Source organism: Amblyomma maculatum, chromosome 8 (assembly GCF_055883805.1).
Source record: "Amblyomma maculatum isolate TAMU_Amacu chromosome 8, ASM5588380v1, whole genome shotgun sequence".
NCBI classification, from domain to species: Eukaryota; Metazoa; Arthropoda; class Arachnida; order Ixodida; family Ixodidae; genus Amblyomma; species Amblyomma maculatum.
In genome coordinates this window covers 23,895,975-23,967,174 of record NC_139351.1, presented here as the reverse complement: position 1 = coordinate 23,967,174, position 71,200 = coordinate 23,895,975, and the positions used below count along the sequence as shown (strand labels likewise).

The 71,200-nt window shown below is 44.8% G+C and overlaps 3 protein-coding genes across 10 annotated transcripts; all 3 read left to right on the top strand.

The window, feature by feature from the left end:
• The first annotated feature begins 30,330 nt into the window (after positions 1-30,330).
• Positions 30,331-48,907, top strand: LOC146180733 (uncharacterized). 5 transcript variants are annotated; one of them, XM_084576123.1, is made up of 9 exons: positions 30,786-30,925; positions 31,031-31,123; positions 32,664-32,868; positions 33,498-33,575; positions 34,477-34,539; positions 35,289-35,376; positions 42,154-42,258; positions 43,934-43,990; positions 45,267-45,325. In XM_084576123.1, the coding sequence occupies exons 2-7, from the start codon at positions 31,097-31,099 to the stop codon at positions 42,215-42,217; spliced, it is 525 nt and encodes a 174-aa protein (XP_084432249.1). In that variant the 5' UTR covers positions 30,786-30,925; positions 31,031-31,096; the 3' UTR covers positions 42,218-42,258; positions 43,934-43,990; positions 45,267-45,325. The 5 variants fall into 5 exon arrangements, with proteins under 5 accessions (XP_084432248.1, XP_084432247.1, XP_084432251.1 ...); XM_084576122.1 differs by lacking the exons at positions 32,664-32,868; positions 42,154-42,258 and adding an exon at positions 48,795-48,907 and having other exon boundaries at positions 30,331-30,925; XM_084576121.1 differs by lacking the exon at positions 32,664-32,868 and having other exon boundaries at positions 30,331-30,925.
• A 3,234-nt stretch (positions 48,908-52,141) lies between these two features.
• On the top strand, positions 52,142-54,628 carry LOC146180732 (uncharacterized). Its single transcript, XM_084576126.1, has 7 exons — positions 52,142-53,242; positions 53,351-53,401; positions 53,508-53,561; positions 53,664-53,711; positions 53,815-53,868; positions 54,197-54,262; positions 54,433-54,628. Exons 1-7 carry the CDS (start codon positions 53,129-53,131, stop codon positions 54,535-54,537), a joined length of 492 nt encoding a protein of 163 aa, XP_084432252.1. The 5' UTR covers positions 52,142-53,128; the 3' UTR covers positions 54,538-54,628.
• A 2,711-nt stretch (positions 54,629-57,339) lies between these two features.
• LOC146180731 (uncharacterized) lies at positions 57,340-69,862 on the top strand. Of its 4 annotated transcripts, none has more exons than XM_084576129.1 (4): positions 57,340-57,537; positions 64,080-64,142; positions 65,010-65,305; positions 69,605-69,861. In XM_084576129.1, exons 1-3 carry the CDS (start codon positions 57,374-57,376, stop codon positions 65,113-65,115), a joined length of 333 nt encoding a protein of 110 aa, XP_084432255.1. In that variant the 5' UTR covers positions 57,340-57,373; the 3' UTR covers positions 65,116-65,305; positions 69,605-69,861. The 4 variants fall into 4 exon arrangements, with proteins under 4 accessions (XP_084432255.1, XP_084432253.1, XP_084432256.1 ...); XM_084576127.1 differs by having other exon boundaries at positions 64,056-64,142; positions 69,605-69,853; XM_084576130.1 differs by having other exon boundaries at positions 64,056-64,142; positions 65,035-65,305; positions 69,605-69,848.
• The last annotated feature ends 1,338 nt before the right edge of the window (positions 69,863-71,200 follow it).

The window sequence follows — 71,200 nt, the reverse complement described above, 5'->3', positions numbered from 1 at the left end:
GGCCGCAGCTAAATTGTGAAGAGGAGTAGCTACGGTCTCCTCAGCCATTTGAATTCACGTTACTTCTATGCCACTGCAGGAGCTGCCGATTCGGGTCGCTCCTTTCATATGGGAGGGTGATATCAGAATTAGCCTACCAGAACCGTTTGAATTCTCGTTACCCCTAAGACACGCAAGCATGCCTAACGGCTTGGTTGAAGCTTGACTTATATGGGGGCTGGTAGCTTATGCTCCCACATCATACCCTTAAAGGATGCGCTTTAGTGCCCCAATAATGTAGCACCTTACACTGATAGGGGAATAATGTAGCAGGCAAAAGAAGCTTCCGCCCTTGCTATCGCAATTCAGCTAGGGTTAACCAGAGCTAAACCAAAACTAATTTTTTATTCAGTGGCATGCTGTCAAAAACAAGGCCAACACCAGCACTTCCAGAAATATGTGTGTGAAGGCTGACAAGGCCTGTTTCATTTGTATTGTAGCATCCATAACAATCATACCCAGCCTGCAAAACTGGACAACATGAAAGCACTCAAGAAAATTTAGAAAAAAAATTAGTATAAGTATGGTTAGCCCCGTTGAATTCTGAAAGCAACGGCGGAAGCTTGTTTTGCCTGCTACGTACATTATTCCCTTATCACGCCCTATCAGTGTAAGGGGCTATGGGGACACGTAAGCTGATCCTTTAAGGGTATGATGAGAGAGCGCAAGCTACCACTCCACATATAAAGTGACACTTCAACCAAGCTGTATGGACGTGCTTGCACATCGTAGGGGTAACGAGAATGCAGACGGTTCTGGCAGATTGATTCTGACATAGCCCTCTCATATGAAGGGAGCGACTCGAGTTGGCAGCTCCTGCGTCATGGCAGGTTGATATTTTTATGAGACCGTAGCTATGCTTCATGATGTAGCTGCTGCCACCCAAGGTCTTGACAACCTACCGCAGTGTAGTTTTTGCTACAAAATGCCCTCATGCCCAATCGGGAATGTCATGGCCTACAGCCACGCTCTTTTATTTCATGGCTCACTACTGGCTTTCTCCAATCTGATACCCTTACCAGTTCCAGTAGTTTATTCACTTTTATCAATAGCAGAAGGCAATCCTACACAGATGACATATGCTTCATTTCTCAATCATTAAGGGAAATTTTCAACCATTTGGTGAGTGCCACTAGTGCACCTAACTGCTAGCATGCTAGTGTATTTCCACAAGTAGATAACTTTCATTTCATTCTCTTCTGTCACTATTTGAGTTGAATTAGGTTTTGACACTGATTTTTGTATTTATTTTAGTATTTAGCTACGCTGTTGACATTCCCCAGTCGAAAAATACAACAGAAATTTTCTGTTGTACAACACAAATTTCTGTTGTACAACATAATTTTGTGTTGTGCGACAAATGTTCTGTTGTACAACAGAGCAGTGTTCTGTTGTACAACAGAAAAGTATGTCGTACTACATAGCAGTTTGTTGTACAACACAACACAGCTCTGTTGTACTACAGACTGATGTGTTGTACTACAGACTGGTCCGTTTTACAACAGAGCTGGGCTCTGTTGTACAACAGACAATTTGTAGTACAACAGAGCACAGCACACAACAGAGCACAGTACAACAGAGCACAGCTCTGTTGTACTACAAATTGAGTTGCACAACAGACTGGTCTGCTCTGCACTGCTTACAAATTGCACATCCATAAAGTACATTTCTGTGTCTAAATCGCATTGTCTATATGGGTGATGTGACATATAGATGCACCCTTTAATGGTGCAATGCTGCTTGCTGCTTGGACCCCTTAAAAGGGTCCATCAGTACTTTAATGCCCTCTTTCTGGAGAGGTACTTTTTAATCAAAGGGATATGAAATATAATTCAGAGTGCATTATTGAAATTGTGTTGCTTGCTTGAAATTATGTTGCTTGCACCCATTCAAATTTGGGAGCACTACCCTAATGCATCATTTCTGGAGGGTGTGATATAGATGCATCTATGTGACACCATCCAGAAAGAAAAAGGAATGTCATTTTTGATTCATTAATGACTGTAACTGTACAAAATATGTCTCTTGCACTACAACAGTTTCAAATATAATTGGGACCCTTAATTACACTATTTTACAGTTTTGTTTGAACAATTGATTATAATTATGCAGTCAACAACTATCAGAATTCAAATATTGAAAATGCAAGAGTATAGATATGCACTACTTAATTCATGCAGTTCACAAGTGTTGATGAATGTTGGATAAAACTATGCGGGTGGCTGTCTCCATGCTTACCTGATATGAATTGGTATCACTACGTGAAAATGTTTAGCTTTAAGTTGCTTGTTCTTTGAACCAATTCAAGTTGGAGTGCATGGTTGTTTGCTTTTACATGTTTTCTAGCTGTGCAGTTTATTTGATTTTAGATTTTACATGTCATTTCGATTATATACATATAGAATTGATGGGCTAAAGTTAATATGATCTCTAATTAAGACCAGCAAATAGTCTACCACTATCTGCTATCCAAAGGTGTGACATGATAATATAACAAAGTTCAAATTTGTTATTCTCATACATTCCAATTAACTATACTTAACTGATATACTTAATAATTTCAGTGTGATTAAAAGGATATTGCAAAAACAAATTATTTACAAATACACTAAAACAATAGCAAAGCAAGAACATAAACATACAAAATGACTTGAATGAACAAAGGCTCCAAATTAACTGATTGAGTTCACACTGCACATGTTAAACAAGTGAAATTAGACAGCAAAAGAAAACAATTCAATGGTGAATGACAATCAATACAGTAAGCCAAACACCCAGCATTATCAATTGAAAAGTTTGTACAAGCAGCAAATTACAAAACCTGCATGATTTGGCAGATGTATACTATACTCGGTGACACTTTTTCTTGGCAATGGAGCCAAAGCTACGGAGCCGGAACGAACCATCTTCCGGCGCAGCTGAATATAGTCCCGTTACGTGAGCAATTTCTGCAAAAACAAATTGAAATCATAGTGCTAGTTATTTATGGTATATTTTGTATCACGGGACCAATTTTCCGAAATGAAGCTGTTATGCCCAAAACACTTTTCTTGGTCCCACCGGGCTTTCTCGTCTGATGTCTGTTGCGGGTTTTCGAGGCTCCCCGACTTTACAAACAAGATGACGACAGCTGCATGTTCGGGTCATTCCGGTTGTTCTGGTCGTCTACTCTGCAAGGGTTTGAAGCGTTTTCACCAGACAAGAATCGAGTCAAGTTCAAGAGATGGCTGTTGAAGCAATTGATGAAGAAAATGATCTGCAACGTCCATGCAGACCGAAAGCCGCGCGGTCGAACTGCATGGCGGAGTAGCACATTTAAAGATGCCCCGCCTCCCTACCTTTGCACTCATTGCCATGAAAAAGTGTCCCCGAGTATAGCTGCCGTTAATTCATTCAATTAGAGCCTCACATGTGGCATTACATAATGGTGGCTGACCAAATGGAAACAAGGAAAGGCAAACTAGCCATCCAAGGAGGTAAACTTGAGATGCAAACACTGACAGAGGCAAAAATGTCGCAGAGTGAAAAAAATGGTGCATATATTGTGAGCACTGTGTGGCGCTTCATCTTCCACACTGCTGAACGTGCTGCTTCATCTTCATCCTGCTCCCTCTTGTAGATACCCATCGTCATCGCGGAGTGTGTTTGGCTGCAGTGTGCGACCAAGGCTTCAGGTCTGTAATAAAGCCTGATTCCCCAAGTCCGACCTTCGCGTTACCTTACACGTGGTGGAGGTGCGCCTTGATTTCCCCGCTGCTTCGTCACCTGCATCCACCTGGAGCTTCGTTCTGGCCGCCGTTTGACCCCGACCACCATCGTCATGACACAAGAAGGCCACTCCGCTATTCCGGCTGCTACCAACTCGACTCCAGCTCCCCTTGCCACTTGGACTGTCAGTAGCCGTCAGCGCGACCCGCAGATGTTCGCCGGTCTCCGCGGCGACGACGCTGCTGACTGGCTCGACAGCTACGACCGGGTCAGTGCTTTCAACCGATGGGACGATTCTCTTAAATTAATTAATGTGTCCTTTTATTTGACGGATGTGGCCAAAACGTGGTTTCTAAATCATGAGTCGACGATTCCGGACTGGGCTACCTTTAAACAAAAGTTACGCCAGATTTTCTGCGCTCCTACTGTTCGCACGGAGTCCGCCAAGAAGAAGCTAGAAGCCCGACTTCAGCGGCCTAATGAGACCTACACCTCTTATATAGAAGATGTACTTTCACTTTGTCGGCGCATCAATGACACAATGCCAGAGGCCGAGCGGGTTCGGCACGTCCTTAAAGGTATTGGGCCACTCGCCTACAACGCCCTGGCCGTGCAGAACCCTACCACAATCGATGCCATCATATCCACTTGTCAACGCCGTGACGAACTACATACAGTCAATACGCCTGCAGCCTGATCCCACTTCATTTGGTTTCACTGCCGAAGCTGACCTCCGTGTGCTTATTCGCGAATTAATTCGTGAAGAGCTCTCGGCTCAAGGTAATTTGTGCCGCCCTGCATCTGAGCCACATAATTCAAGTGCCGGCCTGCGTAGCATTGTTAAAGAAGAGCTGGCCTCAATGACCTATTCCCCGCCAACATCGGTCGCTCCTACCATTTGTCAGGTGCCAACGTACGCCCAGATCACGTCCTTGCCGCCCGCAGTTGGAGCGCCTACGCCACCGGCGCCTACCACTGCTCATGTCGCTGCATTGGCACCACCTGCCGCAGCGCCCACATACTACCCCAACTGGCGCCCAGCCCGCCCTGTGTGTTATTACTGCGGGTACCGAGGCCATATTTCCCGCTTCTGTCGTCGCAGGCTCCAGAATGAACGCCGCGGCTACGAATCATTTGAAGCAGACTACCCTCCTCGCTTTTCCGGCTCTAACCACCGTTCATTCCCCGATTATCCCCGACGTTCATCACCCCCGCCAGAAAGCCCCGCTCCGCCTGCTGGTTACAGGCCTTCAAGACGCCGTTCTCTTTCGCCTTTTCGCCGCTCAGCCTCGCCTCTCCGTCAAGCTTCTCTGACGACCCCCCGCCTGTCGGAAAACTGACCACTGCAGTTTTAGGAGGGAAAACTGCACTCTTCGGCCATCCCAAAAATCCTCCGGAACGTCCCTGGAATATTATTTTAGTGCGGGTTGAAGGGTTATCTGTTGAAGCTTTGGTTGACACGGGCGCCGCTGTTTCTGTGATACACACTGACTTGTGCTCCCGCTTGCGAAAAGTGAAAACGCCTTATGATGGACCTGAACTCCGTGGAGCTAATGGTGCAATAATTCGGCCTTCTGCTAAGTGTACTGTGCGAGTTTTTGTTGACGGTGTCCGCCACCATGTACAATTTGCCGTGATGTCACCGTGCGCTCACCCAATTATTTTAGGCTGGGATTTTCTGTCTGCCGCATCAGCCAGCATTTCGTGTCGCGACAGGATCATTTACATGAACGAGAGCGATCCGTCTTCTGAACATCCCGAGCCCCGTTATCGCCTGCTTGCCGCTACTAACTCAGTGTTGCCCCCTGGATGCGAACAACTTGTCGCGCTTACTTCTGCTGACATTGATAACGGAGATGTGCTAATCGTGCCTTCTGATCGCCATCTGACCCGCGGAATCGCGCTACCACCAAGTCTTGTTCGGTTTGAGCATGGCACAGCGCTTGTCGCTGCTTCGAACACTTCCCCAGAGCCCATTGTGCTGACTAAAGGGACATGTTTTCCTTGTGTCCTGGACATTCACCCGGTGTCCCTGTAGCCGAAGTTATTGAAGCCTCAACCACACATCACAAATTGACCTCCAGCTATCACCCGCAGACCAATGGGTTGACTGAGCGGTTCCACCGCACGCTTTCTGACATGTTGTCTATGTATGTCGACCAGGACCACCGAAACTGGGACGTAATACTTCCTTTTGTTACGTTCGCCTACAATACGGCTGTACAGCGGACCACAGGTTACACCCCGTTTTTCCTCGTTTACGGCCGTTCTCCCGCTACCTTTCTTGACGCCTCTTTTCTTTCTACACATGCCAGTTCCTCATCCTCTCTTCCTGACCAGTTCCTTTCCCGAGTGGCCAAATCACGCCGGCTTGCTCGCGTCAACACGGAAGCTAGCCAGGAAGACCGCAAGTACCGCTATGATGCAACCCATCGCCAAGTTTCGTTCCGTCCCGGCGACGAGGTGTTACTTTGGACCCCATTACGCACTCCTGGCCTTTGTGACAAGTTACAGCACCGTTACATTGGTCCTTACACAGTTCTTGCAAAAACCTCCCCGGTCAACTATCGCGTCTCCCCTGTTTACCCTCCTCCGGACTGTCGTTACCGTGGCACTGAAGTTGTCCACGTTTCACGTATGAAACCTTTTGTTCGGCGCATTCCTGCGGACTAATTGCGGCCAGGCTGGCCGCTTGAACTGCGCGGGCGAAATAGTGTGAGCACTGTGTGGCGCTTCATCTTCCACACTGCTGAACGTGCTGCTTCATCTTCATCCTGCTCCCTCTTGTAGATACCCATCGTCATCGCGGAGTGTGTTTGGCTGCAGTGTGCGACCAAGGCTTCAGGTCTGTAATAAAGCCTGATTCCCCAAGTCCGACCTTCGCGTTACCTTACAATATATCCATAAAGTTTGCTATTATGCTTCTCTGAATGCATAAAAATTAATCTAAGCACATAGTTCTCATAATGAAGTATGATTACCAGATTTGTTACCACATTACATAACAGCTGATACCAATGTCCATCTCGATAACAATGTTCCGAGTTCAATGCGTGGCTAGTACCAGAGCTCCAAGCTGCTAGTCTACACCCTGGCAACTTCAATTTGCTTTATAGAATTAAGATATACGTGTAAGTTAACCTTTAGCCAAAGGGTAAAAAATATTATATTTCAGATGGACCAGAGAAACCACTTATAACAGCTGCCAGCCATATGGCACACCAGATGGAATTTTTTGTTTTGCAATTAACTAATCAGTAATTAATGTAATTTTTCTTATTTGGTTAAGTGCTTTAGACAATAAATGTGACGTGCAAAGTTAGAGGGCATGCACCTTCTCGAACTCCCATTCCCTTTATTTCCGATAACAATTAAAAGCATTATGTGTCATTTTTTCCAATCTCTAAAGAAAGCCCGCAAAATACAAAAAATATCCCGAGACTGGCGCATTTGTGCGGCACGACTCTGCTGCTGTCAACCTAGGTTTCAGTAAACGACATCAGCTGTGGTCTTAGCTCCACGACTGCGTTGCAGCGCCAGGCCAATATGTCTGCTGTGGTTTCTTCGTCTGCTTCAGGCAGTCTGCCCAAGTGACTAATTGAGCTGCACCGCACTGGATGCAACCATCGCCAACATATCAGCCTACTGCTGGGACTCCATGGGCTGCTGAGTCAAGGCCGCAGCTAATTTCGTTCACTCAAATCACAACTGAGAGCATAACAATTGTGGCATATGAATGTGTTAGTCACGTGATATTTTTGTATTTCGCAGGCTTTCTTCAGAGCTTGGAAAAACTATAGACGTGAGACTTTCTTTAATGAAATGGGAGTTTCAGAAGGTGCTCTCCAACTGTGCAAATCACATTTGTTGTCTAAAGGCAACAATTAGTAAACAAGAAAAATTATCATTTTAATTACTAATCAGCTAATTGCAAAATAAAAAAATGTTGTGGTGTGGCTGGCAGCTGTATACAAATGGTTCCTCTGGCCTATCTCAAAAGTCTATGTTTTAACCCTTGGCTAAATTTAGCTTGGACATAAGAAAGGCACAAAAACTACAAAAATAATGTACAAGAAAGAACCAAAAATCCACATTCATTAAGTTGTAAAAACTGAACTACAAGAACTTGTATATAAACAAAGCAGCAATACATATGTGAAAAGATAGCACTCACAAAGATCAAATATTAAGCATTTAAGAAAGTAGGAATTCAAGTAATGTGCGTCAAACTTAAAAATACAATTGGAGAATAACAGTTATGCAGTACAGCAAAATAACTAGTTGAACAAGGTAACTCGATCAGTTCAAGAGAGTACAGCATGTGACACATCATCCAACATCATATAGGAGCCATGATCATCATCCAGCATCATATCAGAGCAATGAGAGAAAACAAAAACAGCTTCAAGGGAAATGTAAAGGATTATTATAATAAAGACTGGACATACTAACTTGGCCAGAATGATTGTGCACTTAAATGTGAAAATATATCATTTGCAGCAGCATGCTAGTGCACAGTGCTAGAAGACATATACCCAGTGGTTTTCTAAGGGATACAAGATTTCCCCCACCTATATTGCTCAGCTCTTGTGGTGTGAAAAGCTTTGCATAGGACCTGTGACACCTTGTCCCTATATCAGCTAGTTTAAACTTTGTTTAAAAAAATTTGCGGTTTGCGCGATCATCACAGTGAAAAAACAAATCCAACTAATAGTAATAAATCATTTTTGCACTTTTGTATAGCTTTACTGTTTTCAGAAAAAGCATCTCTTGTGATCACAACACAATATGGTGTTTCACTCCACAATTAGGCGTAGGGCACAAACAGGCAAATAAGCTAACAGACCACTGCACTGCTTCAGTAGGTGCTCGGATAACAATCCAGAAGTAACCTGCTGTTTCAATGGAGGTGATTTAATTGCTAGACACCCATGTATCATGTAACACTATGGTGCATCTCAAATTAAGGGCTTCAGGTGGTAAAAATAAAATTAAAGAGCACTGCAGAATCTGCATTGGAGTAATGCGAAAGCACAGATGCTGCTCTTGGTTGCTTCTAGTTGCTTAATTCACTTCTTGTTTACACATTTTAGTCTTTGGTACTTTCAAACTTCATGCCAATCCCTTCCTATGCCCTTTTTCGGCTCTACTTCTGGCTGCGTGACGTAAGCTTAATTGACTGATTTAATTAACTATTTAGTATTTGATAACCTCGACATCACCCTAATTGACTGACTTAACTATTTTAGTATTTGACACATTCAAATGTGACGCCAAGCCATTGGCTCATGGTAGACAAGCGGAATTAGGAAGAGCATTTCACAATCCGGGGTGTGGAACAGGGGTAATGCGGTCGGCTGGGGATCCAAGGAGGTTTGATTCCCGGTGGAGACTAATTTTTCTTTTAATTAGGAGGAGTCACACACCTCTTAAGTGTCGCTAGGCAATGCTGGTAGTACTTGGCAAGGGGGCTGCGTGGCTGGTCTTGACAGTGACGTCACTCACATGCGCAGAACTAGGCTATGTGGAGCCACGTGAAGCTGCGGTTGACATGGATAGTGAAGCTTTTGCTTCAAAAGAATATATCCACAGCTATCTACAACAGCTATGACATTTCTCAAAGCCCCCAAAGGTGTGGTGCAATGGTTAGGGTGCTCGACTACTGTGCCCAAGGATACAGGATAAAATCCCGGCCTCAGCAATCGCTTTCTATAGAAGCGAAAAGCAAGGCACCCATACTGTGCAATGTCAGTGCACATTAAAGAACCCCAGGTGGTCAAAATTTCTGCACCCCACCACTACGGCATCTCTGCCTGAGATGGTTTAGGAGATTAAACTCCACAAACCCAAGCCTACATACATGCACACACTATGCTGAAGCAAGTCAGTCAATCCTGTGGTCATTTGGGACATCAAACACATAGCTAATGCCTGCACAAGTCAGAAAAACGCACTGAGATAAGACATCATCAACCGAATAAAGGCATAGGTTTCTCCCTGGAGGAGACGATAACATTTTTGCATGTACTTAATGCATCTGAAATTACAATCTGATGTAACAAGTTTTTCACACACCAACAAAATTTTGCGGGTGTCAACAAGAACTGAACAGATGGTCTTTACCAGGCAGTACATACCATCATTCATCTTAAGACAAGAAGAAAACGTCTTCATAGACCGGGTGTAGGAGGTCGTATGGATAGTTAAACCATGAAGCTGAAGACGGGAATAGAGGGTTATGGCTGGGACAGTTCCATATTTACCAATGAAAAGTTGTTCAGCAAAACTGTCTATTCGCTCTGAAAGTAATGGAGCCCCAAGAACACGAATTTTTGGCTGGAAAGAATGTACATTCATAATTTTGTTTATGTTACTCTGACAACGAGAGGTCATGTCAACAAATTTAAGCGCAGCTCTCATCCATGATTTCATGCAGCAACGTTCTGAAATCTGCAGTGGCACACCTTGTGCAGCCTTAACGAGCTTAAGGAGCTGACCGTTCCCATTTTCAAAAGGGAATGTCGATGTTCCCCACAGTGGGCCAAGCATTTCAACACTCTTTGTGAGGTGAAGCAGCTGGTGTACATTATAGGTCGCAGCACTAGGGCCATACAATGTATACACCCTACTCACAAAACACGACAACAGGTTGTCTGCTTCCTGTAGGTCAACATCATTTACAGATGTTTTCAAAAGTACAAATATGCCCTGACAAAACATAGAAAAGTGATTTAATATACAAGTGGCAATGCCTCTTTTAAACATGGCAGTGAATAGTAAAGTAGCCAACAGAGCCACTCAGTGGCTTTCCAATGTGCCCTGTCACTGAGAGGTCGTGGGAGCCGGCAGAATGAAATGGGGGGCTTCATATTCACAATTATATTGTCCAGTCCATGAATGCACCGCCCAATGTAGTAGGGCTGACCAGTTGCTGTAAGCCATAAATCTAAGAGCTGCTTTGCAACACCTTCAAGAACACAGTGCATTAGATCAGGTGGCATACACCACACAAGGTTGAATCCTTGGAGCTTAACCAGCGGTGACGGCCCTTTCACGCCATGCACTGGCTCACCTCCTCGATGCGCTTCTTTCATATCTTCAAGCAAGCCTTTGTGTGTGCATAATGGGGCCGAATTCCTACTTGGAATGTAGCGGAGGGTCCCTGAAAAAAAAATCATTTCTGAATTTTCTAACAATAAGTTTCTATCATCGCTGTCACCTATAGTAGTGTGCAGTAATCTTAACAGTTTATAAAACAGCTGCAATCAATAATTGTGTATGCCAATGCATTTAAAGTTACACTGTAAACATGCACAATTGGCATAAACTGAAGTTCAGCAAAAGCGAATTATACATTTCCTACTTCTAATTAACAAAAAACAGGGGCAAATATGTAACTTACCTTCTATGACAGTTCCTTCTTCAAGACACCAGGTGCATCCATAATAGCCATTGAACTGCTTCATGTTTAATAAAGCTGCTCTGGCCGGAGAGTCAACACAGCAGCATACTGCGTACACTCTGGACATTATTTTCTGTCCAGCATGCTCCCATGTTATGCTGCCAACACTGTTGAAGGCATCCAGAAACGTTTTCATGAAGAGAACAGCTGGGGGATGCTGCCTCCCAAACCACAAGGCTCCAACAAGAACATCTTGAAAGCGGCTATCAAAAGGGAGTTCATTAATGAACAACTGGATCGGCCATACACTTGATTTGCTAGATTTGAACACAGGGGACCCATCACTGTTTAGTGTCACTGTCAAGTCAGACCATTTCAGACCTAACTGACGCCTGATACTTCTATACATGCGTCCATGAGTAATATCAGCATATACACCATATGTGTAAGACAAAGGCTTTGTCAGACTTTCGAATAGCTGCTGTGCATAGTGAACTATTTTGTCTCGAAGCTGCCTTTTCAAGTCAAACACAAGAAAAAAGCTGCCTCTTCTCGTCAGCTCTTGAGTAGTGTGACTGCTGACTTGACACGCTTCACATGAAAAAGCTTGTGATGTGCCGTTAACAACCTTTTTGCCAAGGTAGGCAAGGCTTGTAGGGCAGAAGAAGTGCATATTCACAGAGTTCGTTCGGTCTTGCCATAATTTGCGGAAAATGTACTTGCTCTTTGGCACAACATCAGTGCCACAAAGAGTGTTCACTAGCACGAGCAAGCCTTCCACCTGTTTCCATGAAAGTCCAGAATGGACTACATAAGCTAGAACGAGGAGCAACGCTTGTGCTTTAGTTAAAGCTTGGTTTGGCAAGCTCTCCCTAGAACATTCTTCTAAGTGACGTTTTACTTCTGCGTCGTCAGCTTCAGCACAATCACCTTCCATGTCTGATGAGCTGTCGTGCTCGTCGGCACAACCTTCTTCATCTCTGTTTGCTTCAGAGTATTCAGAAATGAAGGCATATTCAGCAGCTGCACTTCCAGGTGGAGTGTGGTCAGCAACAGTATGCATGATAGCATCATTTGGGACGGCTGAAAAAGTTTCGTTAACGTTCACTCCGTTGCTAACGTTTTCAGGAATGAAAGCATCTTCAGCTGCTGCACTCTCAGGCGATGTGTGGTCAACAACACTATGGATAGCAGCAGCTTGGGCAGCTGGACAGCTGTCGATAACATTCACAGCATCGCTAGAAGTCCCAGAGGAGGCTTGGTCAGCAGCACTAGTAGCAGGGAGAACATATTCAGTGCTTGACGCGCTCGTAGGCTCAGTTTCGTTTCTCGATATGCCCGCAGCAACATCCGCTTCACCACACTGCTGATCTATCTTCCGACGCTGGTTATAGGCTGTCTGTTTTGGGACCCGGCACGTTTCACCGGGCTCCAGATAGCGCCGGTACCGCTTTGAACGCGGCGTGTTCATGGCCGAAATTAGGGGGAAAAAAAAGCACGTGCAAGACGTTAGACGCACGCCTCTTCTTCACGCATTCAGTTCGAAACACATGTACGAGAGCAAAATGCCGTCACCCTCAAGATCAACACAATAACATCGAATTCACCTGAGGAACGTTCAATGACTCCAATGCAACGGACCAGCGGATGGCGGGAATTGGATCGCTTCAAAGTTCCAAGAGTTCCGCCGACAAGGAGGCAGATATGTGAAGGAATGCGACGCAGCGTCCCAAGCGAAGAAGGAGGCACCCGTGAAGGGGAGCGAAGGGACCGAGGCCGCCAAATCGCGGTAAAAAGCGATAGGAAGGTCACTCGCCGAGAGATCCGTAGGCACGGTCAGATCGAAAATACCGAAGGAGATGTTCCGCGTAGTGCTGCGACCGCACGGCGGCGCCGATCAGCTGACAAGGAAAGCGAGACCGAAGCTGCGCCAGGTCCTGGTTACGGCTGCAGGCCTCAACCTGAACGGGGAAGACAGATTCATCGCCAACCCGAAGAATCAGTCCCTACTAATTATGACCCCGGAGCTCGGCAGGGCAAAGCGGTACGAGCAAATTACGACCATAAAAATCGGGCCAGTTGAGATAGACGCAACTGCTCACGCGGCCATGCCGGAGGGCGGCAAGGGCGTCATATACGACGTTCCGCTGGACGTCACGGAGGAGGAAATTCGGCAGGGACTCAGAGATAACCCTGGCTACATTGGAGCGAGGAGGCTCGGGAAAAAGTCTAAAACCGTGCTCATCATTTTCGAAGACCAAGAAGTCCCGCGAGAGGTGTGGTTCAACGGATTGCTATACCGGTGCAACCTCTACAAAAAGAAATTCGATGTGTGCTACGCATGCGGCAACCTAGGACATCGGTCGGACGTCTGCCCGGACCCCACCAGCCCTCGATGCCGAGGGTGCAGAATGCTTAATCCACCGGAGGGGCACGAACAAAATTGCGAGCCGCAATGCCTACTGTGCGGCGGCTGCCACCCCCTGGGGCACAACCGCTGCAGAAGCATGTACCGGACCCCGCACATTCCCAAAGTCCGACAAGCAGAGAAAGAAGCCACCCAGGCTCAAAACAAGCAGCAAGAGCCAACGAAAACCCGGGGCAGATCGAGAGGAAGAGGCGACGCCGCGGGCACAACGGGCCGTGAGAGAGACTTCAGCGCATCCGTCACCAGAGATGAGCCCAGATCCAAGAGCAACAGGGGGCCGCCACAACCACCGCCATCCAAGGACGACAAGAACCACTGGCCGAAGCCCGGGGAGACGCCGGCCGGACAAGCAAAGACGAATGAAGAAGTTAACGCAGGCGGTAAGTCGGTCAGCTTCGCTAGCGGGGCCTCCAAAGAAAAAAACTTGGAGCTTTCGGAATTACAACAGACTCAAGCCGAGCATAGCAAAGAAATCAGAATCATTAAAGAAGACATCAAACAGATTAAAGAAACCCTCAAATCCCTAGTCGAGGTAATTAAAGAGTTAAAAGAGGCAAAAGCTACACCTGCACCGGCACCTCCGATGCTCAGGCCGCCCGTCATACGGGGCCCCGGTGGGGCAAGCGAGAGCAATTGTGGCAGGGACAGTGACGACTCAGATGAAATGAATATCGATCAGGCTAGACCCGCGAAACGTAAATCAGACGACACTAGTGTAATTGGACAAGCCAGAAAGCACGTGGCTTTTAGAAAATTAGTCAAGGATGAAATCATAGACTTCGAATTGAACCTGAATAAGAAACTTGAGGCGAGATTTGGAGTGCTAGAAAAGATGCTTCAAGCCCTTTGCAACGCATCGTGTATACAATATCAAAATCATAATGGATCCCAAAACGTCTAAAATTTGGCAATGGAATTGCCGGTCGTTGTCAATGAAGCGATGGCTCTTGCAACAGTACGTAGCTAGCCAGAACACACAGCCTTTGGCAATGGCTCTGCAGGAAACGCGAGGTGTATGGAAGCTTTCGGGGTACAAAAGCTACGATAGCGGGAAGGGAAGTAAAACACAGGTCGTGACGTACGTCAAAAACAACGTCGCCGTCGTCCAGCACGAAGTAGGTAACAGGGAGACCGAAACGGTCTTTGTGGAAATCCTGACCGGTAAAAAGAACAGAGGCAGCATATTTCTACTCAATGTGTACAGCTCCCCGAAGTGCACGAAGGCGAGGTTTGGCCCGATATTTAAGAGAGCGATTAGCCTGGCAGCTAAGAACCCACTAATAATAGCCGGCGATTTTAATGCCAGACATCGAGAATGGGGTTACACGACCAGCAGCCCGAAGGGTCAAACGCTGTTGGAAGATATCACTGAGTCAAACCTCTACATCGCTAACGACATTAGATGCCCGACGAGGGTGGGCAACAGTGTGTCAGCGGACACAAACCCGGACTTGACTCTCTGCCATAGAACTGGCATAGTCAAATGGACGAACAAGCATCAGGATCTAGGTAGCGACCCCTACGTGCTAGAGGTAGAACTAAGTAGGAAAGTGAGCGTTAAGCGCGCTGTGTGTCGGACGGAAACCCAAGTGGATTGGGATAAATTCAGACAGATCAGAGAACGGGAAGAAATTGGAGATATAGAGTGCATTCAAAATTGGGCCGCCCAATTAATTACCCATGTCAACGAGGCCACCGAAGAAATTAAAGGCGAAGCTCTGCCTGAGGCGATGGATAGCAGGCTATTCGGCATGTTCAAAAAGAAAGAAGAGCTAACGAAGAAGCTCAAAAAGCAAAAGTGGAACCGCAATCTCAGGAGAGAGATAGCTAGACACAACGCCGAAATAGAAAAATACGCCCGGAAACTCGAGTCGCAACGTTGGGATAACAAATGCGACGAGATGGAGGGCACCATGAATGGGGCCAAGACGTGGCAACTGCTCTGGTTCCTGATAGACCCGACTAAGTCCAAAACGGTCGCCAATATAGAACAGGTCAAGGCGAGGTATAACTTTAAGGGTACGGACAAACAGCTCATTGACAAGCTCAAGTCCATGTACGTAGCTCCCCCCGCCACAGCGCATTACAGAGATTACAACGGACCGGCGAACAGCGAGCTTGACGCGTCCATAACAGTGGCAGAAGTCAGAGCGGAGCTGCATGGCCTAAAAAGACGCTCGGCCCCCGGGCCGGACCTCGTTAATAACAAGATGCTCGCAAATCTGGACGACGAATCGATCAATGCCCTAACCAAATATTTAAATCAGGTGTGGGAGAGTGGTCAAGTACTCCAAGAGTGGAAGAGGGCTAAGATCACCCTAATCCACAAGCAGGGAAAACCACCGGGCTTGGAGAATCTCCGCCCAATATCACTAACATCCTGCGTAGGCAAACTACTTGAGAAAGTTATTCAGAGGAGGCTAACCAAATACACCGAAGAGAATGATGCGTGGCCGGGCTGAATTGGTCGGATTCAGGCCCGGCCTTTGTACGCAAGATACCATGCTCAGACTACATAACGATGTTGTCAGAGACTTCAGGAAAAAAAATACGAAAGCTATTCTAGGCTTAGACCTTAAGAAAGCTTTTGACAACGTCAGTCACGACGCCATTCTCGACGGGCTCGCTGAGCTTAGAGTAGGCGAAAGAACCTACAACTACATTAGATCATTCCTGCGAGACAGGACGGCGATCATCAGCTTCCAGGGCTTATGTTCGGATGAGTTCCCGCTGGGTAACAGAGGCACTCCGCAGGGGGCTGTGCTCTCACCTTTCCTTTTTAACATCGTAATGAGGAAGCTCCCCAGTAAGCTTGGCCATCTCGATGACTTAAAACTAAGCATCTACGCGGACGATGTGACCGTCTGGATGTGCGAAGGGAACGACTCGTACATCACATGCAGGCTCCAAGAGGCAGCAAATATAATCAGCTATCACGCAGAGGACGTAGGTCGATGCTGTTCGCCAGAAAAATCGGAGCTCCTGGTAATGACCAGCAGTAGTGGGAAGATAACTCCAGATATCAAAATTAAAGTCAACGGAAACGAAGTCCGGAAAGTAGATGAAATTAGAATATTAGGTATGATTATCAACCGCAGGGGTAGTAACAAAAGCCTGATTAAGAAATTAAAAGATCAGGCGGAGCTCGTAGTCAGAGTATTTAAGAAGACGTCCAACAGAAGGAGTGGTTTCACGGAGGCTAGTAGACTCAGACTCGTACAAGCTTTTGTCACGAGCAGAATGTGCTACGCGACTCCATTCCTAAATATCAACAAGACCGAAGAACACAAATTAAACACCATAATTAGGAGATGCACGAAGTGCGCTCTAGGACTCCCCATAACTACTTCTAACGACATTCTAGAGAAAATGGGGTTGCATAATGAGTGGAAAGAGCTGGCTGCGGCGGTCAGGCTGTCCCAGAGAGAGCGACTCGCAGGAACGGCGGCGGGTAGGCAAATCCTCGATTGGGTAAACCTACTAGCGCCCGGGGAAGGCGAAAGTGTCAGAGAAAGCATAGATCGAGCAATCAGAAAGCATCTATACGTCTCGCCCATACCGAAGAACATGCACCCCGTACACGACGAGGGGAGGAGGAAAAGCAGAGCTAAGCACCTCGCTAACAAATTGGACAAACTCCCGCCGGGATCGGTCGCCTACACCGATGCAGCGATCGGGAAAGAAGGCGACGTAACCTCGGTCGCCCTATTGGACACTGGGATCGCCATAGGAATAGAAAGAAATCGAGATATACCGCCGATAGAGGCGGAGGAGATTGCAATAGCCATTGCCATTGCACGACCAGGCGTGAAACACGTCATCAGCGATAGCAAAGCGGCGGTTAGAAATTTTAGCAAGGGTAGAGTCAGCAATCGTGCTGCAAAACTTCTGAACGAGTCGTCTCTCGCCGAAAGCGTGACCATAATCTGGACCCCAGCACACGCCGGTCTCGCCGGCAACGAGGCTGCCCACATGCTCGCCCGCTCCTCGCTACCTCGGGGTGCTGCGGACGCCTCCACAACATCTAAAACCAAAGAATGTATAGGTACCTTTAGGGATGTAACCGACAACTTGAAGAAAGACCGGAGGATATATCCGCCACCGGTTAGATCCCTGAGTAAAAAGGAATCGTACGACTGGAGAAGACTCCAAGCTCGAAATTTCTTTTCGCCCCTGTGAAGGAGTTGGACGGGTGCCAGAGGGCGGAAGAAGGACGGTGCAGAAACCGAAATTTGTAAATTTTGCGGCCACGTGGCAACATTAGATCATATAATAATGGAGATGCGTTCGTGCCCCAGGGCGCAATGCGATTAAAACTAGCGATGAATGGGAGACCACGCTAAGAAGCTCCGACGAAAAAACACAGCGATTCGCCGTCCGCCTGGCGGCCGAGGCTGAAGACCTCTTCTCCTAGACGAGGCCGGGTGTCCTCTGGCCGCGGTGTGACAGACTGCCTCCCCGGAAGCCTGCGTGCGGACTCGTAGGTGGCTGCTGCACCATATTCGGCGGAAATAAATGTTCTTCTATAGTGCCTAGTTCTTCCTCCTCCTCCTCTACAGTTGCATGTAGGTTAAACCTATAGCAACTGAGTGCGCATGCGTAGAGCGCTAAGAGGCGCATTACCGCATTACATAACGCTAATGTTGGACGTATATTGCGAAGGTAGTTACAAATAGTTAACAATGATTCGCTTGATTCAGAGCTATTTTCGGCACCAATTCTGAAAAAGTGCCACCGGTGCCGGTCAGGTGTCGGCGAGGGGCAGTTCCAGTTTTTGTGCTCCTGTCAGCAGCGCCACACATCACTGGTGCGACATATTTCAATCGAGCCTTGTCGTCTGCTCGCCAGTTCCCGTGCGCAGCGAGCTGTAAGTTCTCGTGATGCGTCTATTTTCGTGCCTTGTGAGGTCATGGACGACAACATCGTAAAAGTCACTTTTTAAGGGCGCCCGTACAACTGAAGCGCCGCGCCGCAAAAGAAGGGATGAAGGTGGGAGTGAAAGTGGAAAGAGAGAAATGGGAGCCGTAGTGGATGGCTGCGGGGTAATTTCGACCACCTGGGTGCCCAACTTTTCTGCACCTCCAGCCGCGGTTCTTTGCACCAAAGCAGCACCACGAATGCACCAAAAGGTCCGTTCGTTTCACCTACACTGCCTACACTAGTTTTCTTCGTGGAGCACTTCGCCATTCGTTTCACCAGTGTAGCTAGCGCCCTCTACATGACGCCGTTCTTTTCATACAAGTGTAGATGTCGTGTAGTCCTAGTTGAGAAAAATTCTACTCTCTCTCGACTGACGGTGCTGAATGCGTGCAGCCAGTGCTGCTGCAGACGACAGCTCTAGACGCGCGCGACTTCGCCCTTCAGTATGGCGGCAAACGACGGCAGCGTGTTTGGCGTTGTCAACGGCGTGGATACGCTATTAACACCGATCGTTGGACAAGACGGCCAACAACTGAGGTCAGAGCACGGCTACATGTTCACCACACCAGGTAAGGCTTCACTCGGTCAACAAAAAGAGAAACACGTGCATGTGTTTCTTCATGCGCCGACGCTGTGCTTGCATGGTACTTGTTTTGTTTTTTTCTTATTTTACTCGTCTAGTTTGCTTCTAGCTTTGTTTTCTATCGTTCCTCGTAAATGAGCTTGGTACTAACCAAGCTCGTAGTTGGCTTTATCCGGTCATGTGTACGTCGCCTCCCCTTCGACCTTTTGACAGGTTTTATTCAAAGCTATGACCCAGATAACTATATTTAACATTGGCACTCAAAACATCAATATTTATACTCTCGCACAGACGGCTCAATCGTATCGGCGGTGTTGAGCGACGCCAGTAGCCAGGCTCCGGCTGATCGCCGAACATCCACGCCGCCGCAGAGCAACGCGCCTCTAAGCAGCTCTCCTGAGCCTGAACGATGGCACAGGACTAAGACGCTCTTTCTTATCGAGCGCTATCCACAGATGAAAGCACTCGTGGGAAAAAAGGGTGGCTTCCGGTAAGTTTATTATTAACGTTTTTTCTTTTTTTTGAAGTGACAGTACCGTGGTAAAATAGCGTACTGTACTTGCATCCAAGGCATATTAATTTCAGAACTGTTTGATCTGGTAGCTGATACACTGCATATGCTTTTTTTTTACGTTTCGTTTCTTGCAGCACAAAAAAAAAATGTTGTGGCAAGCACTGTCGGACTCCATAAACGAGGAGTTTGGCTGCGACATGAGCCCTCTCCAGGTAGAAAATAAATGGAAAACCCTGGAGAGGGCATACAAAAGGACCAAGGAAAAGAATTCCTCGTCCGGCCACTCGCGCGTTACGTTCGAGTTTGAAGAGTAAGTGCAGATCACTGCTGTAATGGTTAATTACAAAAATATCAATTGTTATTTCGCCCATTTCAGAGAACTCGCTAGTGTTTTGGAGAAGGAGCACCACATTACGCCTACCATTTTATTAGCACCTGGTAGAGTGATGGAGCCGAGAAACTGCAGGTGAGGTCACAGTAGTTGTACAGCTCGCATCTTACAAAGTAAGGCTCAAAATGTTTCCATGTTCTAGCGCACCGTCGGAAACAAGCACTGACGAACAGCCCACAAGCCAGGGTGATTCGAACGGAGGGTCACCACTCCAGGATCCGCCCAGCCCACCGCATGTGTCGGAGGAAGGCCCATCACTGCAGCGAGGACAAAAACGCATAAAAAGAAAAACTACCGTTGAAACCCTCCTGCAACAACTTGCGGAAGCAAGGAAGGAGAGGGCCGAAAGGGCAGAAAAAAAATTGGCCCTTTTAGAGCGCCTCGTTGCCGCCGTGGAGGGGCAGGCTTCCAAAAGCAGTGAATAAACCATTTTTCTTATAAATGTTTATTGTTTGTGCTGTAGTCAGAAACTGCTAAAAACTGCACGCTAGTTCGCAAGAGGCAAACATTTAGCTCAGCACTGCGTTTGAGCGATATCATTTCGCATGCTTTCGCAGTTCTTCTTCTTCTTCTTCTTCCTTGATATTTGGCACATACCCACGAAGGGGGATTGGCCAGGGTTCAGTGTGGACTGCCAAATGTCCTACACAAACTGAATTAGTGTAATAAAGTAATTGACAACTAAACAAAAACAAAAGGTTTAAGATCACAAAAGTTATTGAATGAAAAAATATGATGCAAAAATTTGTAGTTTTGTAAATTTGGAATGCAATTAGCAGGGGAATCTGTCCGTAGCTGTTATGTAGTTATGTAAGTACTGACAAATTTGAGGCAACGCAAATCCTTTCGCACTCGCACCGAAGGAGAGTAGAAGCGGGACCGATAACGTAAATCCCAAGCGTGCAATTGGAGTTTCTAAATGCACTCTCCTCTGATGTGAAAACCTTCGGCAAGCGAGAAGGAAGTGATCGATATTTTCAATTTCACCGCAAGCCTCACAAAGGTTTGTGGGGATGATCCCGCATCTACATAAATAAAGATTTAAGCGAGGAATCCTGCATCTCAGAAGAGTCATCGTAACCTCACACTGCCGTGATTTACATGCTCGAACTTTCCATGAGTATGAGATGCTGGTATTCGGCTGTAGATAGCAAAGAATCATTGCATGTAGCGGCTAGGTATTGATATCGCTGGAAACGGGACATTCCAAAAATGGTGATATTAGGAATGGTACAACAAACAGATGCATCAAGAGCTGATTTAGCCAGGAAATCTGCCGTTTCGTTATGAAAAATACCGCTGTGTCCGGGGACCCAGATGAAGCGTATTTCTTTCACCCACCCAGGTATGAAATAGTTTAGTGAGCGGCTCAACTGAGCATCCCGTGCTGACTCCAGTGGCAACAAAACAGAAAGAGAGTCTGATACAAAAATTATTTTTGATTGACTGCAGGGAACTTTTAGTAGCGCTAGCCCAATTGCCATAAACTCTGCTATAAATATCGGTGTGTAATCCGGGACACGCACCGAAAAACTCCAGGAAAGAGACTCCGAAAAAATTCCAATCGCAGCTTTCTGCGCAATCACAGACGCATCAGTGGCAATTACAGCGTGATCAGGGAACCTTTCAAGGTGTTCACATAGGAGACTGGATATTAAATTTGAGGGCAAGTGCTTCACATTAGATGGAAATATAGAGTCATAATTTATATCCACAAAGGACGTTGAGCAACCAATAGGACATATAGAAGCAAGGTCCACACCAATGTTTGTTAAAATGCTCTGCGTATAAACAACCTGGGGCTTGCAGACCCTTGGCCACTGGTGAGTGAGAAAGAGGGCGGGGTTTGACACAAAAATAGGTATAGCCACACCGGGAGTAGTCTCAAATGATCGCAAGAATGATCTGACAGTTAGAAGGTGGAAACGGGAGTTAAGGTCCGGAATGCGGGCCTCCAAGTACAGAACAGTGGTAGAGACTGACTGTGGGAGCCCTAGGCAGAGGCGCAGCGCCCGTCTTTCTAGAAGCAGCAAAGGATGCAGCTTATATTTTGGACACCCAGAAAAAAGAATGCAGCCGAATTCCAGAATTGGTCTCACATAGGCTTTGTACAAAAGTAGAAGAGTATCTCGACGCATACCAAATTTCCTGTTACTTATCCGTGTCAGTCTACCAAGGGCACGTTCACCTTTCCGAACATTAGACTTGATGTGAAGCCTCCAATCCATAGTAGCATCATACGTAATGCCTAAATACCGCACAGATTCCACTTGAGGTATGACATCTGAGCGGTAGTTTAACGAAACATATAAGGGGGTTACGGTTTTAAAAACTAGCACACTACTTTTGGACACATTTAAAACCAATTTAATTTTGTCAAACCAGACCTCAAGTGCATTTAGGTAAGCCTGTAGTGAACGATATAGGTCATGAATATCTTTTGCCGAGGCGAAGAATGCTATGTCATCTGCATATACATATACAGTGACATCAGGATGAACCGGAATATCGCACATTAATATATTAAATAGGAGTGGGGAGAGCACAGAACCCTGAGGCACCCCTCTTGTCTGTGCATAGGTGTCTGAGGTTAATGTGCCATCAGTGCAAAAAAATTCTCTTCCTTTCAAAAATTCCCTGATCCACGCATAAATGTAGAACTGAGGACGTAATAATGACAACTTGTTTAGTAGAATGGAATGTTCAATGCTGTCATAGGCCTTAGCAATATCGAGCGTCACTAACGCTGATACCTCCTTGTTGTACATTGCAAGGCGAATCCTACTTTCTAAATCTACATGTGCAGACCATATTGAGCATCCATTGCGGAAGCCAATCTGGGAAGAACTCAAAGCATTAACCTCTGAGATATGCTTTGAGAGGCGGCCATGCACAATTCTTTCTATTAATTTTACTAGATTCGAAGTCAAAGCTATCGGCCGAATGTTTTCAACATGAAATCCTTTACCAGAGTCTTTCAAGAGCAATATAATTTTCGCCACTTTCCAGACGTGAGGCAGCCATGCAGATTCTAATGATTCATTAACTAGATCCAGGAGATCCTGAGTGAAATCATTTGCTAAAATTTTGACCATACCTACCGTAACCCCGTCCCAACCTGGAGCCGAGTTTCTCATGGAAGAAATCACGGATAGTAGGTCTGACCTATCAACCTCAACATACTCTGAGCAGGAAATGGGAGCGTGCAAGGGAACTCTGCACTGCTCCTGGAAACGTAATGCTAGTCCTTGCGCAATTTGTTCTAACTCATCCTTTGCCTCCTGTGGGGACAACACTACTGAACTTAATGACTGTGAAAGGTGCGAGTTTCTATTTCGTTCCATGAAACGATACAAAGCCTTCCTGTGCTTAGGGTTTGACAAATAAGTATTTAAATTTTCGTTGTACTCGTCCTTTGCCTGCGCTATGGCTCTTTTGAATGACGCCGAACAAAATTTGTAGTTTATCCAGTTTACTGGGCTCTGGTTATAAGAGAGGCTTTTCCATGCTGCTTTTCTACGGCGGAAGGCTTTCTCACACGGGTCAATCCACCATGGGGATTGCGACTTATTGTTCACTGTAGACCGCACTGTGAACTGGGAACCTACAGTAGCATTCGCAATTGAGGAAAATACCTTTTGTGCTTTGTCGGTCCTACATGAACAAAGGTTTGATTTGAGGGAGGAGCGTAGCGAAGCTGCATATTTGGCGTTGTTTACTAGTTTACGGTCCAAAGTTCTATCTCGTGTTGTGCTCATCATGATGGTAAATGTTATTGGAAAGTGGTCGCTAGACGTACCACTATCTACTGTGGACCATCCTCCTATACCTATCCCACCTGCTGCCAGGGATAAATCGACGACAGATTGTGAATTTCCGCGCATGAAGGTTATAGCCCGAGAATTGCAGCAGCGCACAGCATTTGACGACATCCACGTCCATAACAGCTGTCCACATGCGTCGGAGTAGTTATCCCAAAGAGTATGGTGCGAGTTAAAATCACCTGCAATAACTACCCTATTAGAATTTGTAAGTAATCTGTCAAAATAGTCTGTGCTACGTACACCTGTGGGGCAGTAGACGTTAGCGACTGTGACAGGGCCACAATGCGGCAATGTGATATCTACAGCCAAAATCTCACACTCAGGATTCATTACTGTTTTGCTTATTTTTGCCCGGTGACATAATTTTGACGATATCAAAGTTAATAAATCACCGCCCCTACCGTTTACACGATCGGCGCGGAAAACATGATATTTCTTTAAGGTAAATGACTTTGCGGGGGAGAGCCAAGTTTCTAGCAGAAGCATTATGCCTGGCTTATGTGTTGAAAGGAGAAGATATTAACCTGAAAGTGAAGATACAATAGAGCGACAATTCCACTGCAGAACTTGTACACCTGCCATGATTACTTATCTAAAATTGAGGCCGCAATAGCCTCTTTTAACACATCGGTTTGCTGTGAAACTTTGGAAGGTCCTTTTTTAGTTTTGGTCTGAGAAATGGAGGACTTAGAGGGTGAGCTAGAAGCACGGCGCTTTTGAGTAGGGCATGCCATTTCAACATCATTAGAGCAAACACTTTTGCGAGAAATGCCTACAGGGACACTGTCGATTGGGTGCACTTGAGCCAGCACTAGAGGAGAATCTGCATTTGAACTTTCAGTACAGGTTTGAGATGAAATAGATGCTGGAGTCAGCACAGGTTGAGGTGGGCAAAGTGACTGGCTACCAACAATACTAGACAAAGCTTCAGTAAAGCTGGTAAGCATACGGTCAACCACGACAGAAAGGGCTTTTTCAACAGTTTTCACAATTGCGGTAGACAACGTGGTCTCAAAGTCTGGAGTAGAAGGGCGCACACAGTTGGCATAAGTGTGCCTTTTCCGATCAAGAAGGGCATAAGCATCTGCTCGAGAGCAACGATTCTCTTGTATTAATTCTAGTAACGCTTGCTCCTGAGATCGTTTCTCACAACTGGGGTCATCAGCCGAGTGCTCGTTACTGCACAGACAACAGCTAGGTCTTGCAGCGGTACAGCTATTAGAAGAGTGTCCTTCCCCACACACCCTGCATCTTGTCGCAGACTTACACGCTCGTCCACTGTGTCCAAATCGCCAACAGTTGGTACATTGAAGGGGGCGAGGACGTAGCGGGTCAATGCGATAAATAATTGGCCAAATTTTTAACTCAGATGGACACATGAGACCGGCAAAGGTTGTTATAACTGACTCTGTAGCAACACGCACCCCGGCCACTATGCGAGAGCAGCGATACACTGAAAGAACACCAGCTCCTGCGTCCTGAAATTCCTCCAAAATTTCTTGAGCAGTAGATGCAGGATCCACTCCACGCACAATACCCTTAGTGCAAGCCAGCTGTTCAGGAATAAAAGCTTTTACAGGAATCGATGTAAAAGAACTGCAGCGTAGCAGATCTGACACACAATTAATGTTTGCAGATTTGCAAACTATACCTCTTCTCCCGAAAGGTCGCACCTCAGAGATATCAAGGTAGTGATCCGTCAGACTTTTGAGTTGCTGCTGAATAGCTTTCGGATTTTTCATTTTCAGCATTCCATCGCCTATCGGTATGAGTGCGACAGGAATCACATCGACTCCATTTTTTGCAAATGATTCCAGAGGCAAGTTTTCATTCGGCAGGCTGGCGAACCAATCTGCCGAGCCCCCTCCCGGGGAGGTGAAAGACATGCCTGTGCGCAAGGTAATGACACCTTTACATTACCAAATCCTATAAAGCTAGCCTGAACCCTGATCAAAACCCCCTTGAACGTGGAAAGGCCTCACCACGAAGAAGCTCAGGCACCGAACACCTTGAGGACTCCCAGGACAGGCAGATCAGAAATCGACGCAGCTACAGCGGCGAAGAGCGCTAGGCTTCGGAGCGATGTTGCCGGGGCTAGATGCTCTAGGTCTTCGAAGAAGTCGCTCTCTTCGTTGCACATGTTGTGCAGCACACATGCCGCCATTACGATCAGGCAGCATTGCTTAATGCTTGCGGCATCCACAAGGTACAACCTTCTAAAGCGTTGCTTAAGCAGTCCAAATGAATTTTCGATCGCGACCCTCTGTTGCGAGTGCACCTTATTGAACTTCTTCTTCCACGAAGGAAAGCTTCGCCCATTGTCCCGGTACGGTGTCAAAAGCCAAGGTAGTAGCGGATATGCCGAGTCGCCAAGCAAGTATCCATTGCTGCATTTCTGAGAACAATCTTCAAAAAGAGGACTTTCCCGAAGTACTCTTAAGTCATGAGCCGACCCAGGAAACCCAATAAACACATCAATAAACCTATTGCGATCGTCGCACACGCCCTGCAGTAATATCGGTTGTAGTACGACTGCGGCGACTGGGCCTGTTGATCTCAACATGGCAGCCGTCCACGCAGCCGATTGTGTTGCGTGGTCCCTTTTTTCGCTAAGAAGGCAGCCTTGATGCGCTCCTGCCGACGCTGGTCGGGCCAGGCGATTACAGATGCACTAATGCTGTTCAAAAAGTTCAGCACTCTATCAACGCAAGCACTCACCGACGAGACTGACACGTCGAATCGGTCAGCCAACGAATACATACTATTCTGGTGCCCGAGGTAGCTCAGAGCGATAAGACAAGTCTTTTCAGCAGTCACTTGAGTACGACCTCCAGTAGGGCATGGAAAAAACTGCGACGCTTCGAAAGAACTTGCAAGAGTTTCAAGGGTGCTACGTGACAGGCGAAACAAACGTTTGAATTCGAAGTCATAATATCGCCCTACGACTTCTTCGCAGTAACGAGGCATGCGGTTTCGCTTCAGTCTCTCCAGCTCCGTCACTGCCACTGCAATAAGTTCCTCAAGTTCCTCTTCGCCACTGCTGTCCGAGTCTACAAGCTCCATAGCTGTTTGTAGAACCGTTGGCAGCAGGTCGCGGTCCATTTTCTTTTCCTTCGCAGCGCAGAGAACACACAGAGAACAATGACAGACCTGACAAACACGCGCGCGCGTCGCAAACGAACCAGAAGGCTTGCACTTTTGCACTTTCGCATTCGTTTCTATTTGGCGCTAATGTCGCGCTACGCCTGCACGTCTCAACAGGCGCTGCATGAGTGTAGCACTTGCACGGCACTTGCTGTGCACTGCATGATCAAAATCAATCGCGGACGGTGCATGGTGCAGGGAACGCTGTGAATTAAGAGCTTTGGTGCAGCGCACCCTGAACTGGTTCCGGTGGTGAGAACCACGGCTGAATCGAATGCAGCTGCAGTTATCTGAATGCCACTAATGAAGAGCACTCGAATGTGAAGCCGCTCGACATGCTGCTGTTGCAACTGTAAAAAAGGAAAGAAATTCACGGACATGCATGCCGACTGGCTGACCGTTCTTAATAAAATAGTTGGTTCGCAGGAAGGAAAAGGCGCAGTAACTGTCACACTTGCTCTGTGGACACCCGAACCACGCCGTAAGGGAAAGGAGGAAGGTGGGAATGAAAGAGGAAAGAAAGATGAGCCATAGTGGAGGGCTGTGAAGTAATTTAGACCACCTGGGGATCAACGTGCACTCACATCGCACAGCACACGGACGCCACTTCGTTTCGCCTCCATCGAAACGCAGCCGCCGCGGTCGGGTTCGAACCCGGGAACTCCGGCAGAGTAGTCGGGCGTTTTACCACTGCACCACCTCTTTTTTTTTTCTTTACTGCCTAATTTATTATCAGATTTTACACATATAGAACATCACACAGACACTCACACACATACACACAGAGTGAATATTACGCGACAAATACACAACATGAGTTAAAACCGCGCGATTTGGGCTGCGTGATCCATTACAAATCAGTCATTTGCAGCAACACTTCATTCTCGGAAGCCACTCAAGCACTTCGTCTTGTCTTGAGAACTTCAATAACACGTACTCGCAACGGCTTCGAGAAAATACTGCCGTATTTTTCTCGCACCACCCCGGCGGGGCCTGACCATTCCTCTAAGCAATTTTTAAGTAATGCTTTACTATTCTTTGTCATATAGGTTCCGCATATTTTTTTTTTAAACGACGTTGTTTATTGCCTTAGGGCATAAAGAAATAATTAAAAAGAAGAGTATTCACGTCTAGTTCCGCTTTTTTTTAATAACAGCTAGTGTTTATTGACTCTCTAGGGCATGAAGGATTATGTAAAAAAAAATTAAAAAAGGTATTCTTCCACGTTTCAGCTGCGCAGTCTCCATTTTCCGCTTCGCAGAGTGTCGATTCGGAATTCTTTTCCTATATACTATAATGCACACCCGATGCGATGTCATTTCCAAGAAAAACACAGAGGCTTCGGGAAAGAAGTTTCAGGAAAGCGGGTTCTGCCCATTTCATTAGGACGTACGGCACGTGCCAGCAGACGACACACACACTAGGACCTAGTCTGCTTGAGTCGACATTTTGCGCTATCCTCGCCAGTGCCGGGCTAATCGATCGGTAAATGTATTTCGACGACGCACGATAGTGAGGACGCCGATGTACAGGGTTTTCCGCATTTTTCGGTCTGGTTGTAAAATATCCTACTGCGGGAACTACTGGACTATTTGGTCAAACGCTGACCACAGGTAACCTTATTACTAGTCTAGCTAGGTTTCTCGATAAGTTACTAAACGTGTGAATTACGTGCATTTTTCGGCATCAACGGACGTGCTCCCTTCAAAAAACGAACAAACGAAGCAGCCAAGTTTACAGGCTGCGCCATCTGGCGATCTTCGATACAATGAATATTGCCAAAAACAACGGCGTTAAAACAAACGAGGGCCGATATCGCAGTTCGCCAGATGGGGCAGACTGTCGAATCGGCTGCTTCGATCGCTTGTTTTGTCGAAAATTTCTGCCGCGCAGCTGACTGAATACTTTCACCACTTCCGCAAAATTCAGGCAAGTTGAAGTAATAAATTGGTCATCAAAAAGGTAGCCCATCAATAAACTGCCTTGCATCATGGCCGGCATTTAAGTGCGATTAGTCGGGTCGTAATTTGCGCAGGAGCATGTTTTCCAATACCGAACACTGTGCTTCGGTTGTGCCGACGATGTTTGTTCTACTGACCACATGCAAATGGGCGTTTTCTGCTTCAAACTGTCGCATATATCCGAATGGGCTTTATTGTGCCATATAGGCGTTGTACAGTGCAGTAGAACTGCTCTTCAATCCGAGTTCTTTTAACCACCGAGATATATGCTCCAAATGACACGAAACGTTTGCGCGCTACTCTGAACGCAAGCGTGTCTGTTATACTGCGCAGTCTAGCTGACCTGAAAATTATCACAATTAAAATCGATAATCCATCGTATACGGCATGATCACGTATTGGTAATCTCAGCGATGCTTATTACCTTCGGAACATGCAGTTTTCCAAGCGGAAGAAATGTTTTTCGAAACTTTAAATAAAATTTAGAAATGCGCAATTTTTGTCGTTTCTTGAAATATTATATAGGTACGTACGACAACTTATATTATTTCTCTCAGGATTTTGGAATATCCACTTTGCTTCCGTCGACGTTTGTTATCTAAAACTAATGTACAGCTTATGAAAACGCGTATATCGATTTAAGAAAATGTTAAACACGTTAATTTTGAGCCATATAAGGAGCAGTTAATTTCACCCTGTATTTAAACAAGTTAATATACACAAAATAACGGTTCAGCAGAACTGTTTATTGTCTTTCATTCCTGAATTTTTCATTGACGCAACTTTTTTCCAAAGGGAAAAAATAAATCTTGAAGTTGGGGTCACAATTCCCGCATGTTGCGTCGTCTTAACGCCTCTTCACCGCAGAGCACGGCACGCGACGCGGCACAAGAGGCACTTATGAGTAGACAAATAGTAACGAGCACAAGTACGTACTTCATCCGATAACATCGCGGGGAGCGCGCGCCTCGGAGCTGCGGCGAGAAACCCGATACGCGCCGGCGGCGAGCAACCGGATACGCGCCGGCGGGGAGCTCGGCCCGTTCGCCCACGGTGGTGCCTCGCTAGCCTGAGGCGGCTTTTCTCACGAGTACGTGTTGTTTGCGGTCGTGTTAAGAACCCCTCTATTAGCGGAAAATGGCATTGGGGGGTTTAGTCCTGCTCTGCGGTGAAGGAACGACATAACTTGCAGCGCGAGCTCAACTTCGAAATAATTTTCTCGTTCTAAACAAAAGTTACCTGCACGAAAATTTCAGAAATGAAACGTAATAAACTGTTCCATTCAACCCGATATTGTTTGCATTTTTACTTGTACATGCTCAAGGTGAAATTAACGGATGTTTAACTGAAAACGCACTTTCTTTCTTTTTTTTTTTTTGTACTTTAATGTAAACAGGTTCGACATATCCATCTACGGTGAATAATTTATAACAAGTTTTTCTGCATGCTCCGACTTATGTCAGAAGCAGAAACCTGCGAAATTGTCAAACGAATATCTTGAATGGTTTCTGAAATTTTGTTTTTATTTGACAAGCAGTTCCTGATTTGTCGCTTTTCGTTCAGACTGCGGTAATCTCAATATTAATTTTAGGCAAAATATTTTACTCTTTATTATGGCCATTTGGATAAATTTCAAGGATTTTAAATGTTCTTGTCAAATCGGAGATTGTCGAGCGTTTGGCCATTTGGCTATATACTTTGGCGTGGAATATGGGCTTGTATCAAGTCATTTCATATCTAGCCGGTTCCGTAGCCATTCGGCCAATCTGCCATTCATTTGGGAGCTCCCTTTGTTGTGACTAGCGGCGTGCTGCGAATCTGCAAAATATGTTTGTGCTCATTCAGTATGAAAACGAAGCGGAGCGGCATGTGGTAGAGCACGACGCTATATCAAATTTCCACCCAAGAGACATCGAGGACTTCGACAGAAATCACCTATATGAAGCATTTTGGTCAGGCGATGACACAACGCTTGGCGGCTACTACAATGCCAGAATTCTGCACATGACAGGTGAGGAGACACCACATTATACTACTTTTCATTGTATTTAATTGCATCAATAGAGCATCGCGCGATTGTTCTTTCTTTTTTTGTTGTTCGGTGCGAAAATTGCAGAAACGGAGGAGGAAATGTCGGCATGGCGTGCCAGCCGAGGAAAAGCAAGGGCACCGCGCAGACGTGATGAGGACCAACCGCCCAAAAAAAAAGGTTCGTAACAGAATTTCATTAGGACGCTAGTTTGCTTAACCTCTGTAGGCGGTGCTGACTTGTGTTAAAAACGATTTTTGACTTTCTTAATGCAACTCTCAGCGAAAATGTCAAATCGGCCGGAAAACAGACATGTGAACTTCCACAGTTTGCTTGCAAAAATGAGTAGCTGCAGGTTTGCTAGCAGCGATGTACTAGTTTACTGCGGGAGGGTTAACATAATAACCGCAATTTTTTTTTATTTTTCTTCTTGTTATTATTATTATTTTTTTTTTTTTTTTGCGGGTACTACGCGTGGGGTTTTACCACCAGTGTCACAAATGCTGCAGCGGGGATGACCACAAGAATTCTGCCTGAAAACCATGCACTGCTAGCTAGGTTTAACATTTGCATCTTTTTTCAAAGTGCAGTCAAGCGCTCTAGGCAAGCCTGCTCACTTACTTTGCATTAAAATTATCTCAAGGCAACTGTAGCACTGCTCTTTGATGTTACCAGTTGGGAAGCTCTGCTCCAGAAACTGGCTAGTTTTTAATGCACTTTTTAGTTCTTTATGGGTTGCAGGGCCATCTAGCAGTGGTCGATAAAGCTATATGCCATTGTCATTAATGCCTTCGGAGAAGCACTTTTTTTTTTTTAATTTTGCCTCTTATCTCTATGGATTTTGCCTCTTAGAATATTTGCCACAGAACCTTTCACCCAATTTTCTTGTGGGGTGGTTATGCATTTATCAGTAATATCTAAGTTTCAACTTTGCCTTTACTACAGTGGCTGAGCACTTTAACAAACTTTGTTGGCCGTTCTCTGATACATGGCCCTTATGGGAGGTTTTGCATCTCGTAGCATTTAAGAGCTCTGCATTGTAATGACCGTAGTGAGCTAATTTATTGTGACTTCATTGTTTGATCGTTTTTTTTAAGTACCTCCGAGCTGCCACAAATAAAAAAAATGAAATATTACAGCACACTTGAGTGCAAACATAACTAAATATGTTGACCTATATGTTCAAACTTTGGTGCAACACTAACTTCAGGTAGTTGTCTCCATGTCATGACTTTCAGTGCAAGCCCATTGTGCAGCGAAAGATTAAGTTTTTGAAGTGAAGACAGTCATCACTGTTTTTCACTGTGCAGGAAATTAATAAGGTACTGGAATCAGAAGGTGGTTTTGTGAACTCATACTTTGCCTACTGGTTATGCTGCATGTCTAAATGCACTTTTATGTGTAAAAGTATTGTGTAAAGATATGAATACATAAATGAATAACAACTTTATCCCATAAGGGAAAGGGGCAGTGGGAAAGGGAGGGGGTTCTATGCTGGGTACAGGCCTCAGCTACCTTCCGAGTTCAATGCAGGATCTGATCCTGAAGATCAGGCACTGGGCTGCGCAAGGTAGGCTCCCGTTACTCCTTTGAGTGTATTTTGGTGGGTGGTGGCAAACACATGCCCCAAATGATGTGGTTAAGAGAAGTAAGCTCTGAATCTTGCTGTGTTGTATGTGTGTATAAGATTTAGGCGGTGATCAATGTGCTTATGTCTTAGGCACGGACTGACAAGGCTGCAAAGGCTGCGGCTCAGCATGAAGCAGAAGAGGATCTTCTACCAATTGAGGATGTGGGGCGCCTTAAAGACTCACTAATTAGGCGACTTCAGGAAAAAATTCTATGGTTAAAAGCAGAAAACGGCACGTTGCGAAAGCTAGATCGCAACTTGCAGGAAGCCCTGCTTTCAAAAATATTTGCTTCTGGTATGTGCAAAGTTGTTTTTTTCTAACGATTCCCTTAACACCACTTTCACAATTTTTCTTTTTGTCATCATTCTGTTTATATCTTTGAGCTGTGGATTCTCGTGTAGCAAGCAGCCAGATGAATATTTCAATTCGTCCTTGGTGTGCTATTGAAGGTGGCATGACGCTTAACCAAGAGGTAATAAATCAAAGCTATTTATGTTCCTAACACAAGGCACAAATATGATGCAGTGGCAGGTATAAAAATGCAAATTTGTACAAAAAGATTTGGAGTGTTTCTTGAATTTGCTTTTGAATTGAGGCAATTGGTGCAGTTAAAGCAAAGAAAAATCCCAGAGAATGTGGTTTTCATTCCAGGTTTACCAGATTGGAATGCATATGGATTGAAGCATTTAATAAATATATTAAGCATTATTTTGTACCTGCTCCTATGCATAATCACTGCTCAGCTGCATCATGTTGCTTTGATTTCATCATTGCCACAGAATATTTTACTCCATATTTGGCAGATAGCACAAAATAAAAAATAAATGGAACTTTTGCTCACAATACCTACTTATTCTTTGTAAACTGTGTATCGCCACTCTGCTTGATTTTTGCCATTTGAAATGTTTCTGTCCTACTGCTAGAACAAATAGCTGCCTCCGGTCCTCGGCGAGGGCATGAGCAATCAAGTGGACAAAAAGAAGCAGATGCAGCCTTGTATGGTAGGTTGAGATTTGAGGTGTTTGGATAAAGCTGCCCTCCTTTTATACCTGCTGAGCACCCATTGAATTCATTGTGAGCAAAGCATGGTAAAATGTATGAAAATATTCTTGTGTCATATGCTGTCTGACATTGCAAGTGGCATTTCTTTTTATGGTTAAACTTGGATGTAACGGACCTGCATATGTAGTGAAATCCTTAATATACCAAAATTTCTTCTCAATTTTCTCTGCATCGAAATGAAGGTGTTGTGGCTCTTTACATTGATAACACGGATCTGCCACGTCAACTCTGTTAGCTAATGACAAGTTACTGGAAATTTGGCCGAATATGCAAAAGTTTCATGACAGTAAAAGACAAACTGACATGAGAGGCATGTCTCAGATGACAATGGGAGACTGCAGGTGGCAATATGCATCATAGTCCAGTACCATAAGTGTATATTTATGGCAAATGCAGCAGCCTCCGGCACTTTGCTTTAGAGCGTCACGCCATTTGGCACTAAGCAGTTTAGTTCATGATCGAAATGAGTGAAGTTTAACATAATACAGAAAAGATCACATGCATTCCCATTGCCGCTATGATATTGCTCGCGAGATTCTGATGCTGGTAGCTCTCACATGTCAGGAAGGGGGACAACAGATAGTGCCCGCATGGGTCTGTGCATGCATCTTGCATGCATCACTTGTATGCATTATTCTGACTTATGAAAGTCTTGTTCTTAGTAACGATATGTATTGGCCATCATAGGGGCTAACCTTTCAGTCTAGCCTGACTTATAATTCCTGTCTAACTTTCCTTGAAATTGCTTCAACTTTGAAAATGCTACTAATTTTGGATGAACTGTTGTCTGTGTCGCTATGCCAATCCATTGCTTTTCACATACTTCTGCCCTGTCACTAGAGCCGACAGCAGCCTCTGAATGCTGCACAAGCCGTGCATCAGGAGGAGCAGCAGACTCAAATGGTTGGTTTATTTTGCTGTTGTATCGGTGTATCTTAATTCCCAAGATTAACTATTTTGCTGACATATGCCAGGTGCAGTCACTGCGAGCAGAGTACGACAAAAGGTGCAAGAATGTTGCATGTCCAATGGAAGCTAATCATTGCCAATGGCAATACCCTTGTCACTTACAATTAAGTTGAATTGGAATGATTTATTCAGACAAGCTGGACTTAGACATTTTACTGACGGTAACATTCATAGCCATCTGTTTGCAAATCATTTTAGTCTTGCTGACTTGTCTCACTTGAAGATGTTTCAGCTGACCGAAGTGTCTAGCAACATAAGAGCTGCCATTAGCTAGGTGCTGCAATCTCACCACAGCATTTGTTAGCCAGAAGTCCAATGTTGCAGTGAAAATAGTCCATATTCTACAGTACCTGCTCATATTCTACTGTACCTGCTCAAAGCAAGTATTTGACAAGCCTCGTGGTAGTGCAGTATAGGTTTCTTAATTTTTTTTCCTGTCACCTGCTTGCTACTGGGGGCAGAGTAGTTTTGGGATGTGGGGGAAGCTGGATTTTAGATGATTTTTCAGGAACAGATTTTGGGTGCAGAACTGAAACATTAACAAAATTGGGCTTTACCACAAAATAAAAACCCTTTTTCAATGATCTGCATTTTGTCAATGTTGCCCATTTTAGGCAGTGTTATCCTTGCACTACCACTTCATGAATTGAATCCTTTTGTATATGCTTGTGCTTTGTGACCAGAGCTGATGGCCACCTGCAGTCCTCGGCCAAGTCTTGCGGCACCGGGTCCACTTGGACGAAATGAAGAAGCTGCAGTCTTGCTTGGATGGTAAGTTGATTTTATTGTATTTGGTATACAGTCGAACCTTGAAATAACGAACCTCAATGTAGCGAAATTCACAATGTAACACATTTTTTTTTATTTCCCATTGTTCGCCCTATTGAAAACAAGTTAATTTTCTCATGATTTAACGAAGTAATTTTATGTCGCACTTTTGACTTAAAGCCGTCCTTGTGCATCACATGCATGCATCGGCAGCCACCTTGATATAAGCATGAGAACTTAAACTTTAGCCAAGGTACACCGCATTTTGCATTTGCCTTGCATCTACGTCGGTTTGAGAGGGTTCAATATGGGGGAAGAAGGGTGATTTTTTTTTTTTACGACAGTTGTCTATCTTTTTACCCATCAATCATCAAAGAAAGTATGCAATCAGCTGCGATCATGACGCGGGCTTTTAGCATCGTTCGCTTCAGAAGGCATTTGCTGCTACACACGTTCCCTCCCCCTTCACCCTACCACTGGAGCTAATGCACACCGTGAAGTTCTAGCTCGCAGAATCTTGGCGTCCTGCCAAGAAATACACTGTACTGCGACAGCGCACAACGGAGGGACGTGCTGACGAGTAGAGTTTTTATTTTTATTTTTTTGGAGTTGTCGGCAGCAAAAATATGAGCAAGCCCATTACACATGTAAGTAGGTGCGCATACGTGAGGCCTGAGGTAGCCACGTCGGCGTGGGCGATGCGCTCACTTTATGCTCACATGAAGTAAATGATGCGGTCTTACCCGTTTGCTATCGCCCATTATCCTCCTGATGTACAAAACAACATCCAGTGCCCTTGTTAGTGTTATATTGCAAGAATTGCTTGCTTATTTTATGAATTTGTAATTTAAAAGTTCCCATCTGTTAGCTGTCCCACGAACCTGTTACTTCATTTGGGCAGCTGAAACATGGGAACATGGACGTAACCAAATTCACTACGTAACGAAACTTTCGGCTGCAAGTAGGACTTCATTATATCGAGGTTCATCTGTATATCCTTTGGTATCAGATTACTTTTTTAATTTAGAGAAAAGGTCGGTCGGTAATTTTTGGTGCACATTCGGGAGCGAATCAGGTTCAGTAAAAAGTTCTGTAATGTAGGATTTTTTTCTTAATGACATTTCAAGCAAATAACAGTATACAGTCAATTACCAAGACATTGTGAAAATGTGAAAAATCAGGCAGTCCAAAATAACAAATCTGCCCCCCCAAAGGTCATTTTATTCTTTACTACTTAGAGGCCGGAAGAAGTGATACTCTTCTGAACCATGGTTCTGTTACGAGCTAGCAAGTCTGCCTGAGTTTTGGCTAGAGTCGCTGTAAGCTAACAAAAAATTTGCGACCACTTGCATCAGCTCAGCTTGCGTCGGCTGTGCTGCGGCAGGCGAGTAGTCATCATTGCTCTCAAAACACTCTGTAAGTGCTTCGCAAATTAATTTTTCATCTTTTAGCCCAGTTCAAAGTTCCAACTCGCTATCCACGTCCGTGGAGTCCAAGAATGAGATGGCTGATGGAATTTTGATGCTTGCAGTGCAAAGGTCGTCTAGCTACTCACTGTCAGACAGCTGCTCGACAACGCTATCCTCGCCCACTCATGCATAGCAGCCCCCATTGCGAGTTTTTCATATTCATCTAATGCAGTCACAAATGTTTAGACATATTAAACCAGCCAGTAAAATTCCACTCTGGCTAGTACTCAGCATGCTGCAGGATAAAGCAAGGCACTTGAGTTTGTGTTCTGGTCAGGTAACAATGAGGTAGTCAGACAAGCAGTTCCCATTTAAGCATAGTAAAAATATAATGCTATTTGCTGACACAGAGCTTTGCCTTACCGTGTGATGTGGTGGCACAGCATCTCCCTACCCTCCCCCCCATCCTTCGATGGGAGGATATTTTTGCAGATCCTGGGCACGCAATCACATAACGTAAAAGTGACGTAGGGTCTACATCACACCTGCTTGTTCTGTGTATATTCTTTTTTCTTTTACTTTCATTGTAATGGAGGGAGTGAGAGGGTGAGTGAAAAATGTCTTTGAAGTCAAATGCACGGGAAGGATGAAGGGAGGCACTTGGACGTCGGAGCGTGGCTTCGAGCTGGAGGAGAGGAAGCATCTAGCCATATTGCGCTCACAACACACAACAGCTCCCATGCTTCCTTTTTTTTTTCTTAGCAGTGAGGGGGAGGGCAGGCTAGCGAACATGGACAGCGCTTCAAACTAGTGGTGGCTTGGAGCTGCCCACTGCAAAGTAAAGTACAGAGCAGTATGAACACTTGCTTGGTTCCTTTTTTTTTCTCGTATTGAGGCATGGGCTGCTTTACCCTGAGCGACAGCGGACAGAGCGCTAGAGATCTGACTGCTCCTGTGCACAGCGTGTGTTACAGCACAGGGCTCAGTAGGCCCCTTTTGAAGCTAGGCAGTTATGTCTTTTCCACCACTACAAAACTGCTTGCCTGTGGGCGCACGTGCGTGCAAATACCGTATTTACTCGAATCTAGGCCGGCCTCGATTCTAGGCCGACCCCCTAAATTCAGACGGTCAGAAAAAAAAAAAAGTTCACTCGAATGTAAGCCGAATGAAAAAAGGCATTGACTGGAACTAGAACATGCATTTTATTGTGCTTGCGACACTCATTGTAGCACGCCGTCGCTGTCCTCTTTGTCGCTGGTTTCCTCCCACAGCGCACTGTCTTCGCTTCCGTCCAGTGCGTTGGAAATACTGCACTTTCGGAAGGCCCGCACAATCAGTTCGGCTGGAATCTCCTCCCACGCCACGGCGACCCAGTTCACCACTTGGCTAAGCGAAGCACGCTTGATGCGCCCGGTCAGTGTGAGCTGGTGATCTTGCATTGTCAGCCAGTCGTTGTAGTGCTTCCGCAGCCTATCCTTAAATGGCTTTAAAAGAAGAGACATCTGGGTGAGTTGGTATGGTGACATGATAGAAAAACAGCGCAAAAGACGACACATTAACGACTCGCGCGTTGCAAACAGCAACGGCAATTAGTGAGGCAAGCGTAGCTTGGCTGGAAAGTCGTTAATGTGCGGTTTGGTGCTGCTTGGCTGGGCTATATATCTGTGTTTTTTTCAATAAACTTCAGTTGTGAGTTCAGCGCTCGTCCTGTCCGTTCTTCTCCTCCGTGCACGTCTTTTGCGCTGTTTTTCTATCATGTTAAATGGCTTGTTGATGGCTACGTCAAGCGGCTGTAGCTGGCTCGTCATACCTCCGGGGATTATCGCAATGTCCGTACCGCCATCCGAAAGCATGGACTTTACGGCATCTGTCAAGTGGCCGCGGTAGGAGTCGAGAACCAGGAGCGACTTCTTGAACAACAGGGCCCCGGGACGGCGTTGCCAAACGGTCTTCACCCAGTCTTCGACAAGGGCACCACTCATCCATTCATTCTCATGGACGCGCACAAAGACGTTTTTAGGGAAAACTTCTCCAGCTGGAAGCGTCTTCCGCTTAAATATGATGTAGGGCGGCAGTTTTCGCCCATCGGCCATGCAACATAACATCACGGTAAAACGTTGCTTCTCGTACCCAGCAGTTCTGACTTTTACCTGTTTTGCGCCCTTTTCATTCACTGAACGCTACAGGCATGTCAAAACAGACTGTGGTCTGGTCGGCGTTACCGATTTGGCCCAGTCTGTAGTCCTCCTCCAACCGCTTCTTGATACCAAAGTGCTGGAATGCGACCAGCTTCTCCTCAAAGTCAGGGGGTAGGTTTTGGCACACAGAAGTCCTCCGTCGCAAGCTGAACCCGAAACGCCTCATGAAGCGAGTGACCCAGCCCCTGCTGGCCTTAAATTGGGTCCGTCCAACGCCTCTAACGTTTGCGATCTCCCTCGCCTTCGCCTGTATAATCTCTGTCGTCACGGACATTGCACTTTCCCTTTGCTTCCTGATAAAATCAGCGACATCTTTCTCCACCTCGTGGTGTCGCCCTCTCTTGGGTCCAGTGAAGGCCATTCGCTTTGCAGTGCAGTCGAAAAGCTCATTTCGCTGCTTGCGCCATCGACGCACGTTTTTTTCATCCACGCTGAAGTCGTGCTGAGCTTGTAGGTTTGACGTCTTCTCCGCCTCTAAAACTACTTCCCGCTTAAAAGCCGCAGTGTAATGGCATCGCTTGGTGGGAGCCATCGCGCCGCGAACACGACTGCTTTTTCGAGGGCATGCAGAGACGCACACAAGGAAACGCGAAACGACGAGACCTTGGTGCAACATTCACAAAAGCCAAATGGAGCCTGCAAACCTGCAAGCTTCAAGCAGTAGCCGCGAGATGGCGCTACATGTCTAGTGGTTGCGGGCAAACCGCATCCTCGAATCTAAGTCGACCCCCGACTTTCGTAACCAATTAAAAAAAAAAAAAAAGTACCGGCCTAGGTTCGAGTAAATACGGTAACTCATGGGCAGGTACTCAATATATCTACCACTCCATGTATGGTGACCTTCACTCTTGCCCGTTTTCATTACAATGAGGGAAGGAAATGCACAATCCCTGCAGCGCGTTGCGAAGAAGCAGACTCGCGACTCCAGTTTCTACGTCGATTCCAATACAAGCCACCCCGCCAAACCTCCGGAAGAAAAAGAATGAAAGCAAAAAATTGTGACTGCACAGAATTGACGCTCAATCTACATTACCACGCATCGTGCCTTTTGACTTAGCAGCATGCCTTTCTCAAGTAAAAAAAAACTTCCACGAGCAACATCTACATGATGTATAGGCGACGTCACCCATGTGTCACGTGATTGTGCACCGAGGACCTGTAAAAATATTCTCCCCCCTTTCAATCACCACACCATTTGTTTAGTCTTCATGGCCTTTGTACTCCAGAACCTTGCAAGTGGAGGCATTTTTTTCTTACTTAAGACCTCATTACGAATGTACCCTAGATAATTCAGAACATTATTACATATTGTTGCTGAATCAACAAGCTGGGAAGGAAGGGTGTGTTTTATATCTTTTTAAAAAGCAGCATCCATCACGGCTGCTTTTGCCCCTGAACCAGACTTTTTCAAGAGTTGCATGACAATCGCAAGTAGTGAAGGACTCCAGTAGTGGCTTTAATTCAATTCCAAGCACAGTTTGAGCTCAGATTTTGTGCACACTGTTCTTTTGTTGCCACACATGGCCCTAACCCTTGAACATTTATGTATTGCTCCTAGAGCCAGCAGTCAGCTCACTCCCCTTGGAAACTTGTCTCAGACCAGCTTCAAACATGCAAATGCAGGCAGCTGCAGCCCCATGGGGTAGGTCGATTTCATTGTTCAGTAGATATTTTTCAGGCATACGAGGCCTGCATTATGGTAGATCATCACAGGTGCTCCGGGAATGTTGTGTATTACCTGTGCAGCTTGTCATAGATACATTTTTTGCAAAAATGTAGCTTTGTATTGCTGTAGCCACCGGCCTAATGCAATCGAACCTCAGTATAACGAACCTCAGTGTAACGAAATTTGCGATATAACACAATTTTCTTATTTTCAAATCTCTGCCCCATCGAAAACCGTGTATTTTTTTGCAATTTAAAGCAGTAATTTTATGCCAAGCTTTCGGTTTAACAAAGTCCTCGTGCATCGCATGCATGCACCAGTAGCCATCTTGACAATCGGATGAGCACTAAAACTTCAGCTCTGACACACCACATTTTACATCTGCTCTTTGATGCACCAATTTTGCCGTCAGTCTGGGATCTGTGATCAAAACAAAATATGACAGGTGTACCGCCGCGCAATCCATCATGTGCATACAAAACCCACGGTGCGGAAGTTTTAGGACGTCACAGCCCAATTGGAGCGACAGAGCGTTAACTGTATTTACTCGTGTAATGAACCCACTTTTTTTTTTTTTACGAGTCATCCATCCCAGTCATCAATCATCAAAGAAAGTACGCAGTCAGCCGCAACCATGATGCCGCCTTTTAGCATCGTTTTGGTGGAAAAGCCGCCTGCTGCTATTACACATTCCAGTGATCTAATTTTGTGGCAGCGGACGGCGCCCAACTCAATTGTGGAGAAATATTATGCATTCACATCTGTTCGCTATCACTCATTATGTGCTCCTGATATACAAAATAACATCTGGTGCCCTTGTTAGTGCTATTATTGCTAGAATTTCTAGCTTATTTTCTGCATTCACAAGTTCCCAGCAGTGTTCCATGAAACTGTTACTTCAGTTGGGCAGCTAAAACACAGAAACCTTGACTTAAAGGAATTTTTGGTTTTACGAAATTAACTGCAAGTAGGACTTCATTATGTCGAGGTTCAACTGTGCACTGTAATCTTACTTCTGTCCTGCCACCAGAGCCAATGGTCAGCACTGAGCCTAGTGGCGTTGCTAAAGTCACCCTCAACTGGTGCGGATGTGTGACTTGGCTGAGGGGTGAGAAAGGCACAGGAGATAAATGAACAAGACAAAAGACTGCCGGAGAGATACTGCCAGCGGTCCTCGCTTGGGAAAGGAGAGTGAACTGCACATTCACATAATGAGGTCGTGAGGCAGCGCGGCCACCGACCAGTGTCTAACACGCTCCTGCACAGGGGCTTCCGGTGGGTATTGGGTTAATGCTAGTGTTTCCAAGGCAGCCGCATGTACGCAGGCCTGGTGCAACGTTGAAATGGCATGGAGTCTCTGGCATAAACTAAGGCATGTGTTTTCAAGCAGTCCTCACAACAAAATAATTCGTTCTACAAGAAGATCACACTTGCCAGTCAGTGTCTCAGCGTCACCAATGTGCGCCACAATAATTCACTTTGCCCCTCGCCCCCTCTTACTACCCAGCTTCACCCCCCCTGAGCGCTGCATCTGGTGCGGACCGCACCCCCCTCACAATGCCACTGACTGAGCGTGATCAGAGCTGGGATAATGCGCCTGCCGCTCCACGCAGTAAGATTTTTCAGTGTTATTCTATGGGTATATCTTTTGCCTCTAATGCACGTTTCTCAAATGTAAATAAACCATAAAGGGAAACAGGATTTGTCAGTAGTAGTTGGAGTTAAATCTGATTATAACGAAATTTAAAATGTCTGCAATGTTTCGTTGCATGCAGTTTTTTTTTTTTTTGCAGTTTTCACGTGAAGACTCAGTAGGACTATATAGAACGAAAACCAGGTTAAAAATACATTGTAAGGGAAACCACTTTGCAAGTGTTTGCAGTAAATCAGAGTTATTATAAGTTATAGGAGCGGGGAAATGTTTCACAATGGGGCTAATAGCATGGTGCGAATATGGCAGCAACCTCTGCCGTGGCTTGTGCAATGCGATATGTCTACAGGAAAATGGGGAAAGGGGAGTGGAGGAATCAGTGGAGGAGAGCATCGGCATTCGCACTGCCAGCGAGCGAGGAGCTGCCTGGGTCTTCAGGCATATTCCTGCTCCTCCAGCACAATTGTCCCTGAAAACCAACTCTGCCTATTGTCGCCAGCCTGCTCCGCTGTTCCTGCTAGTGACATGCAGGAGTCTGCGAGTAACTGTGTGGAAGCAATGGATTCACACTGTTCACCCAAGTCTTTTTACTTTGTTTCATCATTTTTTGCTGCTTTTAAGCATGAACTATTGTAATGCCATGTTCTGAAAACAAAAGCAGCGGAGAGTGCTGCATCTACCACTTAGATACGGCGTCTGCGTGGGAACAGGGTGCATTGTATCAACTGCGGTCGCTTGTTGCTATAGTAGAAGCTCATCTCACTTCAGTTCATGTTTTATGATCTAGAAACTTGCAGGATCCTGCCAAATTTCCAGTAGTTCAGCAATAGGTAAGAGACAGTTGCCCCGCCAAAGGGAAAAAGCAAGGTGTCCATGTACTAGCTGTGTGATGTCAGTGCAGGATAATGAACTATTCGGGGCTCAAGTTACTGGAATGCTTCATTTCGGCATCCCTTATAACCTAAACATATGCACAGATTGTCGTGTAAGAAATGAATACAGTAACCAACAGATTTTTATACTCCAATAATTCGGGCTTCCACGATACTTCGCACTTTGTTCAGGAACTGTCACACACTCCATAAAAATATGTACATTTTCACAGCCGATATTTCTCACCCTTAGTGTCCAAAAGCTTGATTTTTCAGACCAAATTTGGCGCCAGCAGTACTGTGATCGTTTTTCGCCCAAGGTTTTTTTTTTTTTCTAGGCATGAAAAAGACGCGAGCAGACATCGTCGCAAATAACTCCGTTTTGCGTGCCCGGGAAAGCTTATAGGCGAAGGGAGTCATTCTGACGGACTAGCTTTATTGGCTCTCTGTGTACTGTTGGTGTTGGAGCAGAGAAGAAAAGTGAAAGGAGGAGGGGGGGGGGGGGGGGGCAATGCATTCAAGTAGGGTCTCATTCCACTCATTTTCTTTTTTTCCCTGTGAGCAGCAGCAAAGTTCATGATTTCTTTAAAGCAGATAAGATTCTGTAGAAAAGTGAATTTTCTTTCAAGTTCAGGGATTTTTCGGACTGTTCGATTATTCAGACTATATCCCCGGTGCCACCGAGTCCAAAAAATGATCGGCGAGTGTATAATGTGAGCGGCATGTACACATGAGAATATTTTTATGGCTTCTTTACTTTTCAGTTGGGCATACTCCAGGGACTCAGAATGCAGGGAACTCTGGTTCCAGCACTTCTAAAGGTAGGTTTGTGATTCTTGCTTAAGAATGCACCAAAGGAAATGCTCGAGATATTTGAAATGAAATTAGATGTCATATTTAGAAAGTCTCCATATGTTCCCCAGCCCCACGAGTTGTCACAAATTAGTGGAAGCACGCAGGTTGATGTGCAGGTGAATCCAATAATTTTATTTATTGAGCATATTTAAAGGAACCATCACAAAGCCATCCGACTGATTAAATGACACATGCACATTAAGTAGGAAGCACTGGGATCCTGTCATGGAAAAGCTGAAAGCAGCTGATGGGGTCACTTGAGAACGACAACTTTGAGTTTTTTTATCTTAAATAGCCATAGAGCATACTTTTTAATGAGAAGAATTTTAAATGGAGTATGGTTCAAAAGGTCATTTCATGTGGAGTTTCTCATTTGTTACGGTTCAAAAGGTGGGATTTTGTTGTGCAGTCATTAATGGTTGTCAGACTAGTCGGCTATTGAAAGAAATGAAACAAATTGTGTTGTAAATATTTTATTGCACCAAATGAGCTCTAATTTGAAGGATTATAATTTGTAATGTGGGATCAAATGCAATAGTTATTCTTCAAATATTTGCTGTCACGTTCCATTTGAGATTTGCAGTCTCCGGCGCTGCATGGTTATACACAAAAACAATACACACACAAGAGAATTAAGCCAAGACCTTAACACAGAGGATGCGCTCGCTACCAACTGCTTGTTTTTGTGATATGAAGAAGAAAGCAAAAGAAACGTGGGGTTACAATATGAAAAAGAAGTAAACAAAAGATTCAGAAAAAATGCGACGAAATTGAGGATGGAAAAATTAAATGAAAATAAAATGCAAATAACATGAAAATAATGACAAATTAGTTCTAGCGTCTTTTCACATTGTCCAAACTGAAAAGTATCACCTCCTTGCTGTTGAGCGCCACTGACGGAACACTCACACATTCCCCTTCTTCTCCCGAAATCCGTCGCATTTTTTCTGAATCTTTTGTTTACTTCATCTTCATATTGTAACCCAACGTTTTTTGTGCTTTCTTACCACAAAAATAGGCAGTTGGTAGCGAGTGCATCATCTGTGTTAACGTCTTGGTTTAATTCTCTTGTGTGTGTATTGTTTTCATGTACAACCATGCAGCGCCAGAGGTCACCGGAGTCATATAGCCAACTAGCCCGCTCGCAAGTACTACTGAGATTTGCAGAACATGCGACTTTTCACATCTTGCAACCGAAAATTTAGCTTTCGAAGATAATGATCAAACATACATTGTTTCCAGCTGTTGCAATGCCATTGGAGCTACCTCCATCTTTTGGAATTGCCGATAATAATGGTCAGGTAAGCGGCACATTTATTGACTGAATTTTCTTCTACAAGATGACAATGATTCAAAAGTACATTTTCAGGTTACCATATTATATTCAATTCAATTCAGTTTTATTTCTGTCAAAGCGGCAGGGGCTCAAACAAAAGTGAAAAACACTTGACGAGGTTCAAGCCTCTGTGTACAAGGCATACAGCGGTCGCAAATGTTTACATGAGCAGTGCATAATCTGCAGGGACAACCTTTCATAGAAAAAATAAATCTGCAAGAACATTGCATGAACTGAAGCAAACATAATAAAATAAGAAAGCTACATTTGCATGTTAAAAAATTGCTCAATCAGTGTAATGAACACAATACATATATATACAGTATGGACAAAAAAAAAGAAAAAAGAAATCCTCATCATAGAATTCTTAACGAAGGTACCATCTCTTATGATGCAAAAAAAGCATTCAACATTGACATACTAACATTTTCTACATTTATATTGTGAGTGTGGAGATAATTAAGCAACGATGGAAGTGAAAATTCCAACATTTCACAGCTAAAGGTTGTGCGTAAAAAAGGAACTTTCCAAATTTCTGGTGACCGGGATGTAGACCTACCCTTCCTTAAACTTAAATTTGCATTGGATGTTGTAAGGGCCTCGTTGTTATGTAGACTGCTTGTACCTTCTGGCCAAGGTGAAAGTATATCTATTTATTAGGTGCAGTAAAGTAATTCAGGATGAATTTATTCTGGGTTTAATAATATTTTGAAAGTAGCATACGCACCCCGTGCAAAGTGACGGCCCTGCCACTGGTGGCAAAGTTGACAGTAAATCCTGGAGCGGAGCCGGCCGCGTTGTCTGCTAGCCGTGTGTTTCTATGCAGTCCTCGCATCATGAAATCATTTCCCGCCATGCTTGCATTGCTGCCTGAACAGCATCCGCTCTCAATGCACTGTAACATAAACTATGGGGCATCTTCAGCGATAGTTTTTGTTTGGGCAAATATTTGAAAGTTAGAAAAAATGGTCTGGAGATTGTATCTACTCGTCCGATTTCGGCAAGCAATACCATCTACAGCGTCCTGTTTGAGTTCACTTCGCTTTAACAAATCGCTTGTCATTCCTGCCTCATATTTCAATATGAAATAATTTCAAATAATATCGGCGCATCATTGTGAATTTTCTGAAAATCGCTATTTTTTACATTAGGTAGAGGAAAAATAATATATGTTGGTTACTGGGTAAAGCAATAAGTTAATTTACTTAGTGCAGTGCTGCATATTTTTATGGTGCTTAATTTTTGAAGTCAATAAGTTCTGAATGCAAAGTAAAGACTGATATAATAAGCATCAGGTACGAGATTTAATGAATTAAACGCTCGAAGAGCATGGTACCAGTGTCATTAATAGGGTCATCTGTACCCAGTGCGAGGCGTGGCGTGGCTGCTCCCCCCCTCCTCCCTATCCCCGCTTATTAAGCACCGAATCGCAACTTCCTTTCTACCTCCTCTGTGCTCATGGTTTGCTTTAAGTCAGGTTCGCTCTGCACCCAACCACGTAGTACGAGTGATGTGGCATTTTTTTTTTACACTTAGACGCAGCGATCGTGCCCACGAGTGATAAATCAGCAAAACATCCCATCGAAAGCACATATATTCGAAAAAAAGCAGAAACACTAGCACGTGTAAGTTGCGAGGAAATTCACTGAGCAAGTAGCTTAAGACATGTGATTGCCCAGTATGAGACCGTAAGGATAAAGGGGCCTTATGGACTAGTTACGCAATGAAGGCACCTCTGAGATACTGCAACCAGAAGCCTTCATTATGCTGCAGCTAAATGTCTTGGGATACGTGTTCGGTTGCATTATTAGTACCAAGAGGGCAATGATAGCAAGCGAGATCGCATAATGGGAGTTCACAGAGAAACACTCTTTCAGCACACACTAACTGAATGCTCTGTGTAGGACAGATGGGTAGGAGTCATCTGTCCTACCCATCAGTGGTCATATCGTGACGTGGCCTTTTAGCATTGTTTGCTACAAAAGGTGTCTTAGTTTCCATGTAGTACCGCTATTTCATTTTATACCTGCACCTTGCGGATAATGTCGTCGTGAGCAGTGACACTTGGACAGTGTTGATGAGCCAGCCAGGGAATTCTTCGTTTTGCAAGCATCTTGCCGTTGCCTTGTGGGGGAACAACGTACTTGCACAGCGTAGCCTGACCGGCAAACAGTGCAATAAGGATATTGCGAAGGGGAAAACAGCGGTGTACCCTCCGTTGTCACCTGCTAAGGTGGCAGGCATGTCATGTGAGTATCATGCAGTATCATGAGTGAGCTTCCTGCAGCTCTTGGTGCATGCCAAGTCTGCATGTCCCTCCAGGAAGTGTGATAACTATATGATACTGTTAGGGGCTGTCAGAGTGTATATAGGAAGTGAAAAATACCATGTTTCAATTACTGGTCTGTTTCAAAGCAGTGTCAGGGTGTCTAGCGACCGGGAAAACCGGCAATTGTCAGGGAAATTTCATGCATGGAAATTTCGCCAGGTCAAGGAAAATGGCACGGTATATTCTGCATGGCATTTTCATCTTAAGCTGGCGCACAGCAGATTTGGGAAGGGGGGGCAGAGCATGCGGCCCCCACTGCGGCTGCGCCGCAAGGCGAGGCGCGATATATTAGTTTACGTCAGCGCACGGCTGAGCTGCCACAATAGAAGAACCAATACGCACGTGAGTTGGGTACTCAATAAAATATGCAGAAGCGCTGCATGGGAGTAGTACGTCGTAATTTATTTGAATGTTGTGAATTTAGAAAAAAAAATAGTTGTACCTACAGGAATCGAATACATGTCTTACAATCAGGTACGTGGTGTTTATCCATTACGCCACAAGCGACTGGTAGTGCGGTCTTTAAATGCGCTCTTACTCATTTTGATTCAATGCACTAAAGATGGCACGACGGATGCAACTGGCATGATCAGAGGATTACTTCAAGCAATTTTAATCCAGCAAACTATTTTATTGCGTATGCATTTTAGTTTATGCACTGCAATGTATACTCAAAAAACATAGCTTTATGACTTCTTTTTTGTTGTGTTTTATTTTTTAGTGATGCCACCCGGCACTTCCGGTGCTGCGGTTTTCAGGGAATGGCAATAAACGCCTTGAGGTGGTGGTGCTCTCTTGTAGAAAACTTGCTCTCTTTCATTTCTACTCTTTCGGAATAAGTCTCGTTTTGATGAACTGAAAACTAAAATTCTACGCAACTGATTTTTTTAGTGTTCCAGCTTCTCTTTTTAGCACATTCACTTCAGCTTTTTAAATTTGTAAGCAAGGCAGCAAATATTGCTTGCTGTGAAGCTGCAGTGACCATTTCAAGAGTGCAAAGAATAGATAGGTATGCACCTATCTATTCTTTGTTGTTGTAATTTAGCGTGCCTAATATTTTGAGTTTTTTAACCTCACATATGCTTAATTTATGGTTTCTTTTCAGCTGCTTTCCTGCACTACCTGAAGGCTAGTGGTTGCCCGGAGGATGACATACCGAAGCGTCACAAGATGCTGAGTCGCTACCTTGCACAAAAGTGTGCAGATCTACGTCGCTGATCAGGTAAGCTTTGAAGGAGATCAACAATATATATTGTGTGTTCAGATAATTACAGTCATCGAGGTCGCGTGACTATTTTTGTTTGCAATGAAATCTATTTGGTGGGAAAATGTCTTGACACAAAGGAACGAACCTTAGTTTTGCAAGACATGGCGTAGCTTTCTCGGAAAAAAGCTGTATACCACTGGAGGTGAAAAACGCCATTTTTGCCATTTCAAAAAGTTTCAAGTTTGGAGACTTGCTGCTTCCGCACCAAAGTGTTGTCAACTATTTCCTTTTACCCAATAGATTCAGCAATTTCTCGTATTGTAAAAATATTAAAATCCCTTTTGGTTGTTTGCAGTTAATTTAGTAAAAAATCGTAAACTTTCCTTCAGGAGCAACGTGCGGATATTAAAATCCCTTTTGGTTGTTTGCAGTTAATTTAGTAAAAAATCGTAAACTTTCCTTCAGGAGCAACGTGCGGTGCAAAAAAGTTCACTTTCAACCTTACATACCAGCATGATGACTTACAGGTGTTTGCACTAAATCCTTTTCCCTTTATTATGAGAGTTATATTCTTAATTTCACACAAAATTCGGAGCTCTAGATTGTTAGGTGTGTTCACCACAAGGCACCAAAATCGCCCGAAATTCAAAAACAGCCACCGTGATGGTGCAGTGGTAAGATGACCGACTACTGTGCCGGAGTACCTGGGTTCGATCACGACTGCGGTGGCTGCGTTTCGATGGAGGCGAAACGAGGCGTCCGTGTGCTGTGCGATGTCAGCGCATGTTAAAGATCTCCAGGTGGTTAAAATTACTCTGAAGCTCTCCACTACGGCTCCTCTTTCCACTTTCACTCCTACCCTCCTCCTTTCCCTTACTGCACAGTTCAGGCGTCCACAGAATCGAGTGTGACCGATATTGTGCTTTTCCCTTCCTGTGAAACAATTAAAGGGGGGGAGGGGCAAATTGGATTTCAGTTAAAAAAAACGTCATATGTGATTTTTATTGAAATCACTCTCATGAATTCTCAGTACCTCAGAAATCTGAGGGACTAGCGAAGTGTTGCACTTAATAAGGTGGTGTTGAAGAATTCAAAAACTTCGTAATATCGAGAAATTCGCTACATGGAGGTTCTTTACATAGAGGTTTAACAGTGTCGTCATCATCATCACATTTTTAGTGCATGATTAAAACACTAATTGGAAGGTTGCATTTCTAGGACATTTTTTCTTTATTATTTCATGGCATGCTGGTCAAAAATTTTGTTTTCCTAGAGCTGTCAATTTCTCAGACCTGGGAAATGAAGCATGAGCTGAAAAATGGCTGCTTTTAAGTTCATTTTGTCTAGAAATTTCATTTCTGTATGTCTATGTATGCATTCGGTATAATGAGGCAGGTTGTTTAGCTATATTCAGTCGCAGGAGCTGTTTGCAGCATTGTATAAGGCAGGGGAGACCTGGCCTAATCAGTATTCCTGTGCACTGTAATGAGTAATTGTGCTTTTACACACCTCTCATCACTCCTGTACATTACAAAAGATGGGACAATTTTCGCAAGGATGCAGAGGATCATGTGGCAACAAGGCGACATAGAACCGACGCCATGGCAACTTATATCTATCCTGGTCTGCTTTGCCTTCAGCACGCTTTTGTTGCAATTTTTTTTTCCACCTCTGGGGACAGGCACTCCAGCACTGTGGTTCGTCTGTGTGCGCTTTTGGTTCTTCACTTTTTTTCCTCTTTTTCTAGCCGCTGGAGATGGAGTGTATGATCAGCCTCTAGAGGTGGTAAATTTAGGCAGCCGGTGACACGGGAGCATTGCACTGTCCCCTCTTCCCGTTTAAAAATACTTTGCTGGGCACCGCATCATTTCTGAAACTCAGTTGACAACCTTGTAAAGGAAAAGGGAAAAATTTGCAAAAAGCAAGTAAGCATGTAGGCGTATGGTACCCTCGAGCTGCACTCGCTGCTCGATTTCTGCTACTGCTTTCGTGCATAGTATTCTCTACAGCCCTTTTCACACTTGGCAGGAAACAAGCAATCAAATTCAAAGCAAACAAAGTGGGTGAGCAGCTAAAGTATTTCATGTTTACGTTTCATTCCGCATATTCGAGTAAAAATCTGGAGAGGAGGGATAGACCATACGGTGGCTGTCATGCATGAAGAGAATGTCAAAACAAAAGTAACTAAGACCAACTCAGCAAAGATCAAGCAAGTTCCACGGGAGTCTCTGAAGAAATAAACTTTAATGAGACAATAAATTCATGACAGCTTTCAAGAAAATGAAGTGTAATGCTACTGTATTCATCGCTCCTGTAGTTTTTTCATCTCTTTGCCATTAATCTTCCCATTAAGAGCAAGCAGAATGAGCTTGCCTAGTAATTAAAGGCACCTGCCTCCTGCTCGTCCACATATTTTTGCCATTTTGATTTGGGTAGTATAAACCAGTTTGAGTTCTTCAATGTGTGTGCGATAAATCGAATACATAAATAAAGGTGAACTGGAGCAAGATAGCACAGCTCATTTCGCTCATACAAATCATTGAAATAGGGATGTGTTATCAACAATGGGGAGTGAGCTTTTCAGAGCACACGTGCACCTCCAAAACATCTTCCTCGGTAACCCCCACCTGCACACACATCCATACACAAACATGCACAGAAAAGGAATAGATTTGAGCAATGAGTTTGCAGCTGTTGCGTATGCTTCTTTCAGTCTGCTGAGCGGCCACTCCCCTATTCACTCCACTGGGTTGTCAAAGAGTCGTAAAAACATGCAATTAAGAGAGGGCAAGAATGTGCCCATTCCCAGTCATTGGGAGGTGGGGAAAAAATTATAAAAAAGTGGTGAAAGTGCAAGAACCAGGATGGCAATACATAGCTGGGACGTAGATTCTACCACAGCCTTGTTACATGATCATCCGCATCTGACGTGCAAAAATTGAGTCCCACAATATAGTGCCGCCGCTGTTGCCCCATCCAATTTGGGAAGTGAGAGACACATAGGAGCACAATTACCCATGACAGCATATGTGATCATCATTGGGCCCAGTCTAGCCTTTCACATTGCTGCAAACAGCTTGTCAAATGGAGTATCTATAATGCTTACAATTTAAGGGCTTACATTTTACCTTGTAGTTTAGTTAGATATATGCTTTGGCTGGTGATTGATAGTGTTTACTAGCTTTGTGAATAACAGCTGGCTATACTTTTTAAGAATGTTTTGTACTGCTTGCTTTCTGCAGGTTCAAAGGTGGTCCTGTGGTCGTGGTGGGCCCAGCTGGGGTCAATAAAGTGGATAAGTAGCCATGCATATATGTTCAAATTCTCACTTATGCTCAGTACATAAAGGCATGCTTTCATTTATCAACACTGTGCAATACTTATGAACCTCTCATTGATATTGCAGTCAGATGTACTAGTGTCTGTCTTTAAGAGAAAATTAAGATACTTTTTCCTCCTGTATAATTTTCAGCTAATTGTGTATTACATCCATTGTGTTCATCTCATTTTTCTATTATATGCTTATTGTGGAAAGTGTTTGTTCATTGCCAAATGGTTGCTTAGTTCATTTGTTCATATTTTTTGTAACTTTTGTGTATAGTTAGAACAGACTATTATGTTATTACCTGTATCTTTTTGTAAGCACGTTTGCTGTGAATTTGCTTTTGTATGTTGTTCACCCATTGCCACTATGTGTAATCTGGGGTGTAGGCCTCGTCAGGAGGTTGCTTTGCCTTCCTCCTTTAGGGGCATATTTGTTAAATATGGCTGTAATAAAATACTACTACTGCTAATTAAGCATGACGTATTGCAGAAACGTGTGCTACTGTAGCAGCATATCTGAATAAAAGCAAAATTTTACAATTTTTTCATTTAATTTATGAAAAACGCCACACTATTATGCCATACGATGCCGCACACTGCAATGCCGCTGCACTGCAATGACGATACGACACAACGGTGCGACAGACAACAGTACGACATACAACAGTACGGTACTACTACTGAAAATGGTACGACAAAAAAGTATGACATACATCAGTACTACAAACAACAGGGGCCCATTTTACGACACATAACAGTACTACAGATGACAAACAACAGTACTACAGACGACAGAACACTACTACAGACAACAGGGTCGCATCCCATTTTACGACAGGCTAGATTTGTGTTGTATTTTTCGACTGGGTCGATCCTCCTTGAAAAAAAGTACTATTTACAAACATTTGATGTTTAATATGTTTGTTCTTTATTTCATCCACATTTTAACTACTGTCTTGCAGGAACCCAGTTTCACCCATGGCAATACTGGGTCAACTGCAGAAATCGGCAGTCATACTTCGGTAAGCTCTGCTGCCTAGCCATCCTTCAATAGTGCAAAGCTAGGCTGGCTAAGGTGAATTCATCAACCGAGTGTTTTTTAATCTACAATACTTCCCACTCTCTTGCAGTTCCAGAGCACAAGCTTTGGTGGCCTGAGATCGACAGGCTGTGAAGCTCAAGTAAGCTTTCTTAACCAAACATTTTTCAACAGTGGAATGTTAGACAGCCTTAAGTGAATGCAATAACCAGTTTTCACCTTTGAATATTTTTGTCTTGAAATTGCAGTCTTCTAACACCGCCACCCCTGGCACAAGCATCCCAGCAGAAAGAAACGTTCCGGTAAGCTTTGTTGCCATCCCTTCACGGTGCAAAGCTATGTTGTCTAAGGTGGATACATAAACTTAGTGGTTTTAATCTACAATATTTCCCACTCTCTTGCAGCTGCAAAGAACAAGCCTCAGTGGGAGCTTCACAGCCTCTCAAGCTCAAGTGAGGTTTTCTGCCTTGCATTTTTGAGCAGTGGAATGTTCGGCTACCTTAAGTGAATGAAATAACTGGTTTTTATTTACTTTTCAATATTTTTCTCTTGCAGGAACGAAGGGCGAGCAACATCAGCCCTGCGAAGCCAAGTGCACCAGCAAGCCCTGCAAGTTCTGCTATGAACTTTCTTAATAGCTCAGCATTATGCTATTGCGGAATCTCCAACCTTTATTGCCATATTCAACGTAATAGTCTGGAATCTACTCATTATTTATGCCCTTTGCTGTTTGCATCTAGGGTCCCAGCTCAACTTGCAGAACTATTTTGGGAGCTTTGTCAATATAAGTGATGCTATATCTTGGGAAACAAAATTGTAGACTGACATTTGTTAAACTGATCAAGCAATTCGCTCAGGCACCTGTGCTGCATATTAAAGCTATCATGATTGTGCATCCACTTACGTAACATTGATGCATAACTATACTACACTGCAGGTTCTAGCCCAGCTGGGAGGGGCACCGGCCAGCAACTCCCCTGCACCTGCTTGCTTTGGAAGTGTGGTAAGTTTTAGCTTGCGTTTTTTTTCCTTGCTGACAGTGACTGCTTTACTGATAATAAATGTAGATACTGTGCATTCTGGAATATGACTGCTTTCCAGGAACGATAGTTTGACTTCCTTAAGTGAACCAAATAACTATTTTATTTACTTTTCAATATTTTTCTCTTGCAGGTACAAGGGGCAAGCAACATCAGCCCTGCTGTACCAAGTATGCCAGCAGTTCATGCGCAGGCAAGTTCTCCTTTTAACTTTCTTCATAGCTCAGTGTTAATGTAATTGTAGAAGCTCCAACCTCTATTGCAATATTCAACATAATAGCCTGGAATCTACTCAATATCTATGCACTTTGCTGTTTGTATCTACGGTCCCAGCCCAACTTGCAGAACTATGAGGGTGCGAGATTTGTAAAAAGCCTGCAGCATGAACAACTTTTGACACATTCACATGTTGGTACATATAGAGCACTTGGTCACTTAGCAATGATGATGCCATTTTGGTGGCTTCGCATGCATTTTCTACTTGAGGATGCAATACTTTTCAGATGTTTGATCAGTGTCACTAAGGGTTTTCAATGTGCAAATCACTCATGCAAAAGGAACATTTCACAACCGCACGTGACATGACTCGTGACATGACGTGACATGAAGCTCGACAGGCAGAACCTCTATCGATATAAATGGTCAGGTAAGTGATCCGTATGTTCGCGTATGTCATGGCGTTTCATTTCAATTATATCTTTATCAATAGCAGTTGGAAAACGTTATGACAAAGCTCCAGCCAAACTGAAAATTTATCTCGCAGCTCTTCTTGTGACGAACTGCTTGAGATAAGTAGCATGACCAGAGCAAAAAAAAGCGGTTACATGAGCAGAAACAGTGGTTACTGAAATAGTTTCAGTTATTGAATGTATGGACTGAAGGAAGATGACAGTTATGGGGGACATTTAACCTCCACATTTAAGGGTATGATGCAATAGCATAGGCTAGCAGCCTACATATAAAGCACCGCTTTAATTAAGCTGCATGAAAGCACGTGCCAGCGTGGTCTAGCAGTAATGTGAATGAGACAATCCTGACAGGCTGATTCTGATGTCGACTTCCCTAATAAAAGGAGAGGCTTCGAGTTAGCAGCTCCTGCCAAACGTAATTTTAGGCAACTCTGGCCAGGTAGTGTTCGGCTATATCAGCTGCCTTTTACCACCTGCCAGCACTATGCTCATGGTCTTGTGCTCACAACGGTAAAGGCCCCAATATAGTCCGACGTTTTCGACGCGACTGGCTGAGTCGGCGACGTCGGCCACGGCACGTCGGCTACGACGGGCGCGTCAAAAAACTGCCGCTTCTACAGTCTGGCGCGGCTGGCGTGCCCGGTGCCGCGTCGCGCATGCGCACAAGACGCCCTCGAGGGCTGGTACGTTTTCGGTGTGCATTTTCGAGCAGACGACAGGTCACCTACAGGGACGAACTGGCTGCCTATCGAGGCACTAATTATTGCTGTGATCAAGGCAATGATGCGATGTGTTTACTGCGAATGTTCAAATGGCACAAAGCATGTACAGCCAGCCGTGGAGACGTCCAGCCCAGCAACGGTCTGAGCCCGCGTCGACGACGGCTACAGACGGAACGATGATTGTGTACGTGCGTGTTTTACTGAAAACTAATCATAATTTAAGTATATTTACGATTAAAGAAGAGTTATAGATTACACAATAATGAGGATCACTTTCTCGGCCGGCCGCAGTTCCTGTAGAATTCCATAAATTTCGCGAATTCCCTGGTTGTTGAGCCGTGTGGCCAAATCGAGTACGGCATTCGATTCCGGCGTGTACAGGTCGCAACTCTATGCGAAGCCGCTTCCGTAGATTTTGGTATTCTTCCACTGAATGTACTGCAGATAAGTGAAACAGCACCATCGTTACACCTCCTAAAGCAATGCATTAAAACGTGTATGGCACACGCACCGCAGCGAAGAACTCACAGCTGTGCCCGGCCGCTCTACTGACAGTTTGCATCCCAAGCATTTTTCTTTCCTCTGAACGTCACTGTAGTCAATCCGCTTGGTATCATAGACGCAGGGCTGCCCTCGAATGCCTTCTAGCGGCTTTTCCGCAACAGTGTCTGAAATGCGCGCGCTGTCGCTGTCTACATGCAAGCCGCCATCTTCACTGCGCGTGAGGAATGCTGGGATGCGTGGCCGACGCGGCTGACGCGGTCGGCGAGAAATAGGCGAGATTCTATTTGCGCGTCGGCGACGTTGCGCCGCGTCGGCTCGCGCTCGCTACGTCCATCACGCCGTGACGTTGGACTATAGACCTCGGTTTTTCGCCGACGTAACGTCGCGGAGGCCGACGTGCGCGCGCGCGTGCGTTACGTCGGACTATATTGGGGCCTTAACGCTGGCGGACTGCCACCGATACCACATTTTCGGTGAAAGGGGCCTTTAAAGCTAGCAGGTTAAAATAAAGCAGAACGTCATAATTAGCCTACATATCTTGCTCAACTTCTTGAACAAAAGGCATAGGACTGAAAGCCAAGGGTGATGGAGAAATTAGAACTGAGAATTAAAAATGATGCGACTAAAGTAATGTGGACACAATTCTGTTTTAAAAGCTAAACTGCCATTATTGTGAGCTAAATCTGATGAATATATTGTCCTTTCATTTTCGGGTGTAAAACTATGAGCATTTAACTTTTAAAATAATTTGATTAATCAGTTCGCGCATCTGTCCAAATTGGTGGAATTTCTTGTGCTGAGAAAGTTCTACAAATACCAAACTAACTTGTTTTTGGGACATTAAGCATACATCATTCATTGTTGTACACTACATTGTGTTGCAAGTCCTTCTGATAAGAAATTTTTAGCACTCATTTGTTGTCAGTGTGTGGCACTTTCACTATTTGTTTTCATGAGAATAAGGTGAACGTCTTTTCTGTGCTTTTAACATGCCTTTAGCAGATATTTTAATGTACACTGGTTGATAATTCAGCGAGGAGTAAAGTTCGCACAAATTTCAGTAGCTTAAATATATGCAATGCCTTGTTTCTTTTTGTTCACAATTATGCATTGTCTTTTTGCGCAGGTCCACCTTGGAGGGGGTGTTTTTATACCTTCCATGAAGTGGGCTGCTCTAATGGTATCGTCCAGGGACTCCCGTTTCTGCAAAGATGCAGCGAGGTGTCTCTGGACGATACCAGGACTCCTGGAAAGGAGTGTGACGGGGCAGGCCTGCCTTATGCAGAAAGCCGATGACGCCAGTGAAGCTGCAAGCCATTGGCCGTAAGTTGCTGCCAAAGTGATGCAGCTATAAATTTATGAATGTGCAAATAAGGACATCCAGTCAAGTATTTTTTACTGCGTAATTAATGCCTAAGTATTTAACTGCATGATCCCTTTGTTTATAGAAAACGAAATGCTCAGTCAAGTACCAAAATGGGCTGTTTACTTGTCCTCACCACATCTCATGGAAATAAATGTCTTATTGTTTTCTGTTGTAATCGATATGCATTGTATGCTTGTTCACTGGCTGACTGAAGGATTCTATATCAGCAATTACATTACTTTTGCAGGTGCATTCGATCATTTCATCAGAGTGCATCCACAAGAGAAGCCGGCAGCTGTAGAGAGTAAAACAGAGTAAAACAGTGCTAGGAAATACATGACACGTGAATGAACAGTGTGTCTGTCGTTCATGTGTCCTGTCTTTCCTAGCGCTCTTTTACTTGATTCTTAAGCATGTGCAAACCAGCCAGTATGTGCCTTCTGCAAAAAAATACACTGTTGTTGGAACTTCTGGTGTAGTATAAAAAGCTACCAGTACTTGGTGAAAGCTTAAAGCTGAGTTTCAGAACATTCTGACTCACAAATAATTGCAGGTACAAGTTTGTAGGGAGCTGTTCATTGCTGCAGTTAGTAGCGGACAGGTGGTATTATTGGAGAAAGGCTCAAGATCTTTTTCAGGTCCAGTACAAGTGGGACGCACTTTGATTTTATTTTTGCCTTCGTCCTGTATAAATTTGGGCCATCCTATATAAAACGATAATTCGCTATAATTAGGGCTACCCTAAATGATATTAGAAAATCCTGTATAATATTAGGAAATTCTGTATGATACGGGATATCCTGTATCATTTCCGAAGTCCTGTAATATACAGGAATATCCTATTTAAAACGCGGCATTCCTGTACAATAGTGGTCAATCCTATATAAAACAGGAATACCCTGCGGTGATCAGGAATATCCTGTATGCTGCCACTTTCCTGTACAGTACAGGAATTCCCTGTAATCCTCTATCCCAGATCCTGTACAATAAACCTATATATATGATTTCCTGTATAAATTTTAAACAGGATTTTTCAGTAGGCTAATGTCCATAGAGTGCAGGCTACTAGTCCCTGTTTTCTTCCATTGTTTATTTCCGCGGCGCCTGTGCGTTGGCCTTGTCAGTGTAAAGTGAGGGGCGAGTGTTTGTTTTTATGTTGGAGTATGGCAAGCGTCCCCCAACATTCTTGGCAGGAAGGTGTTAGGTTGCGAGCCTCCGGCCGCCCCGATTCCCCCTCCTCCCCTTGCTCGCTGACTTGGTCCCCCTCTTGTGTGCGTCCGGCGGGACACCCACGGTGAAAGAATGGCCGTCACCGGAGCGCTGAGTTTTGTGTCGAGGGGTGCGACTCGGACGAAGACAAGCTAACCGTCCTCGCGAGCCCTTTTGTTTCTGAGAAGTGTTTTATGGCCCTTGAAGATGCAGCGCGCGGATGCCCCAGAAATGGAGACGGGATGAGGACCGCTACTGCTCCTTGGACCGCACGTGTGGCTCCTGCTGCGCGATGCTTTTGTTAGTTGAGTGTTTTTCCATACGGTCTGAGGGGCTGTAGCCATGTGTTTAGACATTCGAGTTTCCAGGAAACGCGTGGTGCGGGAAAATAGAAACAACTTCGTTAGCCCCGACACGCACTTAGCCTATTTGAGTTTGACTAAATTCCCGGATTGGCTACCAGAAGTAGGACTGTGATTGATGCGTAGGAGGTGGCCCACAAACCTGGGAAAACTGATTTAAGGGGATGTGTTGGCGCGAAATACGGAGAGCGCGCCGGGTCTCGGCCACCTCTGGTCTGTCATCGTTTACTCTGCCTTTTTTGATCTGTCCTGTACGTCTTTAGCCCTGTCTTGAATAAACGGCCTTTATATTCGACTTCTCCAACTTGCAACGTGTCGCTGGACGAAGGAGCTTGGCGCTCTTCGTTTGACTGACGCCCTATACGATCACCAACGTCATATTGATCACTTCGACGGGCATCACCCCCGTTCGCAATTTAACTGTGTGGAAGTGAGGAATCGATTTCAAGAATTACATCTAGAAGACAGAGAGCGTGAAGAGATGTGGACTGATGTTCGTGATAGTGCTGCTGATAGCAGAAGCGATAAATCGCCAACTATGAACCGGCAACGGCACCAATCGTTTCATTCTTTCTTTCCTTCTTTCCCGCACCCCTCTGGCTATATAATAAACCGGCGTTTTTTGGCCTGGCTACACTGTCTGATGCATCACCCGGGAGCGGCGTGCCCATTGACTGCGCCTTTCCAACAGTGGCGATGAGGCTATCGGCAAGGATATCGGGCCCAGGACAGCGCTAGACATGGGTCACAAGCTACCGGACTTCGATGAGGAAAAAGATAAGTGGCAAGCTTACCTGGTGAAAGTAGAAGCGTACTTTGAGGCAGTGAAATCTCAGCTGATGCAAAGAAGAGGGCTTTACTTGTAGCCGCCCTTGGGACAAAAGACAGTTCAAGTTTTAAGTAAAGTAGCGCCAGCAAAAACAAGTTCGTTGAGCTACGACGAGGTAGTCGAGACCTTGAACAGCTAATAGATCCTACACCAAACGAAATAGAAAGTTTAAAGTTCTTCAACCGCTATCAGAAAGAAGAAGAATCCGTGCAGGATTTGATTGTCGCTATACGACAAATAGCACAGAACTGCAATTTTTCGTCTATGCTAGCCAGAATGATCAGAGACCGCATCGTATGTGGCGTCAGATCAAAAAGTTTACAAAAGCAGCTTCTGGCGATAAAAGACCTGTCGCTAAAGGAAGCCGATCTTGATTCGCGAGGCATAACCGGGGAGGCTCGGGATCCAAACGTGTTCAAGATAACTCATCGGCGCCAACCAGAGATAACAAAGGCGAAGTTCAAACAACGAACGCAATGCCAGTGCTGCGGTAACTACGGTCACAAGACTGCAGCGTGTCGCTTTAACAGACGGCAATGTTTCAAATGCAGACGATACGGGCATCTAGCGAAGATGTGCTCAGCGGCTGACAGCGTTAACAGAACTGGTACCATGGAAGCACAGAAGCGGCAGGAATCTGAAGACAGTGATAGCAGTACATCGCAGATATGGTCCCTCCGTACGGCGGCGCAGACGCTGCTACCGCCCATTCAGAAAACATTCACATGGAACGGCGTTGACCTAAAAATGGACATTGATACAGGATCCCCAGTCTGCGTCATTTCAAAAGCTATTTATGACAAACATCGCAATGAATGGCCTCCGCTCGCGAAATCTCCGATAAAGTTATCCTGCTATCTCGGAAAGCTACCAGTGCTTGGCGTAATGAACATGGACGTGTGTTATCAAGCAGCTACAGTGGAATGCAATCTGGTGGTGTTAAACTGCAAAGGCCCCACTCTTTGTGGCCGAGATTTATTGCAGCAAGTTTTTTTTTTTTTTTAACCTGTGTTCAGCTTTGTGTCATTTGCCATCAAGGCACTCGTAAGATATGCAGGGTAGATAACCGTCACTGTTTTCTGTACTGATGGCAGCTTTTTTGTGAATTGCTGTGCTTGCAGGTAGACATTGGAAATGGATGTGTTGTGTTGTGTTTTATGGCGCATAAGCAACTCAGGCTATCATGCGCCAAGCACAAGGTATATTATGTTTGAGAAGGAATAAAGTGTTAAGATATCATAGCTTGTTCAGGAAAGATGTTTCTTCTAAGAAACTAAAAACACATGAAATGTCTACAATTGCATTCTCTCCTAGGAGAAGTGATGGATGGAATGGTATCTGTTCGGTGTAAAATTGAGTGAAATGCTTTTTCCGTAGCATTTCGAGTTTTTTACATGAAATTAAAATGTGGTTTATCGTCAGTCCATGTCCACAGTCTTCACATATGGGTTCATCTTCTTTTTTGAGAATGAAACTGAGTAAGATGCGTGTGTCCTATTCGAAGGCGACATAATATTACCTCCATGAAGCGTTTCTGGTGACTGCATGACTTCCATTCTTCGACAACTGGTTTCAGGACGTGTAGTTTGTTGTTTATTTCATTTTTCCATGAGGCTTGCCATTTTTCCCTGAGCTTTTTTTGTATAAATTTCAAAACATCTTTGCGTGGTACATTTACTTTTTCTATTTTTGCTTTGTGGGCAGCTGCTGCACATTCGTCAGCTGTCTTGTTACCTACGATTCCGACATGGCTAGGTACCCAGCAGAATTTAATTTTGTAACCTCGTGTTTCGGCTGATGTTATACAATGTATTATTTTTCCCACTAAAGGTTCTGTTGCATTTTTAGAGTGTAATGCTTTGATTAAGCTGAGGGAGTCGGTGTAGATTATACTCTTTTCAATATTGCATTTTATTATTTTTTCCACAGCTATGGATATGGCATAACTTTCTGCAGTGAACACTGATGCACAATTGGGCAACCTAACTGTTTTCTGGCGATTGTTTTCTATGACACCACTACCAACATATGAGGTCGCTTTAGAACCATCGGTATAAAATGTATTGTGGTCTTTGTATTTTTCCTCTAATGTCAGGAATTCTTGTAATATGTGTTCGTGTGGAGTTTGTTGTTTGTCAAACTGTGTTAAAGTAAGGTCGCATACACAGGGAAATTTATACCAAGGGGGTAATGGATCAGGGCATTGTGCAATGTCGGGGAGTGTATCGAGTATTTTTATTTCTTCGCACATCTGTTCAAAGCGGAGGAGGAGGGGTCTGACTGCTTGCGGTTTGTTGTTGAACAGGGTTCTGGACGGGCACTTTGTTACTATGGGGTAGCAGAGGTGTGTTGGTAGCGAACGGATCTTAAGAATGTATGAACAAGTTAGCATGGTTCTTCTGTCCTCAAGAGATGGTTTGTTGGTTTCTACATACAGACTTCGCACAGGCGACGTCCTGTATGCCCCGGTCGAAAGACGCAGACCTAGGTTGTGGACTGGGTCTAGTCGTTTTAGGTATGAGGGTCTTGCGGAACCGTAGACTATGCAACCGTAGTCCAAGCTCGAACGTACAACTGAACGATAAATCTGCAGAAGGCATGTCCTGTCGGATCCCCAGCGTTTACGTGACAGCACTTTAAGTATATTTAAAGATTGGGAGGCTTTCTTTCTAAGGGTGTTTATGTGGGGGAGGAAAGTAAGCTTTCTGTCGAAAGTAATGCCTAGAAAATTATGTTCGTGTTTTACTGGGAGAGCAATGTCATTGAGGTAAACTGTAGGGTCCACTTGCAAACCTCGTCTAAGTGAGAATAAAACGGCTATTGATTTCTGTGCAGAGAACCTGAAACCATTTCTATCTGCCCATGTCGCTAGTTTATTCACTGTTAATTGAATTTGTCTCTCACACGTTGATACATTAGAGGATGTACATGCTATTTGTAGGTCATTGACATAGACTGAATGCATGATGGTCGTTGGGATTATTTTTACTATGGAGTTCATTTTTACTACAAACAGTGTGGTACTCAAGATGCACCCCTGAGGGACACCATTCTCCTGAGTGAAACGTTTTGACAGAGTAGCACCGAGACGAACTTGGAAAGAACGGTCGGACAAAAACTCTTTCAAGCATTTTAACATTCTGCCGCGGATGCCAAGGTCTCCCAGGTCACGCAGGATTCCATACCTCCACGTCGTGTCATAAGCTTTTTCTAAATCAAAAAATACGGCAAGGCAGTGTTGTCTGCGTATAAATGCTTCTCGTACCGTATTTTCCAAGCGCACAAGATGATCAGTTGTCGAACATCCTTTTCTAAATCCACATTGGCGGGTGCCGAGAAGTTTGCGAGATTCAAGTGTAAACATGAGCCTGATATTTAGAACACTTTCAAATGATTTAGCAATACAACTCGTTAGTGCTATGGGCCTATAACTGCTTGGGGATGTTGGTGGCTTTCCATGTTTCAGTAACGGAACAATAATGGCTTTCTTCCAGGCCTGCGGTATTTCTCCTGACATCCATACCTTGTTAAAAAAATTTAAGAGTGCTTCAACTGAGGATTCAGAAAGATGGGCTAGCATTTGATAGTGTATTTCATCTGGGCCTGGTGCTGTGCGTTTGCCGGAAGAGAGAACTGTGTTATTTCTTGTAGTGTAAGGGGACTGTTGTATGATTCGTGAACGCTGCCAGTAGTAGGTAATTTCTGTCTTTCTGCTTGGCTTTTATACTTTAAAAATGATTCTGAATAATGTGATGAGCTAGATACCATGAAAAAATGTTCACCTAAAATGTCCACTTGCTCTTGAATGCTTGTCTGGGTATTTGGGTCTGTAAGGAGAGGAACTGTAAATGGGGAGTACTTGCCATTTAATTTATTTACTTGTGCCCACATATCCTTGGATGTTTTATGACTGCTTATAGAAGAGATGTAATGCTGCCATGAAGCTTTTTCAGCAGTACGACGTACATAGCGCGCTTTAGCTCTAGCCTTTTTGAAAATTAGGAGATTTTCTTGTGTGGGGTACCTGCGAAATATACTCCACGCCTTATTTTGTTTTTTCTTTGCCTCCCTGCAGTCTTTTGTCCACCACACTTTACAGTTCTGTCTCACAACTCCAGATGATTGAGGGATGGCTTGGCGTGCGGCGGTTAAAATACAAGAGGTAAATCTTTCATTTAACTCGTCGACATTAAAATCTTCGGCAAATAGCTTTCCTAAGTCAGCTTTCTCTTTAAAAAGCTTCCAGTCTGCTAAATGCAGCTTCCAACATCTTGGTTTGGTTTGAATTATAGATGGTGATGATGTTAGACTGATTGTTGTAGGTAGGTGATCACTTCCATGCGGATTATCTAAGACATCCCATTTAAAATCGCTAAAAACCGATGATGAGCAGAAAGATAGATCAATAAAACTCATTTTACCGGAGCTCGGGGAGCAGTAAGTGGGTTTTCCGGTGTTAAGTAAGCAGATATTATTGCACAGAATAAAGTCTTCTAAAATTTGGCCCCTCGTGTCAGTTTTTTCACTGCCCCAGAAAGAAGAGTGGGCGTTAAAATCGCCAACTACTACGCATGGATCTGGCAGTTGGCTGAAAAGGTCTTCGATATCATGGAGTGTTATTTTTAAGTGTGGCTCTATATAAATACTGCAAATTGTGATTGTTTTATACGTGATAAGTGTGGCAGCTACTGCTTCTAGCCGAGTTTTGAGCCTATGTTCACGAGCTGCAATATTGTTTTTGACTATGATGGCAACACCGCCCGAGAGCCTGCATGCCTGCTCTCGATCACGGCGGAAGACTGTATTTTTTAAGAATATTCACATGTAGAGGACTCAGGTTTGTTTCCTGCAGACATAAGGCCACAGGTGAATATGTTGCTAAAATGTCTTCTATGTCTCTTAAGTTATTAAGCAGTCCCCTGCAATTCCAGTTTATTACAAAAGCCATCTTAAGCTATACGAGTAAAATAGAGACTACGTTGTTTTTGGCCCCGTGATTCGGGGCTTGTCCTTTTTCGCACGCTCTAAGGAGTCCCGCCGTCTTGACGGCACAGGACTACCCTGTGTTGTCGTGTCCATCGCGTCCTCAGACACGCTGGATGACCGCGGACAACACACCGGAACGCTTGAAGTAGGCCTCCCCGTGTGAGAAGAGGCCTTGGGCCCCGCAGACCTGGAAGGTCGCGAAGCCTGCTTTGGGGGTGGTGGAGCAGCGCCAGCTGCAGCTACCGTGGGCGCGGATGGCTCCACACCAGGGTCACTACCCATGACCTGGGCGGGTGCCGAAGCACGCTGTGACGCTGCGCCCTATTGCGTCACAACGGAGTAAGTTGGGCTTTGGACCAATGAAAGCCGCTTTCTCGCCTCTCCGAATGTAATGTTCTCAGTGACTTTTAAGGTTACAATTTCTTTTTCTTTCTTCCATGTTGGGCAGGATCTTGAGTATGCTGGGTGGTTGCCCTCACAGTTTACGCAAAGGTTTGGTTCAGTTTGGCAGTTGTCAGTGGCATGTTCATTTGAGGCACATTTTGCGCAGGTGAGTCGGCCTCAGCAGCTCTGGGAGCTGTGGCCATATCTCTGGCAGTTATAACAGCGACGTGGGTTAGGTATGTACAGTCTGAGTTGCAGCTTTGTGTATCCTACTTCAACGGAGTCTGGAAGGGTGCTCAGCGCAAATGTCAAGACGATGTGCTTAGTTTGGATCTCTTTGTTGTCTCGCCTGATCTTGATTCGATAAACGTTGATGACATTTTGGTCCTTGAGTCCTTCGAGCAATTCTTCTTCGGTCAGAAACTTGAGGTCATTATCTGAAATGACCCCACGAACTCTATTGAGTGAGCGGTGTGGTGAGATTGTGACAGGGACGTCACCGAATGATCTAATAGCTGCTAGCTTTTCGCACTGGTGGTTGTACAGCACTTCTAAGAGGAGGTCACCATTTGGTAGCTTTTTGACTTTGTAGCCTGGACCTATTGTGTCTGTGAGAGTCTTTGTTACAAGGAACGGTGAGACTTGACGGGCAGTTTTTTCTGCTTGTTCGGAGTGAATGACATGAAAGCGGGGGAAGCTGTTTACATTTTTAGTGAAAAACTTGTTCGTCACATCGGTGCGCCCTCTCTTGGCGGGAGGGCGATCAGTTGCGGAAAGGGAAGAAGCCATAAAGTTTATTTTATTGTTCGGTTATGGTACCAGCCACCCACCATGGAGTCCAACAAGGGGACGGGACAGGTGCCTAAAAAAAGCTCTGCCCACTCCAGCTGTATACCTTAACTATAACCTAATATGGCTCAACTCAGGGTAGTCAGCCACACAAGGTTAACCCTCGCCGCCGGGAAGTAAGGAAAAAACCAAGAAGAGAGTAGAGGACAGGAAAGTGAAAGATGGAGGGGAGGACAGGAAAAGGCGACTGCCGATTTCCCCCGGGTGGGTCAGCCCGGAGGTGCCGTCTATGGGAAGCGTGGGCCAAAGTGGTGTGTTGCCTCCGCCGAGGGGCCTTAACGGTCCGAACACTCGGCATCGGCTCAACCACCAGGATCCCCTTTTCCCCAGACACGGCGATGCCACGCACGGCTAAGCGTGGGTGCTGGGGTCCGTGGTGTCGCACAGTACACGCAAACACCTGCTTTAACAGGTGCCCCCTGCGGGGATTGGAAATGGAGTTGTTGTGGATAAAACACTCCTGGAGCGCCTAGAGCGCAGCTCTGGACACACCAGTGCTGGCAAGTTTGCCAGGACACTTTTGCGCCAGGTGTTTGCACCTGACGAACTCAAAGGAAAGTCGCTGTATGGTATGGTATGTAAGTTACTGCATGATTATGCCTCGTACACAAATATGGTAAAAGCGTGAATAAAGAGGGGGGAAATGCTGGCAACTAACTGTTGAAATCTATTTGTAGATCTGCTTATGCACCTAATTTGCAAAGTAGCCAATTAGCTTGCATAAATGAGTTCTCTTTGGCATTGTTATGACTGACATCCTTGGCAATGTTGTGGTGGAGGCCACTGTGTTCATAGCTGAGTGTGTGGCAGCAGAACCTTGAAGGGACACTGCGATGGTTTTCAAATGTGCTAGTAATCTATATTTTTGAAGTAGGTTATTTGTTGATCATGTCTGTGAAATTATTTTTTCGATTACACAAAAAACACCTGCGCAATCGCGGACTGAAAACGCGCACTTCAAATCTCTCGCGACTGCTACAGAGACAAGCAGAGAGGGAAACCTCGCTCCTTCGTCGGTTGTGATGTCACTTTGCAGATTCGGAGGCATTCAGAGCCACCCGAGGGAGCTTTTGGCATTCGCTGTTGTCTTGCAGGCTTTGTGGGCATACAAAACTTGTCAACTGAGTGTTGTGTGCCTGATGCAACACTGCTCTGCATGCGTTCGGATGCACAAGCAGCTGTGGCCGCGACGAGGTCGTCTTTCATCATTTCTTGCAATGTCAAACGCTTGCTGCGCTATGTGATGCTGCTGAGAAGAGATAAATTTAAGGTGACTAAGAAAACATTCTACTCGAAGCATTTTCGTGACTGTGACTACATACAATTTGTTCTTAATGCAATTTCTATAGGGCTTTGTCAAAAAGGCATGGCTGAATCATGACGTAGTTCCTTCCATTTCCTCACACAAAAGAGTTGTGCTAGTCACCATTTCCTAGAACCCAATTATTGAAGGAAGAAATGGGAGACAAGGCATGCACTTCTGACTGTAGTTCCATTACTTTCTGAATATTCAGGTCTCATTCGTATGTGAACCATCACGTTTAGCGTTGATTGCGATCGGTTCAGAGTGCAATCTCATGGTGGGATGGGCAGGCAGCACCTGTGTGTGGTTGTAATTGTGTGTTTTGTTTGTTTTTTTGCTCAAAGGTGTGCTTAGCGGCTTCGCTAAAAATCGGACAACTAGCCGCACGCGCTTTTTGCTAAACATCAGACAAGTCATCAGCCACACGCGCTGATGATCCTTTGCAAACGAGCAGATGATTAAGGAGAGCCCACTGTTGTGTTGCAGCTAGGTAGTGACAGCTTTACGAGATCGTTTCCAGCATGGCACGTGCTTGATATGTTTGTGGGACACCTATGGGAGTGTTATTAGAAGGTAAAGTGTGTACCACTAAGCTGAGTATGGGTGCATTTAAGTATGGAACGCACTGAGCGACGTTTCCTTCAATGCGTCCAAGCAGCAATAATTGAAGTTGTTCATATATTGCCTCGTGATTTTGCACCCATTGCTGCCTCATTTTACATAGTTCTGTCTTGTTTGGGAATGCAAATGAAATTAGAAAGGAAACCGATGAGGCTCTTCTAAGAAAACATTTAAGAACATGGTCTCCAGCACAAAAGCTCCGTCAATGCCTTGCGTGCATCGCAGAGCTCGGCAACAGCACTCTGCTTACAGTTCATTTGTCTGGTGGAAGCTGTGTACTGCTTCACCCTTTTTTGACAACAATGACTTCTGGCGGGGCGGGAGGCCTGAGACGGAAGTAGTCTGCTACTGCATTGTTTGCTTCCCTTCTTTCTCATAAATATGCACGCCGAGGTTTTCTTGAGGGATATGTACATTCTGATAATTACACACACTACTTTTCAAAATGCCTTACTCTATACCACAGCAAGATTTCATGCAAAGCCTGTGCTCCCCACAATGGAAGTGCTGCATCGTTTATGGGCCCATCTGGTACGGATACATGTGGTGAAAAACCCGATGGTCATTCGAAGCTACTCATGCGGCCCGATGGTCATTCGAGCCGCATCAGTAGCTTCTCCGGTCCTCAAAATGTGCGATGTTTTGGCCAATCACAGGCGGCGGCACAACCCGTGGTGAGCCCCATTGCGAAGGCTCCGTATTTCTGCTTTTTCTGGCCGATTTTAGTCTGATATTTGAGTTCGCAGCATGAAAAACTGTGGGTTTCTGCTTAATGCCTGGTTTTTGCAAAAAGTACAGCAGTGTCCTAACAACTTCTTCATCTGTTTACAGCTGCAGATCATTGGACTCTTGTGGACTGTGTCATCACATAATAAAAGCATGCCGAGTTCTGAGCAGCAGTTTGTTCATCTCTTGTGGGGGTGAATTTCGCACTGCATAACACAATAACAAACTTAGTCTTTGTAAGAAACAGGACTACAGTTCAAATGTGCATACATCTTCCTGGCGTTCTGCAGAGGAAAATGTTTAATGAGGCAAAAAGAAAGGTGTTCTGGTCTATGCTTTAGTAACATTTTTAGCGATGCATGCTGTGTGTTGAATTATAGACGTAAGAATCATGCACATTGGTCATTCATGACTGTTTCATTGCTTGTTTAGCAAAATGCATCTGAGTAATCCACAACAGTCTGACCTAGCCATTATGCTACAGTTGTGTTTCGCCACTTGGGCCAGGATATTTTCAACAGTAAGGTGTACTTGGCATTCAGAGGGAGATGCACTGTATTTTAGCAAACTTTCTGTCTCCGAGAAGTTAGTTCATTGCATGTGGAGAGTGCCACATAGTCTCGACGGTCTCACATAGGTTAAAGGACGTGTATGGCGCTACAAGTCCTGCGTTGATATCCTTACATTGTCTCATACATTTTCTGTGCACTTTTGCTCAAGGAAAGTAAGACATTTCTTTTTGCTATTTTTTTCAGCGTTCACATCAGCCAAGTACCCGGATGCTGCTATCAGCCACATCAAGAACAGCTTAGCATCATTTCTGGCGCGAGAAGTTTGTGAATAAAGGTTGGTCAGTGCCAAAATTGTTTGCTTCACTCGCAGGTGCAGGCATTTCAGAAAGTACAAAGCGTACTTGATTGATTGCCAATGTGCACAACTAAAAGTCAACAGATGAATCACATGTTGCTTTTAAGTTTGTATTCAGTCTATAATCAACAGGAAATCAACACAAAATGCATTGCCAAGTGCACAACTGAAAGTCAACACATGAACCACATGTTGCTTTTAGGTTGGATTCAGTTTATAATCAACAGAAAATCAACACAAAATGGATTTCCCAGATGCAACTGAAAGTCAACACATGAACCAAATGTTGATTTTAAGTTTGTATTCAGTTTATAATCAACTGAAAGTCAACACATGAACCACATGTTGATTTTAAGTTTTTATTCAGTCGGTAATCAACACAAAAATTTACAACGGTATTTCAACTGAAACACATAGGCCAATTTTCAACACATGCTCAATGTTCATCAACAAAAATGCCACAGAATATCCACAGCTTTTAAACAGTGCTTATTGAGGCAACTTCACAAAAATTCCACAGAATTTCAACACCAGTTTTTGTAAGGGCCATCCACTGTCTATTCAGAACAACGCATCCACGTCAGAGCCCGCAGACCCTGCTCCCCAAGAGACACAGCTGCGCAGGTCAACCCGAGTCAAGAAACCTGTGGATCGCTATGGTTATCAGGAGGAAGGGATGCTGCTGATAGCAGAATCGATAAATCGCCAACTATGAACCGGCAACGGCACCGATCTTTTCATTCTTTCTTTCCTTCTTTCCCTCACCCCTCTGGCTATATAATACCCCTTGGTCCGAAAATAAACCGGCATTTATGGCCTGGCTACGCTGTCTGATGCATCACCCGGGAGCGGCGTGCCCATTGACCACGCCTTCACAACAAAAAGAAATACAAGAAAGCAAACTGGTTATCTGAAGAGGCTTTGCAAACAGCTGAGGAAAGGAGGATGGCAAACGTTATGGGGGAAAGAGAAAGATACAAGGTTCTCAATGCGGATTTTCAGAAAATAGCAAGAACAGATAAGAATGCCTTCCTGAACCTACAGTGCCAAGCAGTTGAGGACAACAGCCAATTGAGCAACACAAGAGCTCTGTATAAGACAATCAGAGATATCAAAGGAAGCTTCTGTGCTAAGCTGGGCATGATAAAGGACAAACGAGGCAGGGACCTCACTAAAGCCTCAGAGATAAAAAAGAGGTGGCAGGAATACACAGAACTGCACAAGAAGGACCCGGATGTGCAAACCCAACATAAGACTGTTGTGATTACTGATATCAAGCCGGGCATCCTGAACAGTGAAGTTGAATGGGCCTTAGCCAACCTTACTAAGAACAAAGCTAGTGGAATTGATGGCATTCCAGCTGAGTTCCTTCAAAACCTCCACCATGACGACACTGTCAATGTTCTGTATACATTATGTCAGAAAATTTGGACAACCCTGCAGTGGCCACAGGATTGGAGGAGGTCAGTTTACATCCTTATTCC

Coding starts and splice junctions, on each gene's coding strand:
- LOC146180733 (XM_084576121.1), top strand. CDS start 30,742: ATGTTTGTGCTCATTCAGTATGAAAACGAAGCGGAGCGGCATGTGGTA. Junction 31,124..33,497: donor CCAACCGCCCAAAAAAAAAG/GTTCGTAACAGA, acceptor TCCTACTGCTAG/AACAAATAGCTGCCTCCGGT. Junction 34,540..35,288: donor AGGAGCAGCAGACTCAAATG/GTTGGTTTATTT, acceptor CTTTGTGACCAG/AGCTGATGGCCACCTGCAGT.
- LOC146180732 (XM_084576126.1), top strand. CDS start 53,129: ATGTTTAATATGTTTGTTCTTTATTTCATCCACATTTTAACTACTGTC. Junction 53,712..53,814: donor TCACAGCCTCTCAAGCTCAA/GTGAGGTTTTCT, acceptor TTTCTCTTGCAG/GAACGAAGGGCGAGCAACAT. Junction 53,869..54,196: donor CAAGTGCACCAGCAAGCCCT/GCAAGTTCTGCT, acceptor ACTACACTGCAG/GTTCTAGCCCAGCTGGGAGG.
- LOC146180731 (XM_084576127.1), top strand. CDS start 57,374: ATGAAGTGGGCTGCTCTAATGGTATCGTCCAGGGACTCCCGTTTCTGC. Junction 57,538..64,055: donor GAAGCTGCAAGCCATTGGCC/GTAAGTTGCTGC, acceptor GCCTCCCTGCAG/TCTTTTGTCCACCACACTTT. Junction 64,143..65,009: donor CGGCGGTTAAAATACAAGAG/GTAAATCTTTCA, acceptor GCACGCTCTAAG/GAGTCCCGCCGTCTTGACGG.